The sequence below is a fragment of the Simochromis diagramma genome, unplaced genomic scaffold (assembly GCF_900408965.1).
Source record: "Simochromis diagramma unplaced genomic scaffold, fSimDia1.1 OVJJ01000201.1, whole genome shotgun sequence".
NCBI lineage: Eukaryota > Metazoa > Chordata > Actinopteri > Cichliformes > Cichlidae > Simochromis > Simochromis diagramma.
In genome coordinates, this window is record NW_024387223.1 from 102480 (window position 1) to 174568 (window position 72089).

General features: G+C 40.8%; 4 protein-coding genes and 1 non-coding gene across 5 annotated transcripts in view; 2 read left to right on the forward strand and 3 right to left on the reverse strand.

The window, feature by feature from the left end:
- Positions 1 to 7014: 7014 nt before the first annotated feature.
- Positions 7015 to 10210, reverse strand: LOC120746649 (butyrophilin subfamily 2 member A1-like). The gene is made up of 3 exons (XM_040052088.1): positions 10149 to 10210; positions 8948 to 9289; positions 7015 to 7298 (listed from the first exon to the last, which is right to left on the reverse strand). The coding sequence occupies exons 1-3, from the start codon at positions 10195 to 10197 to the stop codon at positions 7180 to 7182; spliced, it is 510 nt and encodes a 169-aa protein (XP_039908022.1). The 5' UTR covers positions 10198 to 10210; the 3' UTR covers positions 7015 to 7179.
- Positions 10211 to 29231: 19021 nt separating this feature from the next.
- LOC120746632 (chymotrypsin-like protease CTRL-1) lies at positions 29232 to 33273 on the reverse strand. The gene is made up of 6 exons (XM_040052062.1): positions 33170 to 33273; positions 32841 to 32861; positions 32355 to 32508; positions 30682 to 30938; positions 30476 to 30597; positions 29232 to 30007 (listed from the first exon to the last, which is right to left on the reverse strand). The coding sequence occupies exons 1-6, from the start codon at positions 33225 to 33227 to the stop codon at positions 29663 to 29665; spliced, it is 957 nt and encodes a 318-aa protein (XP_039907996.1). The 5' UTR covers positions 33228 to 33273; the 3' UTR covers positions 29232 to 29662.
- Positions 33274 to 41734: 8461 nt separating this feature from the next.
- Positions 41735 to 43838, forward strand: LOC120746645 (programmed cell death 1 ligand 1-like). The gene is made up of 2 exons (XM_040052083.1): positions 41735 to 42161; positions 43187 to 43838. Exons 1-2 carry the CDS (start codon positions 42104 to 42106, stop codon positions 43702 to 43704), a joined length of 576 nt encoding a protein of 191 aa, XP_039908017.1. The 5' UTR covers positions 41735 to 42103; the 3' UTR covers positions 43705 to 43838.
- An 18901-nt stretch (positions 43839 to 62739) lies between these two features.
- Positions 62740 to 72089, forward strand: part of LOC120746634 (CD226 antigen-like) — a 344409-nt gene continuing 335059 nt past the window's right edge. The window contains exons 1-2 of the mRNA XM_040052064.1: positions 62740 to 63136; positions 63220 to 63395. Of these exons, the coding sequence (XP_039907998.1) occupies positions 62755 to 63136; positions 63220 to 63395 (558 nt within the window). The 5' untranslated portion in view covers positions 62740 to 62754. The remainder of the gene's footprint in view (positions 63137 to 63219; positions 63396 to 72089) is intronic.
- Positions 71118 to 71190, reverse strand: trnar-acg. The gene has a single exon. It is a non-coding gene; the product is annotated as a tRNA-Arg (tRNA).

Genomic DNA, 72089 nt, shown 5'->3' on the forward strand with positions numbered 1-72089 from the left:
ACACGTCCTACCTGCAGAGGTAAAATCCAGAAGGAAGACAAACAGTGGTCCTACATTCCAGAGTAATACAGCTGTTACAGGAGGCATTCCCACATGAGCAATCTGACAATCCAGCTGTTTTTATGTCTCTATGTTCCAAATAACTCTGTGTTTATTAATTCTATATTCAGGTTTATATAAAGAAACATGTTTTCTTAGCTAATGAATGACTGAATGGGGGGGAAACCAGTGGCTGTCGTTTTATCACAGAAGGAGGTGTTTGAACAAAGAATAACAAGACAAAGGGGCAGTACACAAATAATTTTTTAACGACTCCAAACTTTATGGCAGACTTTTAACAGCCCTCTAGTGGAGACAGACCAAAGTGGCCGTCAGCACATGAAGAAACAGAAGTGCATATTTCCTGTGTTATGATCCTCACAGACCCCCCCCCCCCCCCCCTCCTTTCTTTCCTTTCTTTAATGAAACTAATAAAACTGACTGACCACTTTATTGGGTACAGGTTGCTGATATATGATAGCATCACGCTGTTGCTGCAGATTTGTAGCCTGCACATCCATGACATAAATCTCCCGTTCTAAAAACACCCAGAGCTCCTCTTTTGGACTGAGATGTAATGTTTGCAGAGGCCAGGTGAGCACAGTGAACATCCATCAGATGCTTTCCTATTCTTATCACATCCATTTATTCATGCGTGTGCACGGAAACATGTGTATGCATGGAAATGGATTGTGGGAAATATGAGAGCCAGAGATAAAGGAACATGTCTGGACAAATCCATAACAAAGATATAAAAAGGATGTGTCAGAAGAGTACACCGTCCTTCCACTAGTTTCCTGCAGATGAGTCAAGGAGAAAGATTGTGGCAGGTCAACCTTTAATCCTAAAGCAAAGACTTTGGAAATGTGTCTCCCACACTGATGACAAGAACCAATCACAGTGTTGGTCTTTGTCTCAGCAGGAGAAGTTTTATCTGTTTCTGACAGCAAGTCTGTGGTTAAAGCAGCCTGATTACTGCAGTCACTCGTCAATAATCAAACCACCTGCAGATCACTTCCTCTCAGCTGAACCACAGTCATGTACAGAATAATGCAAGCTGTTTCCAAAAACATCATCGCTGTTTAAGATAAAAATATAAAATAAAATACAACATCATTGATAGTTACTGTTGGGATTATTTCAGATTACATAAGAAAGGTTTGTCCTCAAATCTCAAAAAAGGTCAGTGAAGGCATCTCAGGTACTGATGTTTTCATATATTTAGTTCTGTCTGTGGTTTCCTGACTGACTTCAGTCCCACACCCACAGTGTGTGTTTAATGGTACCAGTGTTCCCCTTTAGGTTGGATGTAGATTTCATTTCTCTCCATCCTGCTGTTTAGGTTTAGCATTTTAAAACTTTATTCTTTGCTTTATTCCAGTAAAACAGAGAAACCTGTGCGTTAGCTGAAAACCACAACTCTGGCATCCTGTCACAGAGGAGGGTTTGACTTTAAGTAGCTGTGAAGTGTCAAAGTGTTGATATCACCGAGAGTAGGATGAAGAACACATCTGTGCTGTGGCTGCTCTGTAAGTACACTGTAATGACTGTGTATGAAAATTTGTCAATTCTCTACCACAAACATCCAGGTTGGTGTAGAATCAGAGAGGTATTAGATCAGTTTTCATCGGGGGGACCGAGAAGAGGAAAGAGGGTCAAGAGGAACTCAACAGTCTTCAAAACAACAACTAGCTAAAGTAAAAGATATGGAGTAAAAATGCTTAATATACAGCAAAATTTCCTCATGAGTGTGCTTGTTCTGCATCAGTGTGTAACTCACCACAGTCTGGTGGTTACCTGTTTTCTGTAATCTGGTTAAATGTCAAACTGAAATCAACCTGAGTGTCATTTCTCTTTAGTTCTGATCTCACTGCTGAGCTGCTCAACAAACCAAGGTCAGTAACCTTCTTCTGTCACAGTTTAAACCTGACATAAACGACACCTAAAGTCCTTTTTTGTGCTTTGCAGTAGCATGATGTGATAATCATTACAGTAATGTATCACTGGGTATGGTAATGTTTGACCTTATTATAGCTTCAGTTGCACTAAATCATCCAGTATTTGATGTTAACCAGAGACACCGATTATCTGACACTTATTGTGTGATTGTTATTGACAACAAGAGGATAATTTAGTTTGTGTACTTGATGTATATCCTCCTCACAGCTCGTCTGACTGTGAGTCCCAGCAGCTCTCAGTTCTTTGAAGGAGCCTTTGTGTCTCTGAGCTGTGAGGAGGACGTCAGCTCTGCTGGATGGACTCTGAGGAGAAACACAAGCACAGAAACCAGAGCTGAGTGTGACAAGTGGGGAAAACCAGCTGGTTCTTCGTGTACCACAAGTGGTGTCCTCTCATGGGACAGTGGAGTTTACTGGTGTGAGTCCAGAGAGGGTCCCATCAGTAACATGGTTAACCTGACAGTCACTGGTAAGCTGAGTGTGTGGAGTTAGTGTTGATGAAGCTGTGTGTAAATGGATGAAATGCTGTAGTTTGTCTCTGTGTTGAGGTGGATCAGTGATCCTGCAGAGTCCTGTCCTCCCTGTGATGGAGGGAGATGACGTCACTCTGCTCTGTAAAACAAAGACCACTCCCTCCAACCTCCCAGCTGCTTTCTATAAAGATGGCTCCCTCATCAGGAAGCAGCCTACAGGTCACATGACCATCCAGCATGTTTCCAGGTCTGATGAAGGCCTCTACAAGTGTGACATCAGCGGTCATGGAGAGTCTCCATCCAGCTGGATCACTGTCACAGGTGACACACTCACCTGTCTGTGTTTCTGCAGCTTTCAACTTTTCAACAAAGCTTCACTTTAATTTTGCCTCTTATTTCATCCACATGTTAACTTAAACTGACCCTCCATCTCTACAACCCCACCCCCAGCTTCTGCCCATCCAGCTGACCTTGTCTTTAGAGTTTTCTTCTACCTGGTTGTTTTCACTCCATACTTCATCTCCACTCTCCTCGTGGTGTCTTTGTATCGACACAGAGCCAAAGGTAACAGTCTAACTTACCTTAATTACATACTGTGGTCAATTCAACGTAAAAAAGTCTAATTACCTCTTATAACAGGAAATGATGAGCTCATCTCTAAGGTAACAGCCCCGCCCACTCAGGCTGGGCAGAGATCAGCTAAGGACTAGTCGAGTGTAAACATCCTGACAGTTGGCTTTATGTTTTTCCATGACTGACGGCTCTGGGGTTAATCATGTGCATCTTCCTCTTCTGTCCTCAAGTCACTCGACAGCTCTGACAAACAGAAGCCTGTCAAAACGTCACTGTGACCCATATTTTAGACCTAGCTTCAGTCCAGACATCACTTTTCTTTAAACAGGGTTCAACACACAAATTAAGGAGAGGTTTGTTCAAAATCAATGAATTAAAAATAATTTAATGATATTTTATGATTCATCTGCAAAGAGATTTTAAACAACATTCTGTCTTTATCAATTATTTCAGTTTTGTGGATTTATTTTTGTATGTTTGCTGCTGTGATTGAGTTTCCATCTTGTTCTCTTTCACTGTTTGACAAACATAAAACAATTATAAATATTATTTGACTACAGTATGGATGGAACGCAATGTTTTAATGATGCCAGTAAGTATAATGTTATTTATAGTTTATTGTGTGGCACTATGCTGTTAACACTACAACTGTGAGCTGGCACTTTTACGGGGTCAGTAACCTGTGGTATCACTTTTTGTTCTTCTTTTGTGCTCATAGTTTGTGGTCAGAGAGAGAGAGAGAGACAGGGGAATCCACAAAGAGCAAAAAGCTTGACCTCAGCCACAGACTGGAAGCAGCAGAAACGTCTTTCAGCGGTTTCAGAACAAACTGTGTAAGTGTGCCGTTTCTGGAAAGTTAAGGACCTGGGCCTCCTACGTACATGTGCTTTATCACACCTGGTGGATATATTTAACCTCTTTCACAGAACAACCATGTTAATTTCCTGTAATATTAGTGCCACAGAAGAGTAGTGCAGTTATATATATAAAAAAGAGTGATTCCTGTGTGTGTTGCACCAACCTTGCTACCTTGCGGTGACTCATACACACACATCCCTCCATTGCTGAAGCAGTTACAAGAATCTTTGGCCACAAAGTGATTGGTGAGTGTCATGGTGGGAACCCCGAACCAGATGGTGGGCACCGGAGGTGAAGGCAGCCGTCACGCTAAAGAAGAAGAAGAGTCTTACTGGGTTTGGTCAGCCTGTGGGTCTTTGGAGGCAACTGATGGGTACCAGCAGGCAAAAACTCACCATGCTGTAGTCACGGTGTATAGTGGGCGTGGGTTGGGTTCATTTAATGATTACAGTGGACATAAAAATGAGCATGACTCAATATCCAAATATGAACACATTTCATGAGAAGCAGCAATAGAAGTAAGTATGTAAACACTGTAACGAGGAATAATATTTACTGGTGTTACATGGATTAGTATTATCTCCATTATACTTTAAGTTATGATCTTTTCAATAGATGTTCAGATCCTGTAAAGTGAGGAAAACCATTACTCCACCAATAATCCTCCTTTATACACAATGTGTTGGATTTTCTTATAGGAATAAATGGAAATGATCTCTAGGAGTAAATGCATCAGTGATACATCTCTTTATAATCATGTGGTCATTTGAAAAAAGTCTGTTAGTCTGACAGAACTCCGGCTCATGTATGTAGGTAAAGTCACCAGCTTGCAACCTTCTGTCTGCTGTGCCCAGATTAAACCATGGTCTCGTGCTGCCATCTACTGACACTTAAATGCAACAACAGGCTGTCCAACTCTAATCTTCCACCACGAAACTTTAATATCACTCGCGTTTTATGAATGCGGAGCACCGTTTTTGTATCTGATATGGAAGGAAATTCACACTCAAACGTCATAAACTGTCTTTTCTAATAGTTTTTTGCAGGCGTGTTCACACCTGGTGATCTCTGGTGGTCGTTTCGTTGCCCTGTACCTGTGCATGTGCAATGACAATAAAGTTGAATCTATTCTATTCTATTCTATTCTCAATGACATCACACAGGATCAGGAGAGCTCAGCTCTTTAAAAAACGCCCTGTCACACCTGTTTTAACTGACACCACAACACCACAAAAAATCTAACGTCAACTATGTGTTCACATTTTTTGATTTAATTAAAGTAATATACACTCACTGGCCACTTTATTAGGTACACCTTCCTAATATGGGGTTTGGACCCTTTTTTGCCTTCATACTGTTTTAATTCTTCGTGGTATAGATTCAACAAGGCCCTGGAAACATTTCTCTGCAATTTTTGGTCCATCACTCACTTCCACACATGGCCCAAAGCTGCTGTATTAGATTACGATTGGTGACTCTGGAGTGTGGGCTATTTGAGTGCAGTGAACTCATTATCATGTTAAAGTAAACCATATCACACTCAGGTCGGCTGTGATGTATAACACTCAGTTTGTGTGTCAAGAAAATCCTCCACACGTCACACCACAGGCTGAACTGGTGCAAGCAGGAGGATTCATGCTTTCATCCTACATTTAGATCCTACTATCTAAAACGTTGCAAGCAGAAATGAAGATAAAAGAGTGTGTGTGGATGATTCAGCACCTTACAACTCAGAAGAAGATGACAGTGGAAAAGAAGGCCAGGTCAACTGGAGACAGTTGAGTGTAACCAATTGTTTGTTTGAGGTCAATGCAGTCTGGAGGAGAGGGGAGAAACAAAAGCAAATATGTGCCAAACATTAATGTAAATCTTGAAACCCAGCACATTTAATCAAACTCTCGTTAGCTTTTAATAACTGACTTGACAGCAGCACACACACACACACACACACACACACACACACAACCCCGTTCAGCTATCTTAGTGAGGACCTTCATTGACATAATGGTTCCCTATCCCCTTACCCTAACCCTAACCATTAAATGAATGCCTAACCCTAACCATAACCTAATTGTAACCCTGACACTAAAAACACATTTTGAGCCTCAAAAAGGCCTTCAAAACTTGTGAGGACCGATGAGTCCTCACAAGTGACTGTGGTTCTCACAAGTATAGTAGAATGCAGATTTCGGTCCTCACAAAAGATAGCTAGACAGGAACACACACACACGCACACACAATGACATCTAGTTTGAGGAAAACCTGCTGTATTCACATGCAGGACATTTAATCTGTTCAAATCCATTATTTACATTATTACAGTGCATGTGTAAGATGACAACATCAAAGCTGACAGTCAGGAAAAAAGAGAAAGAAAAAAGAAAAGACAATAAACAGACAGAGCTGAAGTAGAAAAGCTTCTAGATGTCTTCTGCCTCCTCTGGGATGCCTCAGAACACTAAGTAATCCCTCATGTTATGGTAAATGGCCTGTATTTATATAGCGCTTTTACTAGTCCCTAAGGAACCCCAAAGCGCTTTACACAACCAGTCATCCATCCATTCACACACACATTGGTGATGCAGCTACATTGTAGCCACAGCCACCCTGGGGCGCACTGACAGAGGCGGGCTGCCGGACACTGGCGCCACGCTGACCCACCACCAGTAGGCAACGGGTGAAGTGTCTTGCCCAAGGACACAACGACCAAGACTGTCCAAGCTGAGGCTCGAACAGCAACCTTCCAGTTACAAAGCGAACTCCCAAATCTTGAGCCACGATCGCTCCAGGTCATGTGTCTGGAGCTCAAAATAAGCTTATTTAATTTTCTTCAAGAGCCGGGTCATCCCCTCGTGAATGTTTCCACCTGCTGCCGGCTGATTGAATGTTGTCATGCATGTCGCGCCACCATGTGTGATACTGCCAAGTTCTTGTCGATCTCTCACATGAATACAGCAGCATTTTTTTCACCCTTTAGAAGTGCAAATATTCCAGTGCCTTCAAGGACATGGCTCAAATTACAAGTTGTGACTATTTTATGAAGTGGTAATATATTCCATGTGCAAGAGTTTTTGTCTTGTTAGTCTGATCCTCAAAACACACCAGATACTATCACCATTATCATTTAGTCAGTGGATTTTCTTTTTTTGCCCTGTCCCAGTGCAAAGACTTTCAGGGAAAGTTCTGGACATGTTTCACACTCATTGAATTTCTGTCCATCAGTTCACCTGTCGTTCAGCCCGATCACAGCCCAAGTTCCGACTCTTTTGCTGTTTTCTTTACACCAAATATCCAACAGCAGCAACAATGAGAAGCAGGCTGGAAACTGATAGACCAACTAAAAGTCCAACAGATCCATCCTTCTTCGCTGCTTCCTCCCTGGCTCCTTGTCTTTGAACTGCAGGACAGAAACAGGTGTCAGGTGTGTTTAGGTAGGTGATGAGAGAAGAACAGAACAGGAACCAGCTTCACTGTGAATCATGACCTGTTTCCTGATTCTCACTGAAAACCTTTTCAACCCTCAGCTAAATCTATCTACTGTGGCCTGAACTGGTTTAATGTTGCCACACAGATTGTCAGAGTGGCCACAAAGTGACTGGAAAGCTCTGACGATGCTTACTGTCAGCTTCTCTCCTTCACTCTCGCTTTCATTACTGTCAGTGTAACACTTGTTTTAAAGCACTCAGGGTAACACAGTGGATGGTGGCCAGCCGGCTGGGGCCATGGGTTCTTGACAGCTTCCTCCCACAGTTGAAGAACATCCACGCGTTAGGTAAACTGGTGAGTCTAAACTGGTATTTATGGTTTTCTGTCTGACTGGCAACCTGTCCAACCTGTCCAGGGTGTACCTGTCTGTAGCCTTCTGGCACCTGGGATAAACTCAACCCCAACCTTGACCTCGAATTTGATGAGTGGAAGTGGGCTGGGTTAAATATCACCAGCAGGTGGCGCTATTGCTTTGTCTGTTCATAGGTTGCATTGCGATAGCTAGTAACAGCTAGGCAGAGTCAGAAGCAGGAAATATTTCTCACATGTGCGCTTGCGATGGTTTAATAGTCATTAATGAACCCAACTCCATCCTTATTTATGACTTTGTGGAAAACGCTGCCTCTGAGTATTTTGAGCTTTTGACATGTTTTCTATTATTACTTTCTGGTACTTTGAGTACAATTGTGATTTTTACAGACGTTAATTTTAAGAAACAGGCTACTATGTAACTTCAGGTCTCATTGCACCTTGTTTAATTTTTATCACTCAGATATAAAATGTTCATGAGGGATTGCTGTGGACACTCAAGTTTGTGAATGTGAACTTGAGAAGGAAGAGGAATTAAAAATCAATACCATAGCTGTAGCTAGTAAAAAATCTCAGACAAGTATAAATCTCAGGGATATTAACCTCAAGGTCAGAGGTCAAATTAAAAAAAAATCCTGTCAGGTGACGTAGGATATTGAAATTGATACCATAAGTGCGTCGACCCTGAGACTGAAGTACATGTTTCCTGATGTCTGTTAGTTTTACTTTACATTTTGAAGGGCCGTCTTAATAAAGTAGCCAGCACACCTGTCACTGGTCAAAGAGCTGTCTGTCTGCTTAGCTGTGCTTCACACAGTAGTAACAGAACAGGAGGAAAGTGGATAGATTCACACTCACATTTACACCTATGGGCAATTTGGATTAATCAATGTACCTATCCCCACTAAGTGCATGTCTTTGGACGGTGGGAGGAAGCCGGAGTACCCGGAGGGAACCCACGCAGACAGGGGGAGAACATGCAAACTCCACACAGAAAGACCCCGACCTGGTGGTGGAATTGAACTCAGGAACTTCTTGCTGTGCGGTAACAGTGCTAACCACCGTGCCACCGTGCTGCCTTAAACCAGTTCAATAAATGTATAATCATAAGAGTACATACCTGAAGCAAAGACATGACTAATAAAATGGATGAAAGCAGGAAGAGTGAATTCTTACTCTTGATTTAACCTGCTTGTCTTGCTCATCGAGGGACAAACAGATACAGAGGACACACTCGAGGCTTCAACTCACCTGCAGGTGTAACTTTCAGCTTGGTTTCCTGCTTCATCTCAGATCTCTGGCTGTGATCTGTTTCATATGAGATGTGGCACTCATATGTTCCAGTGTCGTTAACGGTGACGTTGTGCAGAATGATGGACATTTTTCCACTTTTCATGTTTGGGTTTTCCAGCTCCACTCGACCTTTGAAAGACTCATGCTGGTAGGCTTTGTAAAGACGATCTTCCCGGAAGAAACAGACGTAATCGTCTGCTTTCAGGTCACTCTTGGTCCATGCTACCCGTAAGATGTTGCCTTCATGGGGACCCTGACAATCGAGAGTTGCATCCTCTCCAACCTCCACTTCTTTCTCGTCTAAAAGAAAAAGAAAAGAATCTAGAAATACTGCACACCCCAAATTATAGTTGGATTAGTGTTGTTGGTTAGTGCATTACAATCATTCTGGACAGGCTCATATTTGCTACTTACAAGCAGCACACTGTCATAGTTCAGTTTTTCAACTGAAAGCTGAAAAATGAAAACACACACACACCTTGTGTGTGCCTTTGCTTAGAAATCTCAAAAATCTGCCCACAAATGCAAAAGTGCGAGCGCAATCCAAATGCAAATCAGATAACAGTAGCTGTGACCACAGAGTGAATCTATATTAACAGTAGGCCGACTAGAAAGGGAAGAAATCCCCCACAGCTGTTATTTTTCGAGGAAGTTGGCAAAGCACTGACGAGAAAAATACTTTAAATAGTTTGAGGTCACGGGCCTCACTGTAACAGAGGAAATCACTTTAAGGAATCCATCGTGACTATGCTGTAAAACATTGAAAACAAAAGCCTTCTTGTAACAATATTAACTTTATCAAACTGCTGCTTTAAGTACACTGTAAAAATTAAACTTCAAATATAGATCACAGGTTATTGTAACAACATTTTCTAGGGAAGGAAAGTTAAAGTAGAAATAAATAAATAATTAAAAACCTTGGCAACATCAAAGAGTCAGTGTGCCTAAAATTAAAAATCCCGCATTTCTCTGATCGCCTGTGAGTCACTGTCTCATATTATCATGTTAACAGCATCATTTCTCTGCAGCACAGAAACATGTGGATCCACTGGTAACCAACTGAAATGTACAAATGTACCATTACCATTTAAAAAACATGAAACCTTTTCCACAGAAATACCATTAAATAATAATAATGTAAACATGCTCTTTCACTCACCTGTAGATCCAAGAATTAGAGCCAAAAACAGGACTTGGAGAGTGTTCATCTGTGACAGGAGGCTGTAGTGATGATAGGAAGCATTAGGCTTTCACACGAATCAGAGGGGGGGACAACGTGTGGGAGGTTCAAAGGAAAGTAGCGTTTAAGAGAATGTGAGATCACACTTATTTAATGCTCATGATATGAACATGATATAATATAAACTGTAAAACATTAGGAATCTGACATACAGTTTAGATGATGTCTCTCATCTCAGGCTTTTTACAGGAATTCGAGCTGCATTTGAGAAAAGGCTGCAGGGTCATGTTGGCTTCTATAGATCTGGTGCTCAGGGCCTCTGTGCTGTGCTTTAAGATGGCCATTTTCTACACACTAGTAAGATTTCTTCATGTTTTGTCCTCTGCCTGTGTGTCAGTGGTAGACTGCATGATTTTGTATGTTCCTGTTCGGTCTCATCTTCAGAGTCACTCCGTCAGCTCATCTTGGAGTATCGTCTTCCTGATTTATCCATGGATGCTGTCCTGATGGCTCAGGTCTTATTCCCAGTGTTGTTGCTGTATTTTTAAAAATGGCACAAAATATGAAAAATAGAAATTCCTCAGGAGGAGGGTGATGGATCTTGTGGTGTGTGGTTTTTGTGTGTGTAGCTTTATCTTAAAATGACTAAGAACAGTGCCGATGTTTTTGCAACTGATGGTGGCTTCTCTGTTTGTCTGTGGCATAACAGAGGGTCGTGTCCCTAACAAGCCTGAGGGAGGAAAGAGAGCAGGGGCGTTCACACAGTTTCACTTCTCTGTTGTTAACGATTGTGATGAGCTCATGTTGGTAAAATGAATCATTCCTTTCACGCCAAAGAAATGTGGGTACTAACCATTAAGAACTCTTTGGAATTTGTGTTCACAGGTTTTTCAAAGTTACAGGCCCTCAGAGTGCATTGGAGAGGGGGTTAAACGCTCAAATCTTGACAGCATTTTTGGTTCCTCATAAATTGATAAGTTATTCACAGAAACATTCACAACAGTAGTCAAAGCTGGCACATTTGTATTTGAGGTTCATTCATGTGCCTCATGAAGACTCTGAAACTGTCTGACAGACGTTTGGGGATTTTTTTTTCTTCACTGTGGTGAAGAATCGTTTTCATCACTTTCCTTTCTTCGTGTTCCTCCTTTGTTCTTTGTCTTCGGCTCTTCCACCTTTAGCTCTCCACAGTTCTGCATCAGCATCAAGCACACCCGTGGTTCATCACCCCAACGTTCCTCCTCACGAACACAAAGTGAGACCAGAACTGTTTGTTTATTCTGCATCGATCTACAGCCCGACCGATCCAACAGTGTCTGTGGAAGTTTTTTCCAACTCAAACCTGAGTGTCATTTCTCTTTAGTTCTGATGTCACCGCTGAGCAACACAAACCTTCTGCCGTCACAGTTACTTTCAGCTGCTCACTATTTCACCACAGTGGGAACTTTTTTTAACGTTGGCTGATTTTCATGCTAGATGCCCTTTGTGACACGACGCCCACAGGATTTCTGTCTCTTGAGCGTTGTGGTTCACATTTGCCTAATAAGTGAAGGCTGTTGAAGTGAACTACAACTTTCTAAGGGCCCAGTTCTTTTTTCATTCTTCACTGTGGTGTGGCACAATAATAACAATACAATAATTGATCCATGGAGCCTGCTGAAGGTTTTGCTGAACCTCATACTGTATTTTCACCCCTTTACTCTTTTTAAAGCTGCAGTTAAACAAAAGTGTGCCCCAGTTTTGAGGGATGTTCATGTTTGACTCATTTCACCACAATTCTGTGTGGTATTTCTACAGAAATGTATTTTCATGTTTCATCCCACTAGCTGTTTAATACTCAGACGGATTTGAATTTCTGTTTACCAAAGAAAATAGGCAAATCAGCTGAGTTGGCACAATAGAGGAGGATGTTAGAGACTGAGTGAAGGAGGCAGATGAGCTACTGTGATGACCCCTAATATGAGAGCAGAAGGTTAACCAACTCGAATTCACCTTTATACATCACAGCTTTATTTAACTGTCCACTTTCACAGGCCTGGTTAGCTGGTATCAAGTCAAGTCAAAGTCAAGGAAACCTCCATTTCTCACATGCAAGTTGCCCTACTGTGAAATGGGACCAGTTGTGTATAATATGAGTTCAACTGGGGCACTCTCCTGGGACAGACTGGGAAAAGAGACATGTGGAGACAGTTCATTTAGGCGAGGGAGTCGGCTTGTTAAATAACCGAAATCCTTTTCCACTCTTTGTTCACATCAGGAAATGGGTGTTTCATGTCAACGTCAATGCAATGTCAATGGTAACTTTATTGTCCCTAATGGGAAAGTGATTTGCAGTATGTCCATACAGAAATATAAAAAACAAACAAACAGGCAAACAAACACATCACATACACACATAAAAATAATATAAGCCTGAGAAAACAACCTAAAATTTAACACCAATTTATCACTATTTTCCTTGGGCAGGTGACCCCTCCCTCCCTTCCTTCCCTCCCCATCTCCAGCTGCCTCCCTCTTCCCGCTCCACCACAACCACCCACACATGCAGGACCTTGGAGTAGGGGTATGTCACCAGGGTGCAGAGGAGGCTACCCCCCCCTCTGTCCCCTTCTGGCTGCCTCTGCCTCAATTTTATCCCACAACTTAGACATTCACATTACTCACACTCTCATTACACATACATATAGGATCTTGGGGGTGGGCACGATACACGGAGTCCAAAGTACCATCAGGGTGTACACCCCACCCCTGGCGTCGTTGCCCACCTCTCAATGTTAAATACACGTAGACATACCTGCTGCTCTCTGGCAGGTAGCTCCATGCCCTCCTGGGTTTTAAATGCACCTTAGAACACACATGCATCAACACTACAATGAGCGGGTGGAGGGAGGTTTGGAGTCTTCTCTCACCCCCATTCTCTGCGGCCTGCTGGAGTGGGGGGCTAGGAGGAGGAGTTGGCCGTCTGACTGGGGTCTGGAGTGTGGGGCCTCCCTGCTGCTGTGGAGTCGGGGCGGTCTGCCTCCCCCCACCGCAGGGAAAAGGGTAACACCACCTGGGTCTGGGTGCAGTTCCCCCCCCCAGGGGCAAGGGTACCTAGACCCGGTTTGTAGAGTACGCTTGGGGAGTGTGATCGTGTGTACAGCGTCTCTTTATGTCTGTCTCCACGTTGGTTGAGTGTGGAGTAAGTGCATATGAGAGCATGAGGGTGGGAATGGATGTTTGTGTCTGTGTGTGCCTGTATGTCTGTGTCTATATGTCAGGTTGGGTGTCAGGCGCCACCTCTCTGGGGACATCTCAGGCCCTCCAAGGTTTGGAGGCCTATCTCCCCCTACCACCACTTCCCCTGCCAGTGGCGGACTCCCTCAGGTGTCGGTGCGTTGGTGGTTCTTTGTGTCTGGGGGTGGGCGTCCAGGTACACACCGGCTCACTCCTTGGCGGCCGCTTATCGGGGCCTGGAGCCTGGGGCTCGCTCGGGCCACTTCGGAGGTGGGGTGCCCCCGGCCTCTCGGCCTGGGGCTCGGTCACTCAGGCACAGCTGGCTGCCGGCGGAGCTCACGGGCGCGTCACTGCAACTCCCCCTGGCTTCTGCTCCGCGGCTGCTGAGTGTGCCCTCATCTGGGACTCTCCTCAGCTCTTTCTGGGACAGTGGCGCAGCTGCCCCTCTGTTGGTCTTCCTTGGTCTCTTGTGTTCTGGGGGCCTCTGGATGTCTGGAGTTTTGATCTCCTCCATACCTGCTTCATGCCCTGGAGGACGGGGCTGTGCCCCCCCCCCACACCCTCTAGCAGATCATTACATGAAGGAACCTTTTAAAAACAAACGCGTCCATGCTCACAGGTGTACACACGGGTGCTCACACACACAAACTACACCCTTTTTGGCTCCTACCTCAAAGCACACTGTGTTCTGTTGATCTTATGTGCTGCACAATAATGTTTAATATTTAGTATTTACTGTCATATTCCCATATATCATTGTGATGTTGTTTATTCTATTACTCTTGTTCTCTTCTGCTTGTTTTCTTTTTTCTTTCTCAGCAGGTGATCCAGGTGATCGATAGATGCATTTATATATATATATATTTTTTTTTTCTGCTCATTCTGTTGGTTTTTGTTTTTTGCCCTTCTCCCCCATCCCTCTTCTTAGCTGTTTCTCTTTCCCTCTTTCTTTCTCCCCTTCTTTCCCCCAGTCAAGTCTGTCTCATATTCAGTAAGTGAAAATAAAATAAACAATAAAAGGTGAATCAAATGGACCATTATGGCAAGGCTGGGATGGTCAATTTGGTAAAGTAAATCCGTTGGGCATCTTTCTTTGCCTTAGACAACAATTCTGATGGCAAAAGAGCCAAACGGGACAGGCAAAAAAAAAGAAAAAAAAAAAGAGGATGTGGCTCACTACAAGAAGTCATGTCACTCAGTTTGTGTGTCTATTTTGCTTCGTTTGTTTTGCTTATTTATTTTCACGCCAGTGGTCGTCTCAGCGCTGTAAGTGTGGAGGCAGCTAACCTGTAGTAACAGACCTTTCACTATATTGTAAGTTTTGTCAAGATTATATTACTACTCGTGTCAAATAGGTGTCAGTATCACCTTCAGACAACAACATCTTACACGAAAATCAATTCAAATATGCCACCTGTCAAATTTCTGCCCTCTGTGCTGGGATTCCCAGAATCTTGGCAGGAAGTAAGGTTGTATTTCTACTTGTCGAGGGTTTCATTTCTGGGCATGGGTCAGATTTGAGTCATCCTCTGACAAGTATTTGGAGGTTTTTTTTGTAATTGGAATTACAGTCTCCTCTGTCCGCACTCCTTTGGCAGTAAGTCAAACTTTATTCAGCTGATTCACATGTTGAATTCTCTTGCAACTGTTCTATTCCAAAGTTCTACTGCGTGACTGATAGCCATGAGTTTGAAATCCGCTCTGTAAGCATGTCTCTTAACAGGTGTCATTTTGGGGTCCTTATACACAGACAGTAATATTATGTTGAAGCACAGTGGGTATTACTCTCTGAGACTCCTGACTAGTGTAGCCGTAATGCTCCGACAATCCATCAAGCAGTCATACTAAAACAACCAGAATTCATACATAAGGCGCACTGACGATTTTTGACACTATTAAAGGATTTTAAGTGCACCTTATAGACTTTTATGTTTCTGTGAGTCGACGCAGCCTTGTTTATCTTATTGCATCCTCTGTAACGTTGATTTAGTTGCTCTGCAGTGTCATACTTTTGTTTCTCCACATCTCATCTCAGTCCTGAACCATACTGAAGAGAGGCCTACTGCACCTTTACCCCTCATGAGCAACACTGATGAGACATGAAACCATCTTTTTGTTTTTCCTTCCAAATCTGATGTTAAAGACTTTACTCTGTGTCTTCTAATTCTCACATTATGAGAGACGGGAGTTTAAGATGCAAGTCAGCATTCCCAGTTTGATGTGGTTGGTCCCTGAATTGTCAGTGGATGCCTGGATTTACTCTGGTTGTATATATAAATACTTATTTTCCACCCTGATTTACGAATAAATTCTTTACAAATCCTACCATGTGGATTCATGGATTTTTTTTTCACATTCTGTCTCTCACAGTTGAAGTGTACCTCTGGTGCAAATTACTGACCTCTGTCATCATTTTAGGTGGGGGAACTTGCACAATCGGTGGCTGACTAAATACTTTTTTGCCCCACTGTATTTTAAAGTAAAGGCTTTAAAACCAAGTTAGTACAAACGTCACTAATGTCACATAACTTTGCCGACATGTGGCCAACAGTAATGTTTAATGTTCTTCGTTATTAAACATTTGCACATAAATAAGTGACATAATATTCAGTACTTACTTTTCACAGTTTACTCTTCGGCCGCTCCGCTTCTGCCGTCTGCGGCAGAATTCTCCACACCGACTGCCGCGCTATGAATTGTGGGATATATGATATGAGACCACGAAGTCTACACTGCCACAGCCTTAAAATTCAGGGAAATGAAGGCCGCATTTCAGGGCCGCATTTCGAGCAGCCTTTGAATTGGGACAGCCTTCGGCGCGCCGCTGTGACGTAATCGGCCTTGAAATGCGTACTTTAAGGCTGCAGACCCTGAATTGGGAGACAGCCTCCTATCTCTCCTACTGACATGTTTCAGCCAAACAAAACCTTTTCTCATAATGATGAGAGGTGGAAACTACAGAACTACCACCCTGTAAGAGAGGAAGGAGGAGGAGGCTCTCGCTTGATGCTAGTGTGGACCGATCAAAGTTGAGTAGCACCTGCAGATGGAGAAAGTTTCTTCACTTTGGCTGCTCTGTAAGTATGCTGTGATGTTTTTGGTTTCTGAAAAGGATTAAAAAGAAAGGACTCTCACTGTGTTGCTTCACAAACATCCAGTTTGTGAAGACAAAAAGAGAAAAAAAACCACTTCCTGTTTTCTGCTTCTTCAGTCTGTAGATCGACCAGACTGATGGCGTTGCTGCTTTTTTCCTGAATGTGAAGCTTTAAACTAACCTGTTATTTCTCTTTAGTTTCAACCTCACTGCTGATCTGCACAACAAACCAAGGTCAGTAACCTTTTCCTGTCACAGTTTAAACCTGATATCAGCTACACCGTAATAGAAGCTCTGAGCATTTTTTATATTGTGGCATGATATTATAGTTATTGCACTAAGCTATCCAGGAGCCTGCTGAAAGTTCATCGATGCTACCAAAAGCATAAAGGAAGTATGTTCACCTGAAGAAACTGTTCTAACTTTCTTGGAGGTTCACATTAAAAAAAAAAACTGATCAGCTTTGACTGAGCTCACAAAGTTCCCCACAGCAGGTCTGCTTTGGACCTCAGTGCTGGCTTGTACTTAATATGCATCTTCCTCACAGCTCGTCTGACTGTGAGTCCCAGCAGCTCTCAGTTCTTTAAAGGAGACTTTGTGTCTCTGAGCTGTGAGGAGGACGACAGCTCTGCTGGATGGACTCTGGGGAGAAACACAAACAGAGACACCAGAGCTGAGTGTGGAGAGGAGTGGGGAAAACCAGTTGGTTCTTCATGTAATATCAGCTACATCGACCCGCTGGACAGTGGAGTTTACTGGTGTGAGTCCAGAGAGGGTCCCATCAGTAACATGGTTAACCTGACAGTCACTGGTAAGCTGAGTGTGTGGAGTTAGTGTTGATGAAGCTGTGTGTAAATGGATGAAATGCTGTAGTTTGTCTCTGTGTTGAGGTGGATCAGTGATCCTGCAGAGTCCTGTCCTCCCTGTGATGGAGGGAGATGACGTCACTCTGCTCTGTAAAACAAAGACCACTCCCTCCAACCTCCCAGCTGCTTTCTATAAAGATGGCTCCCTCATCAGGAAGCAGCCTACAGGTCACATGACCATCCAGCATGTTTCCAGGTCTGATGAAGGCCTCTACAAGTGTGACATCAGCGGTCATGGAGAGTCTCCATCCAGCTGGATCACTGTCACAGGTGAGGAGCTTCACTCTAATTTCACCTCTTACTTCATCCACATATTCACTGAACAGGTGGGATTCTCTCTGCAGGCAAACCTACAAACACAACCCTTGCCCATGAACCCTCCTCCCCCCACCTTGTGTCCAGGGTTTCCCTCCACCTGGTGGTGTTCTGTCCATACTTCATCTCCACTCTGCTCATGGTATCTTTATATCGATGGAGAGCCACAGGTAACACTCTTAGTCTCTTCAGTTATTTATCAAGCTCAGTTCTTTTTGACTCTTTATACAAATCTCTGATTACACATGTGACAGGAAGTGACCTTATCCCTGTGGTAACAGCACCACCCACCCAAGCTAGGGAGAGACTGGCTGAAGACTGTGATGACATTGTTGGCGTGATCACTGAGCATCACTTATGAGTTCCTGTTTAATCTGTCAGATTGTGGTCATCACATCTCTGTGATTGAACAACGTGCGACGCTGCAGATTTAAACTGGAATATTATGCTTTGATGAATAAATAAATACATGAAGAAAACATGGACCAGTCAAAGACTGAACGGTAGTAATGGAAGTTTAATGGATTTAAAGCACTTACATGTAATCATTCTCCTGTCAAAAGATTCAAACATTGTGTAATAAAACATGTGACGGTGTGAGAAACACCTGCACCTCTGCAATCTGCTCACATGTTCCTGTTAAACAGGAAACTGAACGACTACAGTGCTGTGGAACATCTGTTAACCACAGGCTAAAAGACTGGTGGTCCTGCAAGAACACCGCCCACTGCTACCTTTCATCTGCAAACACACACTGACTGCAGGATGGGCATTTAGAAACTCTGGCTCAGTTTATATCAGTGAGACAGGCAGTTAAAACTGAACCTGGTGTTGTGTGCTACGAACTTAAATTAAATTACAATCCACGATTCTGTTCAGACCTTTTCTTAGTTGGTTTCTTTATGATTATAATCTCAGGTTTTTGTTACCTTTTCCAATGAAGTTTCTGTTGGTAGTTTATCTTTATTCTTTGTGATAGGTTTGTAGCTTGTACCTATCTGCTGGAACGTTGAAGACAATATAATTACACTGCAAAGCAAGACACAAGCAGGCTGGTTTACTCATGCATGAGGGAAATCTGGCTGGGGCCAAGTGTCGTCCCACCACCTAGCTCCGTCAGACTCTCAGCCAGGCTCCCCATAGCACTCCTTTTATTGTGGTTACATGAATATGCATAGGGTTATTAACATATAACATCTTACATAGGTATATACACGTGAACAAAGAATACTGTGTGTGTGTGTATGTGAGGTCCAGATGTGACCCTGTGAAGACTCCCCAAAGCTGGTGCCAGGAGTCTAGCGGTCCATCTGAACAAAAGGCTCTTATACTTAAACAGATATACGTGTGTTTGCTATACCACATATCAGCAAGAGAAGATACGACCTCTCCTAGGAGGTGTGTGATCTATGCCTAGTTCCAGTTTATTCTGTCTCCTCTATATTCTCCTGTATTTTAATGCTAATCTTGCTCTTTTTGTTCCCTTCTTACATTGCTTCCTGTTTTACTTTGATACCCTTTTGTTTCTTGTATTTGATTTCACATCTTTGATTACCCTTATTAGCCTTTGTGTACTTATAGCTTCAGTCTTCCTTTTTCGCTTGTGTCTTACTGTTTCTTCAGTGCCTTTTGGGGTTTGTGTCCTCGACATCAAATTTGTTTACTTACCTTTTAAATGTTCATTCTGATGGTTTTTCACACTGTAGATTGTAGATCTTCAAAATGAAGTGTACTGTTTGAGATTTGATGTTCTGTTTGTAACCCTCACAAGGTTATCCACTGCTGCTCATTACATGTTTTTCATGGATGTGTGGTTAAGTAATGAGCTCCCAAACAATGTGGCAGAGAGGTGGTTTGTGCTTCTACATTAAATCCTGGTGCACATGTCTGACAGTGTGCGCACTTACTGCTCTGATGTAGATAGATAATTGTGTTGTTGATTATCCAGTGCAGACCTTCTGTAGTTTATGTAGCACCAGATGAAAATGCTGAAACAGCCATGAAAGACTTCACTGACGCCATCAGCAAACTGCAAAGACTCTATCCAGAGGCCTTTGCTCTTGTCGGGTTTTAATTACTGCAGTGTTTGATCTATGCATCTATCAGAATGTTTGTAGTTTGCACTAAAAACTGACCATCAGGTCGCAGCAAACATTAAAAACACATGTATAGATTTCAGTTTCTAATGATTTATGGTGTAGGCACCTGTCAGTCACAACTACTCATGCTGTCCTCGGTGCACGCCTTCGTTTCTTCCTCTGTGAAAAGTTTGGGTGTCATCCTCGACAGTACTCTGTCTTTCAATTCACGCATTAATAATGCCACTCGGTCTGCATATTTTCAATTGTGCAACATTAATCAGCTCCGTCCGATTCTCACTCCACATGCCACTGCCATTCTTGTTCATAGCCTTGTTACTTCCCGGATCGATTACTGTCATTCACTTATTTTTTGGTCTTACTCAAAAATCCATCCACAAGCTCCAAGGCGTCCAGAACTCTGCTGCTCGTATCATCACCAGGACTCCTTCTATCCACCACATCAATACTGTCCTGCAGCAGCTTCATTGGCTCCTGGTCAAATATTGTATCAATTTCAAAATACTCGTGTACACATTTAAGGCTATTCATCATCTCTCCCCTCCATATGTCTCTGACCTGGTTCAGATCACCAGCCCATCTTGGTGTTTAGATCCTCTTCTTCTCTTTCTCTCTCTGTCCCCTCTACCCATCTTGCCACCAAGGGGATCGTAGCTCAATAGTTGGCAGTTTGTCTTGTAATCAGAAGGTTGCCGGTTCGAGCCCCGGCTTGGACAGTCTCGTTCGTTGTGTCCTTGGCAAGAGACTTCACCCATTGCCTACTGGTGGTGGTCAGAGGGCCCGGTGGCGCCAGTGTCCGACGGAAAAATTAGGAGGACTTGGAGAGTGTTCATCTGTGACAGGAGGCTGTAGACAGTGGAGTGATTATAGGAAGCATTAAGCTTTCACATGAATCAGAGAGGGGGCAGGAAGTAGATGGTTAAACAGAAAGTAAAACATTAGGCTTGTGATATACAGTTTAGATGATGTCACTTCTCCTGGGGATTTTACAGGAATTCGAGCTGCTTCTGAGAAAAGGTCAGAGCAATGTAACTGCACTGAGTGAAGATCAGGATGGTTGTGTTTGTTATTCATTGCGAAGTTTTCACAGTGAAATGTAATTGTTTCACAAAGCAGTGATTGTGTATTCAGGTTGATTCCACATGTAAGATTCACCAAAGAAGCAAAGATTTCACATCATCAGACCCAGATGGATTTTTGGGGATCCATCTCCCAGCCACTTGGTTGTACGCTGTCCTAGCTTGCATCTCATATGCTGGATAGTCTTTGTGACACCTTTACACAGCCTGCAGGGTCGTGTTGGCTTCTATAGATCTGGTGCTCAGGGCCTCTGTGCTGTCTTTTAGGAATGGCCTTTTTCTAGACACTAGTAAGATTTCTTCATGTTTTATCCTCTGTCTGTGTGTCAGTGATAGATTACATGATTTTGGATCCTCCTTACCTTCTGACACTCTGTCAGCTCATCTTGGAGTATCATCTTAATGATTTATTCATTGACGCTGTGCTGATGGCTCCTTGTCTTATTCCTAGTGTTGGTCTCGCTGTATTTACAAAAATAGCAAAAAAAAGTGTGTGTGTGTGTGTGTGCGAGTGTTTTAATCATCTGTAGCTTTATCTAAAAATGAGAAGGAATAGTGACAATGCTTTTGTAACTGATGGTGGCTTCTCTGTTTGTCTGTGGTATAACAGAGGGCCATGTCCCTAACAGGCCTGAGGTGTTCACACAGTTTCACTTGTCTGTTGTTAACGGTTGTGATGAGCTCATGTTGGTAAAATGAGTCATTCCTGTCACACCAAAGAAGTGGGTACTAACCATTAAGGACCCTTTGGAATCAGCTGGGTGTCCCACAACAGTGTCCAAGCTGGCACATTTATATTTGAGCTTCATTCATTGTTTGTTTGCTGACCTTTCAAAGTGAAAGTGAAACCAAGATGTGCCCACTGTGTTTTTCTCCTGTGTGTTTGCTGCTTCAGGGCCGAGTCTACATGTGCCTCCTGAAGACTCCCTGAAACTGTGAGTTGTCTTTACTGTGGTGAAAAATCTTTTTCATCACTTTCCTTTCCTCCTGTTCTTGCTTTGTTTTTGGCCCTTTCACCTTTACCCCTCCACGGTTCCGCATCAGCATCAAGCACACCTGTGGTTCATTGCCCCGAAAAGAGTACCCCTCTATTTTCCTCCTCACGCACACAAAGTGAAATCAGAACTGTTTTTTTATTCTACATCGATCCAACAGTGTCTATGGAAGTTTTTTTTTTCTCAAATCTTACCGCCGAGAGACACAAACCAAGGCCAGTAACCTTCTCCTGTCACAGTTACTTTCAGCTGCTCCCCTTTTACTTCTGCCCCAGTTTTTGAGGCTTTTTGATTGTATAGTTCCCAGACCAGCACCTAACTTAAACTGGACAACTGGAAGAAAATGAATATCTAATTTACTTCAAACTTTTCACATGTGCACTTGATCATGTGTGAATGTACTTTATTTCAGGATTCATAATTTATATTTAGAATTCTCTGTCTACTGAAATTTATTTTCATTTTTCATCCCACTAGCAGTTTAAGACTCAGATGTATCTGGATTTCTTTTCAGCAACAAAAATAGACAAATCAGCAGAGTTGGCACGGTAGAGGAGGATGCTAGAGACGGGGTGAGATGGAGGCAGATGATCTGCTGTGGCGTACTGTGTATTTTCTTTTTCTGTATTTTCATTGTAAAAATAATAATTTTTGTTGCAAAGAAGCAGTAAACATGAGTTCATGTTAATGAACAACTGGGTCACTCTCCAGGGATAGACTGGAAACAGAAACATGTGGACATAGTCCATTTTTAGGAGTCGACTTGTTTCTGCAGCATTCATGAAAGATAACCACAGTCCTGTTCCACTTTTTGTCCGCATCAGGAAATTGTTGTTTTATCTCCAAAGCATTAATACACCGGCAGAAGATCCACTGAAACAAAACCAGGTTTTAATATACAGATGTTTAATTCTCGGTCAGTATTTCTTTAGTTGTGAATTTTATTTGCTGAAATGCATCAATTGCATGTGTCTAACTCAAGTAATACCCTGTCCTGATTAGGGCTGTGCGATATGATCAAAATCTCATATCCCGATATAAGAATTCTATCGTCCGATAACGATATAAATCACAAAAATGTAACATTTTTGTAAATTCTGTGAATCTCGGGCAGCTCGACTTGCAGGAAGTGTTTCCAGCTGCGCGTCATGTAGCTGGAGTCGAGTGTTTTAACCGATGTATGAAACTAGACATTTTTATACATAAGTTGTAACGGCCGCCGTTTTCTTTGTATTTATTACACGGCATGCTGCGGGGAAAAGCCTGTTCTAACGTTTGAGTCTAAGGTTTATTTTTTAGCACCTGGCAGCTTTTTTGCTTCTCATCCGTAAATAATCTGCTCTTTCACGTGATTTATTTATTTATTTTGAAAAGTCTCAACAGGATCTTGAGCTTTATTTTGAAAGGTTTATGTCGAACATAAACAAGTGGACACGCGATGGTTTTACTGTCATTGTTGCTAACGACAACGCATAAAAACAGGCGCTTGTCTTTCCGTAGTGTGGTTATATAACATAAAAGAGAAAGAGAGAACTTTAAGAAATTAATATAGCCACTAGAGTGGCCGTCAAAACGATGAAAAATATTTCCGTAAAGTTTATTTTGCGACACCACGAAACAAATGATAGCGTAAAATGAAAGGATAGATGTTTTTACATCCTCATCCGATATATATCGTTATATCGAACAGCCCTAGTCCTGATGTCCTAGATCCTCCTGTGAGCAGAGGAGGAGACATGCGGCTCTTCTGATTCCTTCTTTTTCAATCCCTCCATTTAAAAGCACAAGTTCGCACTGCAGTAGTTGTACACTGTTAAAATCTGGACATCCTCTACTGAGAAAACAACTGTGAGTAACAGGGACAGCTCCATTTAAAGTGTATTTATACAACAGTTTTGTGTGACATATGTTGGGACATTTATATATAAGAGCTAATTTGTGATATTTTGTATTATTGAATATGGCACTTTATCTTGTTTGTTACTGTTCTTATTTATTGGATGAACTGTCATCGCATACTTTGCCTTGGGATTAATAAACTTTTCTGATTTCTCTAGACTGTTTCTGTGAATCTCATTTATGCTCCAGATCAGTTTGCAGACGGTGAAAAGAAAGTAAGGTGGTTTAAACGGTTACTTAAGTCTTTAAAATGTTCACATTTTACACTCAAGCTCACATAAAACGTGCCAGGCATGAAAACCAGCTTGGCTGCACTTCACTGTCTGGTGCGATCCATGTTCACAACCAGCAGCAAAGAGTGACACTGACTGTTGCGTCCAGCCAGCTAAACCCTGGGTTGGTTCCTTCTTGTCTGCCAACATGGGCCCCAACAGCTCTAAAACACCCCCTCTTAATGATGCTGTACCATAAAGCTCTATTTTGGGTCTAGTCTTGTTTGCACTGTATATGTTGCCACTAGGAGTAAATGGTACTTTTGTACAGAAGTTTTCATTTCACTGTTTTGCAGATGACTTGGATATTTCTTTGTCTTTAAAAGCAGAGACAGATTCATTTCAGTTGTTATTACGTTGCCTTGAAGCCATTTAACAGTAGATGTTCTTAAATTTTTATACATTAAATGAAAACAAAAAAAGAAATTGTCATTTTTGGCAAGTCCAGCCAGTGCTTTGTCAGAGGAACTCTGTCAGCTCATCTTGGAGTATCCGATGGATTCGTCACCAAATTGCAAAATCTGAATGAATTTTTATGACTTTTAAGTGTTTTGTGGGGATTTTTCCTAAGGATTATAAACTGGCTAAAACCCAGGATAGAAATAATATACCAGCTTCCATCATCAGACGAAACTCCAAATACGTATCAGAGGATAACTCACGTCCAACTCAGGCCACAAAAACTGAACCCTCGACAGGGGAAAACAACACCACGCCGAACCTCCTCTGGGAATCCCAGCACAGAGAGCAGAAACTGACAGGTGGAACCGTGAAGCAGTGAGCTGGGTTTTTAAAAATGCGTCGCTGCTGCCTGATGTTGGGCCCACAGAGGAAGACGACTCACGAAGATGAATTATGGATTTGATCAACTGGTCCCTGAATGCAATTGACACCCTCTTCTCGACGAGAAGCCTGGGTTTGGGAGAGCCCATTGAAGACATCTATCTTTTTGGAACCATGATAACAGGGTTCTTGCTGATCGGCGCTGGCTAGGCCCAGGCTTATCGAAGAATAAAAAAAGCAGAAACAGCTGTTGGGCCTCCCTGCTGCTGCGGAGTCGGGGCGGTCTGCCTCTCCCCACCGCAGGGAAAAGGGTAACACCACCTGAGTCTGGGTGCAGTTCCCCCCTCCAGGGGCAAGGGTACCTAGACCCGGTTTGTAGAGTACGCTTGGGGAGTGTGATCGTGTGTACAGCGTCTCTTTATGTCTGTCTCCACGTTGGTTGAGTGTGGAGTAAGTGCTTATGAGAGCATGAGGGTGGGAATGGATGTTTGTATCTGTGTGTGCCTGTATGTCTGTGTCTATATGTCAGGTTGGGTGTCAGACGCCACCTCTCTGGGGACATCTCAGGCCCTCCAAGGTTTGGAGGCCTATCTCCCCCCACCACCACTTCCCCTGCCAGTGGCGGACTCCCTCAGACATCGATGCGTTGGTGGTTCTTTGTGTGGGCGTCCAGGTACACACCGGCTCACTCCTTGGCGGCCGCTTATCGGGGCCTGGAGCCTGGGGCTCGCTCGGGCCACTTCGGAGGTGGGGTGCCCCCGGCCTCTCGGCCTGGGGCTCGGTCACTCAGGCACGGCTGGCTGCTGGCGGAGCTCACGGGCGCGTCACTGCAACTCCCCCTGGCTTCTGCTCCGCGCGGCTGCTGAGTGACCCCTCATCTGGGACTCTCCTCAGCTCTTTCTGGGACAGTGGCGCGGCTGCCCCTCTGTTGGTCTTCCTTGGTCTCTTGTGTTCTGGGGGCCTCTGGATGTCTGGAGTTTTGATCTCCTCCATACCTGCTTCATGCCCTGGAGGACGGGGCTGTGGCCCCCCCACACCCTCTAGCAGATCATTACATGAAGGAACCTTTTAAAAACAAGCGCGTCCATGCTCACAGGTGTACACACGGGTGATCACACCCACAAACTACACCCTTTTTGGCTCCTGCCTCAAAGCACACTGTGTTATGTTGATCTTATGTGCTGCACAATAATGTTTAATATTTAGTATTTACTGTCATATTCCCATATATCATTGTGATGTTGTTTATTCTATTACTCTTGTTCTCTTCTGCTTGTTTTCTTTTTTCTTTCTCAGCAGGTGATCCAGGTGATTGATAGATGCATTTTTTTTCTTTTCTTTTTTTCTGCTCATTCTGTTGGTTTTTGTCTTTTGCCCTTCTCCCCCGTCCCTCTTCTTAGCTGTTTCTCTTTCCCTCTTTCTTTCTCCCCTTCTTTCCTCCAGTCAAGTCTGTCCCATATTCAGCAAGTGAAAATAAAATAAACAATAAAAGGTGAATTAAATGGACCATTATGGCAAGGCTGGGATGGTCAATTTGGTAAAGTAAATCCGTTGGGCATCTTTCTTTGCCTTTAGACAATAATTCTGATCGCAAAAGAGCCAAACGGGACAGGCAAAAAAAAAAAAGAAAAAAAAGAAACAGCTGTTCAAATCCCCACAAGGCTGCCCGCTATGTTGATTGGAATGATGGATTAGCGAATTCCATAGAGAAAATGGAGGGAGGCTCAGCCCCCACCCATCTCAACATGATGCTTTTCCTGGCCAACATTAACAGTGACTGAATTACATGCTCATGTTGTACCAGTGAGACGGGAATATATCCCAATATACACATTAATGGGTTTTCTGTCACCTGATGACTAATGGCTGTACTAATATTGGCGCAGACCTCTTTCCAAAATGACTGGATAATAGCACATTCCCACAAGCAGTGGAATGCCCACTCTGACCTTACACTTGAGACAGTTTGGAGATGTTCCCATATTATACTTACTATAAATATACATTTCATTTCATTTCATTTATTCATTTATAAAGCACATTTAATAACAACAGGGCGTTGACCAAAGTGCTGTACAACATAACAATTAAACAGTGGCATTAATAACAACAACAGATAAAAATTAAAAACAGATTAGGATAAAAGAATTGGTAACTCCCCTACAGTTTTGAAAGCCAGAGTAAAAAAATATGTTTTAAGATGCGATTTAAAAAGAGTAACAGTTGGGGCCTTTCTAATGTGGAGAGGTAGATTGTTCCACATTTTCGGTGCCACAACCGCAAATGCACGATCTCCTCTACACAGCAAAATTTCCAGTGTTAAATTAACACTGGAGAGTGTCTATATGGGTCCACAACACTGTTGAGTGTTAAATTAACACTTTTGACAGTGTTATATGTTTAAAAGTAACCTAGTCAGTTTTGAAGATTAACAATGGCTAACACTGAGCAGTGCTGATTTTCTAACACTGGAATATTTCTAACATTTTGAGTTATTTTCCAGTGTTAGAAAATCAGCACTGCTCAGTGTTAGCCATTGTTAATCTTCAAAACTGACTAGGTTACTTTTAAACATATAACACTGTCAAAAGTGTTAATTTAACACTCAACAGTGTTGTATTTAACACTCAGAGGTGTGGACCCATATAGACACTCTCCAGTGTTAATTTAACACTGGAAATTTTGCTGTGTATGAACCATTCTAGACTTATGTAAAGTAAGGAGTAGGTGATCACTTGATCGAAGGGCTCTAGAGGGCGTATACAGCTGCACAAGGTCAGACAAATAATCCGGTGCCTGGCCATTTAGCACTTTATAAGTTAAAAGTAAGCTTTTGAATTTAATTCTAAAACGCACTGGAAGCCAATGAAGGGAAGCAAGCACCGGAGTAATATGTTGGTGTTTCTTCACACGAGTCAAAAGGCGAGCTGCAGCATTCTGTACAAGTTGGAGCCGGGCCAAGCTGGACTGACTGACACCCACATAAAGTGAATTGCAGTAATCCAGTTGAGATAAAACAAACGCATGAATTGCTCATTCCAAGTTTCTATAGGATAGAAAAGATCTCACTTTGGATAGGAGCCTTAATTTAAAAAAGGACCGCTGGACAACTGAATTAATTTGTTTCTCAAATGTAAGTTTGCTGTCCAAGAAAACCCCCAGGTTTTTTACATGCGTTTTAACAGCACATGTTAGGTTGCATAAGTCCAAATCTGGGGCATTGAAATTGGTCCAAAAATAATTACCTCTGTTTTATCCTCGTTGAAGGTAAGAAAATTTAAGGCCATCCAGGTTTTAACTTCGTCGAGACATTTGACTAACGATTTCATGGGCGTAGAGGTGTTTCTATTAAACCGAAGATAAATCTGGGTGTCATCGGCATATGAGTGAAAGCAGATGTTATGCTTCCTAAAGATTAGGCCTAGGCGCAACATATAGATTGAAAAAAGAATTGGGCCTAATACGGATCCCTGCGGGACACCACAAGTAAAAAGAGCTGGGGAAGAAATAAAATCATCAAGGCTCACGGGAAAAAGTCCTCTTGGAGAGGTACGACCTAAACCATTCCAAGGGGATACCTTTGATACCACATTGTGCCAAACGGGAGATCAGAATGCTGTGGTCAACAGTATCAAAGGCTGCAGTTAAGTCTAGGAGCAGGAGCACAGCTGGGTCTTGTTAAGGTTCACATAATTGAGGAAGGGGAGTACAAACAACCATGGTCCAGAAGATCTTGGTCAAACAATTGATTTTAATGAATACACGCGTGGGAAGACCAGTCTGTACGCAGACAGCACTTGATCTTCGACTTAGTCAAAGCATACACAGATTTTTATAGCATCAGGGTTTGAATTTAATGATGCCCCTTCATACGTCACAGACAGAATATATACACACGTCAAATCAAAACCACAATGACTTTTAACACAGTTTAAAAGAACATTGTCTTCTATCTCGTCTGAAACACGAACCCCACATCCTGCCAGACGCTGTTCCTCTTTCCAGAGACAAACATGACCAACCTCTCACCTATAAATGAGTCTAACTAATGTGTGTGTGTGTATGTGTTGACCTTACATGCCCTCTCATCTCACCCGTTGCACTTCTGACCTTTTACCAGACCAGAGGCTCATCCTTATGTGTAATAACCTAACTGAAACTATATGTACTATGTTGAATAAATGTTTTAATCAAGAACCTCTACTAAGAGCTTAGTAAAAGAATATAAAAGTATAACAGACAATTTGAATAACCTAGTAATTCAAATAGCCTCGTCTAACCTGCTCAGAATAACTTAGACTCTGCTTTCCCTTCTGCAAACTCTCTGCAACTTCCTGTCAGCCTGCAACTTATTCTTTCTAAAACACACACACTGTTTAAACCTCTGAATACAATATCAATGCTGCAGATTCTACTATTAATGCAATGGTAATGATGATGATTATTTAACAATAGCAGTAAAATAATTTCCCTGCTCCACAGTCTCCTGAGTCAGTGATTAATAAAATATCATTAAGCATTTTTAAGAGGGCAGTTTCTGTGCTGTGGTGGGTTTTGAAGCCCGACTGGAACTTCTCAAAAATATTATGACTGTTTAGAAAGGATTGCAGATGCTCAAATACAGTCCTTCCTAGAATTTTTTGACAGAAATGGTAGCTTGGAGACAGGTCTAAAATGAACAAGAACAGAATAATCAAGTACTGGCTGCACAACAGCGTGCTCTTATCCAGTTGGTTCTACTCCAGAGCTGAGACTGCTATTAAAAATAGTTAAAATCTGAGGGGCAGGATGATGTCTTTATGCTATTGCAAAGCTCTTCTACCTGGTTAAGACATGTTCTTCATGTTTGTATTGAACTTGAGTAAATGTGTTGATCTAGTTTCCAACACTTCCAGCAAACACATGGAGCAACACAACAAGAACACACAGAGAGGAGAAGTGAGTGAAGTGGATCAGGTTTTCCCCACTGCAAAACACACCCACACATGTCGGAGAAGTGGGAGGGGCAGTAGGAGGAGCAGTGGTTTGTAATGAACTGTGTGGGGAGGTGAAGGTAACAAAGCCTGGTGGTGTCCCTGTAACTGTGTCGCTGATCCATTTCTGGTACTGGGACACAGGAGTGTAGACTGAAGGAGATGCAGTACATCCAGGCACTGTGAAAACTCCACTCTGGAGCCAGACTGATTTACTCTGAGTCATGAGTGGCGCTCCAAGTTTATCCTGTGGAAAGACAGTGATGAAAGTTATTAGGACAGATACAGATGTGTAACTCTTAGAAGTTGACCTTTTTCACCTGAGAAAGTTTTAACTTTGTTGGTAGTTTTGTTGCAAACTGCTCAAATAAATTAAGGGAGTAGTTGATCATCACAGTATATCACAGTCAGTAAAACTTAATCGATGTCAGTCTGTCCAGTTAGGAAACATGAACCACTGTGAATCCATTTCAGCTGCTTTGGTGCAAATGAAAGTGACGATTCCACAGACAGAAAGTTTCAGACAGCTCTTTTAAAGGAATCAGTTTCATTAAACAAATTAGTTTTTTTTTAAAGAAAAAAAGACCTTTGATTAAATATGAATATTAATATTTATAGACAACGACAGTAAAACAAGTAAATCAAAGTGTGAGTAAAGATGAGATTATCTCAGTGACAGTCAACAACAGATTATAGTAAATAAAGTTGTGGTCACCCAACATGAATTCGTCTCTCTAGTACAGATGATGCTGTCTGGGATCCATGGAAATCTGGCTTTGCACACATCGTTTCCCACTACTGATACTTTTGCCTCCTGCAGGTTATATCTCAATGCCTCTGTTTGGAGAGAATTTAAACATCAAGCTTTTCTAAAGACTCCAACATAATGCTGTAAAATCAAATAAATATTTTATGATTTACCAATGTCACCAAAGCCGATGGCCCAGCTGCTGGTCTCATTGTTGAAAGTGCTGTTTTCTGAGGCCAAGCAGATCGGCTGAATGTAGTCTGTGAAATTCACAGGAGCCGACAGCTTCAGAAGACAAATATTGTTCTCACGAGTCAACGAGTTGAATCCGGGATGGCAGGTGGCGTTTATCACGTTCAGCCTCACTTTATTTGGGTCTGGATCTAACACCCTGTTGCTGCCCAGCAAGACCACCATGCTTCTGTAATCCCTTCACACACAACAGATATTTTTATTGTGCCTCATGTTGATCATTGTCACAGAGCAAAGCAGTCAATGTCACGAGTTTCCTTTTTCCTTTCAGCCCTTTGTCATGTGTGTGTGTGTGTGTGTGTGTGTGTGTGTGTGTGTGTGTGTGTGTGTGTGTGTGCGTGTGTGTGTGTGCGTGCGCGCGCGCGCGCAGGTGGTTGAACCTGCTGGCGCACTACATAAATGAGTAATTAACTCTGATGGTCAGATTCATCCATAACACTGAGTAAGTTTATGTTTCAGGTGCTGCATGGAGATCTAGTGTTTGTAGAGGAGCAAGCTCAACAAACATCAGCAAACACACAAACTGTGTGTGATACTTTTTTAAAGCAGGAACTTTTTCCAACATGTCCGGATATGTAACTTACATCTTTATGATTCATTCATGAGTTTCTAAAATCAGATCTTGGATCAGTGATTGTGCTGCTGATAATTCTGTGTTTTCCAAAGGTTGCATGAAAGCATCAGATTAGTTCAGGTTAAACTGGTTAGTTTGCAGGACTGTGGTGAAGGTTACAGAGCTGCTCTGTGTTGGGCTGGTGCAGAGCGTGGTCAGTGTTAGAGTGCAGACACCAAAGTCAATTTATGCCAATCCTTAAGTTCTCTTTTGAATGCTGACATTACACAGTGCAGGGTTTGGCTATCAGCCACAGAGCTCATGTAACTCATGTAAATCTGTTTATATGTTTTTGAAGTGAGCAGCGACTGTGACGTGAGGTCAGCTGATCACAGCCTGCACACAAAGAAAACTCACAAAACAATTGACTGTGTGATTGAGTCTTTCCCAGCATGTGTTCGTTAATGAGCCTTACAGAGGTGCGTAGTTGTATTTATTAGCTGCAGGTTCCCCGTTTAAAAACTTTATGCTAAGCTAACCATCTTCTGACATGAATGGACAGAATGATCAATATTTTCATGTGACAGCATATCTTTGACAAATCAATGCTCCGAAAAAACAGTGACTTGGATGTGTGGTGTAATTGCATTGTACAGTAGATGTTAATGCAGCCGGTCAGTGTAGTTAGGCTGATGGCAGCTAGAGGGCGAGACCAGTGTGTTTTTGTATAGAATGTTATGTTATGTGTGGGCAGAGCAAGAACAAGAAAATAAAGTGTGGTTATGAATCGTACAGTGGACCCGCGTATAATTGAATAACATGACAGGATGAAATTAAATTAATGTGACATCTGGTTTGATTGTTGTGCAGACAACTCTGTACTTTGCAGTTCAGCAATTTGTGTAACAGCTGTTGTTTTTAAATGTTAAAAGAAGTGAGCAAATATTTAAAAAAAACATCTCTAGTGCACATAAATATTGCACTTCACCTTCATCATCATATTACTCCTCAACAAAGTGTAAACTTGCAGCAGTGACTCACGTTGGTACGGAGGATGCAACTGTCAGCACCCACTGGTCGGTGATCAGAGACCCTGCAGAATGAGTGTTTACAGCAGCGAACCAGGGCCAACTTCCTGGTGCAGCGTCACGAGCTCCTGTGATGCTGCTGCTGTTCACAGCACTTCTGCCACATGCTGACAAGAGAAGAGAGAGCACAGCTAAACAGATCAGCCACCACATTAAAACCACTCAGAGAGATAACACTGATCAATGCTCTGCTGGGAGATCCTGAGCAGTGACATTCATGTGGATGTTATTTTAACATTAGACTGTGGTTTACATGTGATCCACAAATGTTCCTCCTCTGTGTCAGAAAACTGGAAGATTTTACTGAACAAATTCACATCACAGTTTATAGAAAAACCAAAGTCAGCACACTCAAATGTGGACATCACAGATTTATATGTGCTCATTACTGTACAGCTGACAGAAGGAAGACAAGGTTCAAATGTCTTTGGATGCTTACTGGGCTTCTGTGAGTGACAACCTGGAAATGAGAACACACAGACAAACCTGTGAAAGTAAGCACTGACTGCTTTCTTCGAACTTGAAGAATTGATCACACTAAACACAACACTTTTTAGGGGGAGGGGATTGTAGATCTTTAGGTCTAGTTTCTATATTTAAAACAGCTTTTAAGAAAATCTGCATCTTTGCTGAGACAAACTTCAACTTTTCATTGATGATGTTGATAATTTTGACATAAAACCTTTAAACATTAACCCACCAGTTCATCTTTAAGTGACATGTCTTTGCTTTATAGAAAGAGAACAACCAATCAAATCATTTTCTCACCTTTGCAGAAGAAAACGATCACCACAGTGAAGCAGCACACAAACTGTTGGAGAGCCATGGTTAACTGCACCTCTTTCAGGTCATCTTAGACTTTAAATATGTCAAATTTATGTCCAGCTCCGCCTGTTCCTAGCAGTCATCAGGGCCCCACCAAAGAATCCAGTCAGACTCGTTGGTCTTTGTGCTTTTTGACCGCAGTTATGCATGATGCACTGAAATTTGGGGCAGGTTCAGTTTTCAGTTCAGTTTTATTTATACAGCCCCAAATCACAACAACAGTCACCTGCTACTGTAAGGAAGACCCTACAGTAGCAGGTGAAAGTCCCCACACAGCAGACTGCAATCAGACCTGATCAGTTTGTTACTGTCACTGACGGTGTCATATTTTTGGGATATGTCACGCACATTTTATATGTCACGCACATTTTAAGGCACAGATGACACTTTTTAGGTTACAAATAATCCGGTTATTTGTCGGGCCTTTGGTACTCTTGGGGCCCGGTTGTCCCGGTTTCACCTCTGTCTACCTTCAGGCTTCTGGGGGGCGTCGCTGCAGTTTCAACACCCTCACTATCACATATTTGTGACACTCTCTCACTCACACACACAATAAGAAGATTGTTGATTTATGTATTTCTCAGTTTTGTGTCCCGCATGTCGTATCTTTGTTTTGGTTTTCGGTCTGTTACAGGTGCAGCAGTTGGCGATACATTTTATTTGCTTGTATCAGCGAGCCGTCAGACAGGTTTCTTTTTTGTCTTTCCTCTGATTTGGTTTAGTGACCAGCCCACTCTGCTCACAGGATTTCTGCTCTTAGTGGGTTTAAGAACAGCAAGCTGGCTCTCACAACTGGATCTTCAGCACAGCAGGTGGGTGTCTGTGACTAACAGGCAGGTCAACAGCTGAAACTGAACAGAGAGAAAGTTGAAACAGTGAAGCAGCCACCGCACTGACTGAGTAACATAACAATTTGATGAAGTATGACGAGGAGAGGTGCAGGTTACCAGAGGTGTGGACTCGAGTCATATGACTTGGACTCGAGTCATTAATTTTATGACTTTAGACTTGACTTGAAAAAATGTTCTAAGACTTGTGACTTGACTTGGACTTTTACACCAGTGACTTGGGACTTGAATTGGACTTGAACCGGTTTACTTGAAAAGACTTGATATTTCACCCCAAATATAAAATTTAACATGCATATTATATAGAGATTGAAAATGTGACGTCATTCAGGGGTAAACCGCAAAGGATTCTGGGAACTCGTGGCAAGCGGTACTAGCGCACGCAGGCTTTCAATTACAATCAGTTATACAGCGATAAAAAGAAGCATAAAAATGTCAAGAAGCTGTTGTATTATTAACTGCAATAGCCGGTCGCATGACAGCCACGGGAAGCCGACGGGTAAAGAGATCGGTTGTTATCGGATTACGTTGTTGAAGAGAAATTGTTCGAGCCATGTTTCCGAAGTAACAAAGAGGCGACTGGATTGCAGCCATTCAAAGACCAAATATTACGTCCCAGAACACTCCAGCTCACAGGTTAGTCTGCTCCAAGCATTTACACGACGGTCGGTGTTTTTTTAGTAGTTAATGCATCATTTTCATAACATAATTGGTGATATAGGTTACAAGCAAGTCTGGCGCTGAACAGAAATTGTCGCGCTATGCTCCTTTATTTATTGTGCATAAACAGTGAATTGTCCTGACACAATATTGCGTTTCGCTTCTGTTATTATGGTACATTGACAAAAACATATACTTTTATTCACAGGATAAAACAGTTGTTTTGTATCACCAATCGCCCAGTACGATTACAGCATACAATATTATTGTCACTGCTACATTTCTGTGATGTGTACCAGAAATTATTTCCACTACTAATTAATTACCGTTGAGCTCAAAGGTCCTATTAATAAACGGTTAACGAATGTGTATTTATGACGACGATTTGTGAGACTGGTAAACTTATGATATGTACGATGGTCTTTACTTTCTACACGGTGCATTTCAAGGTCCTGCACCCATCCGTCGGTAAACTGTACCTGGGCTTGTTGCAGTGACCGGAAGTTACTAAACTTCATGCGTGTATGCACTCACTCCAAGAACCGTATAATTATAAATATGCATATAAATATGCTACGATGAGATAGCTGACTTCATCTAACTAGCAAATGTTGTCCAGGCTCCGTTGGTGATGCAGTTTTTTTTTTAATGATATTTTTTTAAAAAATATCATTTATTTATGTATGATATTTTTGTCATGCGATTTTAAAGCTGGTCCTACAACCGCATCCAAGAATAACATGCAGCTTATCTCAGAACTGTCGGTGAAAATTATTCTTGGAGCTAGGTTTAATTGAGCTGCATTCTAAAGAGGTGCAATTTCACAATTTGTGTATATTTTCTACGTTCACTATTTTGTCATGTGTTGAGAAAAACACAGATTTAAAAATTACATGGTCTAATATTTACATTTAGCATAACTGCAACATGCTTTTTTCGTTTTTTTTTTAAAGACTCGAAAGGACTTGAAATTCAAAGTTTCAGACTTGTGACTTTACTCGGACTTTTACACCAGTGACTTGAGACTCGACTCTGACTTGCCTGACATTACTTGAGACTTGACTTGAGACTTGAGGATAAAGACTTGAGACTTACTTGAGACTTGCAAAACAATGACTTGGTCCCACCTCTGCAGGTTACATACCACTCAAGAACAGCCACTTCTAGAGGAGGGAGGCAGACACACACACACACACACACACACACACACACACACACACACACACACACACACACACACACACACACACACACACACCAAGAAGCAGGAGGGAGGCAGATGAGTAAGGGAACAGCTGTTACAAAGACAACAAGCTGCAAAGGTGAGAAAATAAGAGTGAGACAGTAAAATGGTGCTAACAGAGCTTCATTATGTTGCCTCATAAATGACTGTGTGACTGATTTAAATTCAGTGCCACACAGACATTACTTATCCACACAGGGAAAAGCAGGTGGTGGGTAACATAATATTCCAGAAACACGCTTTGCTGATCCGATCAGCTGTTCATAACACTTCCTACGTTAGAATAGATGTCAGTGTGAACTATCAAGGCTATACTGGTGTTTTTAAAAGTTATCTTTGACTTTATGACTTTCTGTGTCGTTTCTGGGATGCTTAGGACTCATATTGCACTGCTGGAAATAGTTTATTTTGATGCATATGCTGCTTTTTGCAAATTTGCATTATAATATTTATTTTCGTTTTTCCTGCAGTATATAAAATTGGTGTATTTCAAAAATAAAACTATGAAGACACTCAAAATAAATTTCCTGTTATTTCGTGCAACTTTTTTGTATTTACAGTTTTGAGGGATAAGCCTCTTAAATTTCTCTAACTAGAAATATATGTTAAAAAAACAAAAACAATTTTCAATTTTTTTGTAGTTTATTGCATTTTCTTGCAATTTATGTAATTTCTATGCACTTAATGCAGACATATTATTAAAGTTTGGGCTATAATGGTTGTATTGATGCATAGCAACTTGAAATGCTCCCAAAAATGGCTCCACAGCAGGTAAAAATATAATATAAGCTCTGGCGGACTTGGTTCTATGGTAGGTCTTAAAGGGTTAATGTGTCATTATCACCTTTGTCCACCAGGTCCCTGCAGAGTTACTCACTTTCTCCTCCAATACTCCAAAGAAGGTTTGACTTGCAGTATAAGAGCTGTGTGAACTGTGTCCAAGAGTTTGTGTTTTAAAACATTTATTCTGTGAAAAGTAAAACAATAATCTCCATGTTGTGTTCAGCTTCGCTGAAAACACGCAGACACTGTCAGGCCAATAAAACAGGTCTAACAGCATTAGCCTACTTGTTGTTGACCATGTTCACACAAATGAGATTTCAAGAAAAAGATCATTCTGCAAGCAAACAAAAACTGTCAACTCCCATCATCAGATAGAAGGCTTACATAGAAAAAGTGCTGGTGTGAATGAGTGAATAAGGCGGGCGTGTAACGGGCTTTGAATGCTCAGAGTAGGAAAGCATTACATAAGAACCAGTTTACTGGTTACTGATTAGTGTCGTCTCTGTTGCTTCTGACACAAAGATCAGAGACAAACAAACCACAGATGTGGATCATTGTTATTACTGTAGAGTCTTTACCTCACAATATAAAGTGCTTTGAGGCCCCTGTTGTTGTTTTATGATATATAAATAAAACTGAATTTGAGTTTGGCTTCTATGTTTCTGTGAGTCGCTGCAGCCTCGTTTATCTTATTGCGTCCTCTGAAATGTTGGTCAGTCGCTCTGCAGTGTCAGTTTTGTTTCTCCACATCTCAGTCCAGAACCATACTTTGTTGGTACTGAAGAGAGGCCTACTGCACCTTTATCACTCATGAGCAACACTGATGAGACGATGAAAAACATGAACCCTTTTCACCAGAAATACCATTAAAGAATAAAAATGTAAGAATGCTCTTTCACTCACCTGTAGACCCAAGAACTAGAGACAAAAACAGGACTTGAAGAGTGTTCATCTGTAGACAGTGGAGGGAATATAGGCAGCATAATGCTAAAGGAGCGTTAAAGAGAACGTGAGATCACACTCATATTTAATGATCTATAAGACAAAACACAAAGACAAAGCTGCTCACAGTGATAAACATGATATGATGTAATGAAAAAACATTAGGAATATGACATACAGTTTAAATGATGTGTTTAAGTGATTTTTGTAAACTTTGCAGTGTATCCACCAGGTGTCAGCAGAAGCCCAGAATCACCCACAGTCAGAGGAATGTAACTGCACTGAGTTGAATTTAGGATGGCTGTTTGCTATTGTTGTTATTCATTGTGAGGCTTTTACAGTGAAATGTAATTGTTTCACAAAGCAGTGGTTGTGTTTTCATGTTGATTCCAAATGTAAGATTCACTAAAGAAAGATTTCACATCATCCTTCCCAGATGGATTTTTGGGCATTAGGAGTTCAGACGTTCCTGTAACCTCTCCCAGCCACTTGGTTGTACGCTGTCCTAGCTTGCATCTTATGTGCTGGATAGTCTCTGTGACACCTTTACACAGCCTGCAGGGTCGTGTAGATCTGGTGCTCAGATGGACATTTTCTTGGCACTGATAGGATTTCTTCATGTTTTGTCCTCTGTCTGGGTGTCAGTGATTTTGGATCCTCCTTACCTTCTGACACGCTGTCAGCTCATCTTGGAGTATCATCTTCCTGATTTATTCATTGACGCTGTGCCGATGGCTCCAATCTTATTCTTAGTGTTTGGTTCGCTGTATTTACAAAAATGGCACAAAATATGAAAAATAGAAATTCGTCAGGAGGAGGTTGATGGCTATTGTTGTGTTTAGTTTTTTTATTCCGTCCGTAGCTTTATCTAAAAATGAGGAAGAACAGTGCCAATGCTTTCTGTAACTGATGGGGCCTTCTCCATTTAGCTGTGACATCACTGAGAGGGTCGTGTCCCTAACAGGCCTGAGGTGTTCACACAGTTTCACTTGTCTGTTGTTAACGGTTGTGATGGGCTCATGTTGGTAAAATGAGTCATTCCTGTCACACCAAAGACGTGGGTACTAACCATCAAGGACTCTTTGAAATCAACTGGGGTCCCACAACAGTGTCCAAGCTGGCACATTTATATTTGAGCTTCATTCATTGTTTGTTTGCTGACCTTTCAAAGTGAAAGTGAAACCAAGATGTGCCCACTGTGTTTTTCTCCTGTGTGTTTGCTGCTTCAGGGCCGAGTCTACATGTGCCTCCTGAAGACTCCCTGAAACTGGGGAATTGTATAGGCTGCCTGCTAACTTGAACTGGACAACTGAATGAAAAATGAATATCTAATCAACTACAGACTGTTAACATTTGTTCACTTGTTCAAGTATGACTGTGCCTTATATCAGTGTTGATAATTCCTTGTGGTATTTCTACTGAAATGTATTTTCATTTTCATTTTTCATCCCATTAGACATTTAAAACTGAAATGTATTTGGATTTCTGTTCGCCAAAGAAAATCAGCAGTGTTGGCACGTTAGAGGTGGATGGTAGAGATGGGGTGAGATGGAGGCAGATGATCTGCTGTGGCGATCCCTAATGAGAGAAGAAGGAAGAAGTAGACAGGTTGTACTGATGCGTGCTCAGTCTTATTTATATACAAAGTTAGATCTCTTCTCCACTCTCTTGTTAACCAGCTGAAAAGCAGCTTTATACATCACAGCTTTATTTAACCTCCACTTCATGGGCCTGGTTAGCTGGTATGATGCTGTTTAGCAAAAAGGAGACAAATACAAATATTTCAAAACAACAGAAACACAACTGATCAAGTCGTTGGTTTTATAGCAACAAAAGACCTCAGCTGAAACAGAAATCACAAAAGTAAAGAATAGACCTGCACATGTTTGACTCCTCTTGTTTTTATTTGTATCCAGTGCTGTGGGTGGTTAAGATTCCTGATTGTCTTAAACACTGACATGAAGACAACGGCTTCTTAAGTAGATGTTTGCTGTGCTTGCATTACTTTCATTTCTGGAAGTGGTGAACATGAGTTCATGTTAATGAACAACTGGGTCACTCTCCAGGGACAGAATGGAAACAAAGACATGTGGACACAGTTCATTTTCAGGAGTCGGCCTGTTTCCGCAGCATTCATGAAAGATAACCACAGTCCTGTTCCACTCTTTGTTTCGCATCAGGAAATGGTTGTTGCATGTCTGAAACATTAATACACAAGCAGAAGAAAGCAAAGTACAACCAAGTCTGGAAGTAGGGATGTTGGCATTGTTGGAGCTATTTGTTCTTTATTTTTATTATTTTGAAATTAGTTAAAGTTTGTTGTTAGTTTACTTATATTTTGGGGTTTATTTACAAGTTTATTTGTAGGTTAATATTTGTTTCAATGTTTTGTTTGTTTGATGTTACCTTGTTACATTAGTCAGTAAGAGCTGCAGGGCCATTTTGTTTCTATAAATAAAGAGACTGGTATAGGACCAGCATGCACTGGGGTGGGCCTGCCTACGAAATATTATCTCAGTGGATTCAAACCCCTGACCTGACCTTTCCGATCATAAAATTAATGAAGTATTCTGATTCAGATTTCTCTAGAGAGATGGCAGGTCTCTCTTGGAAATGTGATCTTAACCCCAGTGACACTTTCACCTGGATAAATAAAAGATAATAAATAATTTAATAATCCCAGAGTAGAAGGAAAAGAATGAAATGGCTTTAGTGGACGTGGAATTCTGTGGAAACTTAATCTGCTGCACAGTTGCTTTATGTGAATGTGCAGGATGAACAGGAGCCAGTAGTCTCACAGCTACATCCTGTAAACTAACTCACAGTTATTAGCTCTGTTTGTGGACCAGAGAGAAAAATCTGCATTTCATTGAAACCAGCTTTCTGTAACAGAGCATCAAACACACTCCTGCATCCAGCACCAAGTCAGGGACATTTACAGGAAAGTTGATCATATCTGCTTGGAAAGGTCATATTTGTTTTGCAAAGTTTTACTATCAAAAGGCAAAGAAGGAAGGAGTGGCTCACTACAAGAAGTCGAGTCATTTGTTTTGTGTGTGTGTTTTCTTTTCTTCTTCTTCTTCTTTTTTTTTTTTTTCTTATTTATTTTCACGTTAGCAGAAGTTGGAAGATGTGGCCAACTGGTATAGAACCAGCACGTACTGGGGTGGGCCTATGTTTTTTTGTTTTTTTTTACCAGAGCAGGAGAATCAGCAGGAAGTAAGAAAAAATGGATCTTGATATTGCTTGCCAAACTGGATTAATAAACTATAAAAAGTGCAACTTTCAAGTTTGGACAGTGGACTTCTTTTGCCTGCGTACAAAATATTATCTCAGTGCAGCAGTGGTTTGTGGATTTTTAATTGTGGGATGTTTAGTTTATCAAACAAAAGGAATTGCCACTACACTGCAGATAACAGTGCCTCTACTATGTTGTAAATTTTGACAAGATTACGTGTGCTAAATTGGTGTCAGTATCACCTTCAGACAACACCAGACACATTGTATGAAAATTAATTTAAATATAAAGCAACCAGTACTGCCAGATCTCTGCTCTGTGTGCTGGATTCCTGGATTCCCAGAATCTTGGCAGGAAGTTGGTGTTTTTTCCGGTTCCTTATCAAGGCACAGGTCAGACTTGAGTCAGCATGTGACACGTCTTTGAAGTTTTGTTTTGTAACCGACTGCTTTGTGTTCTTCACTAATAATTGAAACAACTTTGGCATCTGGGAGTGCATCTTGTGAGGACATACTGACTTTATGAAGTAGTTCAGCTATTTGTTTGTAATTTTGTGACACTTCCTTTCCTCAAACTGCTGCAGACGACGCATATGTCGGATTCTTAGTAGTTTAGATAGATGGAAGGAGAGGATATCTTTACAAAGTTTTTTTTCAACCAATCTAATTCCTGTACAGTGACAATAAAGGGCTTTCTTGATGTTTTGTCCTGTCTGTGTGACAATGGTACATTAGCTACATGATTTCGGATCCTCCTCTCTTTCTGTCTCCAGATGTCAGAGGCACTCGGCTCATCTTGGAGTGTAGTTTCACATCGTCACGTGTTTTCAGGCCAACGCGTGCTCACTCCCAAAGTGTAATATTTGACGCTACGTGTTTGCCCGACACTGCATGAGCCACGTGACAGTACAACAATCAAAACAAAAGAAAGGAGGCGGAGGAACAAACTGCGGCGGCTCTGTGACTTGTGAAAGCAGCGGTTCTTGCACACACAGTCGGGTCTCCTCTTCGATGACATCGCATCTAAAGTGTCGATCTCATTGCTCTCGTATTGATCCGTATCTGTACAAGAGTTGGTATCGACATTGCGATATATGGACCCTGCACGCACCAATACGTACTTTCTTTAAGCGATTGCGCTGGCGAATCACTTAAACTACAGGAATGTGGCTCATATCTGTTTCCTTTTTCTTTTTGATGATTTGGACTTCACTATCAAAAGGTAAACAAATAGGAACTGGTTGATATATGCGTGTGTTTTTTTTATTATTATTTATTTTTGCGCCATCCTTGCAGTTGGAGGATGCGGTCCACTTTCGGTTTCTGCTCGCTTCATGTGTTGACGCAGATATTAGCTGTCGGTAACAGACCTGCCAGTTCATCATCATCGGTGAGGAACGACTGTTTTCGTAAACTTTGCTGAAATATTTACGAAATGCTTCAGCAAAGTTTACGAAATTCAGCAGATCTGCGTGTTTTCGTGAACTTTCACAAAGTTTACGAAAACATTCGTCAGACACGATAAATGAACATGAATGAAAAATGAATTTAAACATGCAGGTAACGAGTGTAACCTGCGGTAGGTCTGCGCTCTGTGCTCGGATTCCCAGAATGTGTTTTCACCTGTTGCTGAGTCATCCTGTCACACGTCTTTGGAGTTTCGCTTTGTGATTCACTACTTTGTGGTTTTCAGCATTGAATGGTTGATTGAAACGACACTCGTGTGAGCTATCGGACGAAAATATCTTGGAGAGCATCAAGTGAGGGCAGATCATTTTATTTATTCATTTATAATTTTGTGACACTTGTCTTTCTCAGATTGCTGCAGATGATGTATACCTCAGCTTCTTAGTAGCAGACTATTTACATGTGTGAACTGATCACACTGATCACACATTTACATATATTATATTTTCACTCTTGGTTATGTGCGTTTCGGATTATTAGAATATGATCAACATGGTCTGTTATTGTTTGAAATTAATATAAGTTACAAATACATTCTCTCTGGGTTAGCCTCATTTTATGATTTAGGTTTTGTCCCATTCCAGCCCTGTGTGCAAGCACAAATGTTTGGCTACAGTTTAAATTACTTTCAGCAGATCTGCGTGTTTTCAGTCTCACCTGGATGTTGGATGTGTCTGTGTATTCACTCATCACATATGAAACACTTTGACCTTTTTGGGTTTTTCCCTGTAGTTTCCTTTGAGCTGAAGCACTAATGACTGTTCTTCTGTTGTGGTTTAGATCCGGATGAGGTGATCACAGTGAAGCATGGAGAGGACGTCACTCTCCAGTGTTGGGGTTTTACAGATGCTCCCATCGAGCTGCTGGAGTGGAGCAGACCTGAGCTGACAGACTACGTGTGGTACTACAGAGAGCAGCGCTCCTATGAAAAATATCAGCATCTGTCTTACAAAGGCCGCGTGAAGCTGAGAGACCCGGAGATGAAGAATGGAGACGTTTCAGTGATTCTGAAGGAAGTCACCTTCAATGATGCGGGCAGATATGAGTGTTTTGTCGGAACGAGGAGAACAAGAAACAAGCGGAGCTCCATCAGTGTCAGGGTGGAACAGACTACTAAAGATACCTCGGGTGGAGGAAACACTGAGAGAGAAAACAGGGATGTTGGAGGGAACATGGAGAGAGAAAAGTGGCGTGTTGGACAGATAGCAGCCATAGTGATTTTAGTGTTTGTAGCAACCACATTGATTTTAATGATTGGGGTGGTTGTAGCTGTGGGGGTAGAGCAGGTTCCCTACTAATGGGAGGGTTGGTGTGGTTTGATCCCTGTCTGCTCCAGTCTGCATCCTAAATATTTTCAGGGAAGATACTTAGCCCAAGTTGCTCTCAGATGCAGTCATTGGAGTCTAAATGTTAGACAGAAAGCTCTTACACAGAAAAAGTGCTGGTGTGAATGTTTGAATGAGGCAAGTTGTGTAAAGGGCTCACTCTGAGTGCTCACAGTAGAAAAGCATTACATAAGAACCAGTTTACTGTTTAATGTTGTCTCTGTTGCTTCTAACACAAAGATCAGAGACAAACAAACCCATGAGGATCTCCTGCAGAGCGATGAAGCTGGAAACGAGCTGCACTGAAATGTCACCTGATTCTTGAGTCTGCTGTTACTGTTACAGTTTGAGTTGATGGTACAGTCCCCGAAGAGTAAATGAATACAGTGAAAAACAAAACTACAACACAACTAAAATGCATTTTTTTAAATTAAAATAAATATTTCTTTTAAAAACGAATGTTTTGTAGACACATTTGAGCTGCTGCAAAAACAGCTAATGTGGCTCGTGTGTTTTTTCCTCTTTGTTAATAATGGTACAAACACTATGTGCTGTATTTGTCACTGAACACTTTACAACTTGATGAGATAAAATATTTTCTAAGAAGTTAATCCAACAAAGGTGTGTATGTGTGACCTTTTGACCTTTAGAATAGAATTCAACTTTATTGTCATTGCACATGTCACAAATACAAGGCAACTAAATGCAGTTATTACATTTTCAACCTCACCATGAAGGTAAATCACTGACAGAATAAGAATTTTTCAAGTGGGAACCAACTTGTTCAACTTTATTCCAACTCGATTCAAAATCAGGGCCGATCTTTATCTCTGTCAGATCCACAGTCAAATCCATAGAAACTGAGTTGTTACATTTAAAGTCACGTTCACATTTGAAGCATTTGGAATAAAAGAAAACATGATTTACAGACATAACATAAACATGTTTTAATGGCTCAACCAGTGCAGGTCACAGAAAGTCTCTGTCATACTGTGGAAACTCTGTTACTCAGCCTTCATTCAATCACTGCGTCCAGCTGACTGACAAGATTCATATCCTGGGCTGACTCAGAAGCAGAGCTGTTAAACTTGTATGTGTCACATGAGCGTAACTTTAAACAGTATTGTGTCCTCCTGTTCTTTGTTCAGAGTTTAGTTGTTTCTCCTGTGTTTAACATGGCTTTGCCCACTAGTGTGTGGTTGTGTGATGGAGTACACAGGTTAATTTGAAGGTCAGACTGCATTTTTTCATAATTCATTGTTTGAGCGCCATCTGGTGGTGAGTCTGGTAATTGTAAAAGGATGACGTGACTTCTCATGAGCATTGTAGTGTGGCTGATGGATGTTAAGCTGAACTTCTCTCCCCATTGGTTGTTAGACATTTTTTCCAATTCCATTTTGTATGCTGGCAGGCGTGGTCCTCTAGTTGGTCAGAGTGTACCTGTGGAGCTGCAGAGGCACAGAGAAGTATGGATCTGGCTGTAGCTGAAGGAAAAACTGAGGTTTGGGAGGAGTAAAGCTGTGGAACAAGATTTTCGGTGTCTGTTGGTTCCTAGATTTTATTTTTTACGCCCTTCTTTGTTGTTTTTTGCTCATGACCTAATTTAAAAAATGTGTTTACTGACATGTTTCAGCCATATAAACTTTTTTTCTCATAATGATGAGAGGTGGAAACTGCAGAACTACCTCCCTATAAGAGAGGAAGGAGGAGGAGGGTGTCGCTTGATGCTAGTGTGGACCGATCAAAGTTCAGTAGCACCTACAGATGGAGAAAGCTTCTTCACTTTGGCTGCTCTGTAAGTATGCTGTGATGTTTTTTGGTTTCTGAAAAGGATTAAAGATACTCTCACTCTGTTGCTTCACAAACATCCAGTTTGTGAAGACAAAAAGAGAGAAAACCACTTCCTGTTGTCTGCTTCTTCAGTTTGTAGATCGACCAGACTGATGGCGTTGCTGCTTTTTTCCTGAATGTGAAGCTTTAAACTAACCTGTTATTTCTCTTTAGTTTCAACTTCACTCCTCAGCAGCACAAAAACCCGAGGTCAGTCACCTTCTCCTGTCACAGTTTAAACCTAACATCAGCTACACCATAATAGAAGCTCCAAGCATTTTTTAATATTGTGGCATGATATCATAGTTATTACAGCCACAAACATGAATCAATTGCATTGGAATTCCACGTGAAAGACCAACACAAAGTGGTGTACACGTGAGAAGTGAAACAAAAATCATACATGATTCCAAACATTTTTTACAAACAAATAACTGAAAAGTGGGGTGTGCGTAATTATTCAGCACAGGAGAGATGTTGCACTTTCAGTGTAAGTAAAGTAAGTAAGACAAGCACTTTATCACCTACTCTGTGTCTTTTGAGAGAAGCCTTATTCTTAGTGCATTTCAATATGAAGCTGTGTGTAAATGGATGAAAGGACGATCTGATATCCTCGTGTTGGCGTTGTTCCCACATCATCATAATTAATGTTTTTTCCAGGGTCCACATTACAAGTGACCAATCACCTTCTTGTGACGTCATACTTTTGCGACTTCGAAAAATACCCGCCTTCAAAAACAAATGTTCTTCCAGAAACCGCCTTTTGTCCGCCGATCCGCCGATCGTGCATTATAAGTAGCCTTGTTTGGAGTTGTGCAGGGAGTCACTGTTTTACAGAACAGCATTATTACGATGTGGTCAAATTGGCCAGCAGGTGTCACGGTGGTGATGCGCTTCAGATTGTTCCGAAGCTTCAATACATTTCAGGTGTCAGGCCAAGGTTATTGTTTCCCTGCAGGGGGACCAACTATGTCCTGTCCGATAATAAGTGAGAGCAATAAATAGATAATTTTCTGTTGTAACCCACAAACTGAATGGTAATGGTGTAACGACACTCATCTTTCACTTTTCAGTGAAGCATAACGTCACTATCATTAATCTGAATTTACTCCTCACCAAATAACACATCCATAAATGTAAGTTCTCAAGAAACCACACTCTTTCACTTTCAGGAAAGAAACATGTGAATACAATTTTTTCCTCTCACAGCAAAAAAGCTTTAAAAACCATCAATATTTGTAATATGTTTAATGTCCTTGTTTTATGTCACTGCATCTCTCATTTTTTAAGCTAAACTTTTCTGTTTTTGTTTTCTCCCTTTTAATCGTACTTTCTATTTTATTTGGTTAATTTTACACACTCTTACACTGTATCATTCTGTATGAATAAAGTATACATTATTATTATTATTATTATTATTATTATTATTATTATGCAGTACAATTGTACATTGTCTCCTCCATGTGTTACATTTGTTGTTATTGTTCCGCCTGAAATAAAGTTAGAGGAGAAAAAAAAACGTCACTACTTCCACGTCGAGTTTGTTAGACTGGAGGCGGAGTCAAGTGGATTTGCTTTTTCTGCGGTGCGCGCTGCCGACGTTAGGGAAAAATTCGGTGGTGTAGGCGGTGTCACTCCCTGATCCGTACCGCGCATGCACAAATCGTACGTCACCTCGTCGCTTTGACTTTTTTTTGTTTAGCTTTATTGAGGAACAGTATACAGAAAATGTATACAAGTTTGAACAAAATTAACATATGAGTCAACATTACTGAAGTGACACTTTAACGATGCTTCATATCACCGTGTTTATGATGATAAAACATGTTCTCTCATTAGCAGATGTCTGCGCTGTCACTTGTCATGAAAATGTCCTGAGCCAGGGTTCCTCTTCAATTGCCATTGATCATTAATAGGACGCACAAAAGATTTGTTACATTATCCCCATAAACAACACCCTTTTATAGAAATCATTGTGACACAAATATTTAGATTCTTGCTTCACAATGTGCACGAACTCAAAATCTTTAGTTTCATATTTATAAAGTATCACAAAGAATACATTTATACCATTGTATGAGCTACACTTCTTGTAAAAAACTGATTGGTAATGCGTTTGAGAAAAGCTCCTGCTGTGACCTTCCTTCTGTGAGGGCACACACACACACACACACACACACACACACACACACACACACACACACACACACACACACACACTCACAGAGAGAGAGAGGGGGGGGGAGATCATTAATACAAAGGATTGGAGCCGTTTTTGGATTTTCACTTGTTGTTGGCTTTAATATGAACAGTCACATAAAATTCATCCCAGTTTTTTTTTTTTTTTTGCCTTTGCTTCAACTAAGATGTTTCTTTAAATCTACAACAGCTTCCTTTTCAAAAAAGTTTACTGACATAGTAAGGAAGTAGCTAGGGACCTCAGTAAGTATGAGCAACAATAGCTTAGGGACAGTTTCTACAATAAAGAGGATTTCATCATCTGCTGTTCGTCAAAAAGTGCCATTAAAACAATTCAGCAGACCCACAGAGTGCGGATACAAACTGTTTTCAGCTGTAGAGGTAGAGGTACGCTTCATGTACTTATCAACATACAGTTTAGCGGAGTGGATTAGAGTGCATTGGTGCTTGGGCCTCTTTTATTTAGCACGGTTATACCATTGTGAATTTAGCTATATGAATATGCTCAAGAGTCTATCATATGTTTGACATGCAACTAAAAATTCGAAAACTATATATTTTTAAAATCAGTAACTTTGCAAATTTAGAGGAAATGTTTTCGGACAACATGTGTGTCACATTTTAAACAAGGTTTGAATAATCAGCACCGACATACAGACATTTATGCCCTGGGTATAACAGACATGCTTACCTTGTGAAAGGCCCTCAGATTTCTTGAAGCAGAGAAACACTCTGTATTGTTGCTTTTCTCTATTGTATAAGCAGCGCCCGACTGTCAGAAACGCTCTGTGCGGGTAGCAAAGTCGGCTCCAACGCACATTCAGGTGAAAAAATAAAAAGTTAAAACGATATACCTTGCGGCAGTTGTGAAGTGCTGAGGAAAATACTGTGTGTCTGATGGGGTGTTTTTATATAGGTGGACTTGGTTTCAGTTGGGCTCTGAGATGCAGATATAAAGAGGAGGTTGTAAAGAGAAAGGTGGAGAAACTATGGTGGTTCGGTTAGTCAGTAGGAGGTGTCATTACCCCCTGGGGTTGGCCACGGTTTCAGTTGACCTCTGACATGATAAGATAATGGAACTGTTTGTTTGTAATTAAAAAAATGTGGAAAGTATGGAACTACAGTTGGCCCCTAAAGTAGTTAATCATCTATGTGTAATCATCGAGTCTAACTGTTGCAGACTAGTAGATACATGATAAGATAAGATAATGGAATTAACTGTTTGTGAAGAAACACCTTTGGGCTGGGATGCTCTTGATAAGGGAGCCTCTTTTGTTGCTTCATGACTTCTTTTGCAGACTGTTGAGCAGAGGTGGGACCAAGTCATTGTTTTGCAAGTCTCAAGTAAGTCTCAAGTCTTTATCCTCAAGTCTCAAGTCAAGTCTCAAGTCACTGGTGTAAGAGTCCGAGTAAAGTCACAAGTCTGAAATTTTGAATTTCAAGTCCTTTCGAGTCTTTAAAAAAAAACGAAAAAAAGCATGTTGCAGTTATGCTAAATGTAAATATTAGACCATGTAATTTTTAAATCTGTGTTTTTCTCAACACATGACAAAATAGTGAACTTAGAAAATATACACAAATTGTGAAATTGCACCTCTTTAAAATGCAGCTCAATTAAACCTAGCTCCAAGAATAATTTTCACCGACAGTTCTGAGATAAGCTGCATGTTATTCTTGGATGCGCTTGTAGGACCGGCTTTAAAATCGCATGACAAAAATATCATACACATTAAAAAAAACTGCATCACCAACGTAGCCTGGACAACATTTGCTAGTTAGATGAAGTCAGCTATCTCATCGTAGCATATTTATATGCATATTTATAATCATACGGTTCTTGGAGTGAGTGCATACACTCGTGAAGTTTAGTAACTTCCGGTCACTGCAACAAGCCCAGGTACAGTTTACCGACGGATGGGTGCAGGACCTTGAAATGCACCGTGTAGAAAGTAAAGACCATCGTACGTATCATAAGTTTACCAGTCTCACAAATCATCTTCATAAATACACATTCGTTAACCGTTTATTAATATAACCTTTGAGCTCAAGGATAATTAATTAGTAGTGGAAATAATTTCTGGTAGCATCACAGAAATGTAGCAGTGACAATAATATTGTATGCTGTAATCGCACTGGGCAATTAGTGATACAAAAAACCTGTTTTATCCTGTGAATAAAAGTATATGTCTTTGTCAATGTACCATAATAACAGAAGCGAAACGCAATATTGTGTCAGGACAATTCACTATTTATGCACAATAAACAAAGGAGCATAGCGCGACAATTTCTGTTCAGCGCCAGACTTGCTTGTAACCTATATCACCAATTATGTTATGAAAATGACGCATTAACTACAACAGCAGACTGACCTTTGTGGGAATGCTTGGAGCAGACTAACCTGTGAGCTGGAGTGTTCTGGGACGTTATATTTGGTCTTTGAATGGCTGCAATCCAGGCCATCCGTCGCCTGTTTGTTACTTCGGAAACATGGCTCGAACAATTTCTCTTCAACGACGTAATCCGATAACAACCGATCTCTTTCCCCGTCGGCTTCCCGTGGCTGTCATGCGACCGGCTATTGCAGTTAATAATACAACAGCTTCTTGACATTTTTGTGTTTCTTTTTATCGCTGTATAACTGATTTCAATTGAAAGCCTGCGTGCGCTAGTACCTCTTGCCACGAGTTCCCAGAATCCTTTGCGGTTCTACCCGTGAATGACGTCACATTTTCAATCTCTATATAATATGCATGTTAAATTTTATATTTGGGGTAAAATATCAAGTCTTTTCCAGTAAACCGGTTCAAGTCCAATTCAAGTCCCAGGTCATTGGTGTAAAAGTCCAAGTCAAGTCACAAGTCTTAGAACATTTTTTCAAGTCAAGTCTAAAGTCATAAAATTAATGACTCGAGTCTGACTCGAGTCCAAGTCATGTGACTCGAGTCCACACCTCTGCTGTTGGGAGCCTAACTGCACCCCCTCTGTCTAACTGTTACAGAGTGTGACTAGGTGTGAATATGTGTTTTTTTAGAAGTATCACAGTTTATTTCTAAAAGAATACATGTTGTTTGCGGTGCTCTATTTAAAACTATTGGCCTGTGAAACTTTTAGAAAAGTGAAATGGCCCTAAAGTAGTTAAATCATCTATGTGTAATCATCGAGTCTAACTGTTGCAGACTAGTTGCATTAAAGCCACATTGGGGTTGATACAGCGCTAGTGTGAATATGTACTTTTAGAAGTATCACAGTTTATTTCTAAAGGGATACATGTTGTTTGTGGTGGTCTATTTAAAAACTATTAGCCTGTGAAACTATTAGAAAAGTGAAATCTTCCTAAACTAGCTAAATTAAATGCTGTGTGGGAATCAGGGCCGGCCCGTGGCATAGGCCGTATAGGCAAATGCTAAGGGCGCCGTCCATCAGGGGGCGCCACGCCAGTGCCACAAATGTTTGAAAAAAAAAAAAAAAAAGTTGGTACTATTATTTCTAAATACAAAAAATAATCCCACGTTAATTAAAATGCAAAGTAAAGCTTATTTAATAGAAATATTATTTGTTACAACATTACGCCCCCCCCCCCCCCCCCCCCCCCTCCCCTCCCCGCACGGTGCGCCCCCTCCCTTCCCGTATCATGGTTCCTTTTGGACGGCACCACATCAAAAAATCAACACAAGATGTCAAAACGGCCAAAACTGTCAGGTGCCCAGGGAAGAAAAAAGAGAAAAGAAGAGGAGGAGAAACGAGAAAAAGACAGAGGTAGGTAACGTTAGCCTACATGAAATTATTTGTCTGAATGTGATAGTAACCTAAATTTTTAGCATTAAGCTAATGTTACATGATTCGCTAATTGCTAATCAATAAATAGCTAGTTAACTGTTTTAACGTCAGTTAATATTGTGGAGGGGGCTAAATTGTTATGGAAAATAATAATGTAACGTTAGGTAATTACAGTACTCCCACCTTTCCCACCATTCCTCATTTGTATTAATCTTTTAAGCAGGTGTTTTTTGTTTACATTGTTATTGCCTTCTGGTTAGCTAACGTTTACCCTGCAGGTAATAGTCACTTTTCCACCCCTGTATATATTATAGTTGTAAGCCTAGTTGTTAAAGTGCACATCATTAATGTTAATTAAGCAATATCACATGAGAGGGAATGCTGTTTTTTAATATGAGCACTGCTGTGATTCGGTCAAAGATAATCATAACATAACATTCTCATATGATATTATACTGTTACTTTGCATTCTGCTATTCAGCATTTCACTGTAATGATGACAATAAATTGAATCTAATCTAATTTGCATATCAGCTAACATCATACATATATCTCTTTGGTTTTTCATTTATATTATATCATTTCATTTTATTCCTTGAATCATATGTTTTTATTATTAGACTTTAATACTCAGTGGTGTCACATACTCCTCTCTTCAGATGCACTGTTGAAGTTTCTAAATCGCACCCCTGGGTCATCTACCACATCTACCGCTGCTGCCTCCACTTCAGCAGCACAACCCACCAGTTTTGCAGCAGCATCAAGCTGTGTTCCTGTTGCCTTATTTATATTGTATTTTTAATTTATTTTATCCAACTTGTTGACACGTTTTATTGTGTTTATGTATGTAAAATTTATTGTATTTCATATATTCATTTTTTATTTTTTGTATTCATTTATTTATTCATATATTTTTTTATCTTGTTAATTATTCTGATTGTGAATTTGCTTTCTTTAAGTAAAAAAAAAAAAAAGGTCAAAGACAAAGCTATTCGGTTTCTTTTGAGTACATACACTACACTGCCGATGTAGGGGGGTGCCACCTAAAATCTTGCCTAGGGCGCCAGATTGGTTAGGGCCGGGCCTGGTGGGAATACACGGTTTTTAGAAGTATCACTGTTTATTTCTAAAGGGATACCTGTTATTTGCGGCCCTCTGTTTGAAAACTATTTGCTCCTAAATAGCACTGAAGAAAAAGCAAAATGCTCCTAACTAGTTAAAATACCCCTAAAGTAGTTAAATTAAATCATCTATGTCTAAATAACAGAGCTCTGAGACCTATACAATCCTTTAAAAAGAGTTTAATTAAAACACATAATGGTTTCATTAAATAATACGCTATTAAACACATGTAAACTCATATGACCCCTGGACCCACATGCACGTGCAAAAAGTCCGTTCTCGCGCACATGCACACGCACACGCACATGGACGCGGAGGGGGATAGGGGAGGGGGGAGACAGGAAGGGGGGTGGGGGTGGGGGGCAAAAAAGCTATATTACTACTGCCATTTTGTTTCTACGAATAAAGAGACTGGTATAGGACCAGCATGCACTGGGGTGGGCCTATGGTTTTTTACCAGAGCAGGAGAAGCAGCAGGAAGTAACAAAAAATAGATCTTGTTATTGAAACTGGCCGCTGGATGGGGATAAAAAGCGGGGAGGAACAAGCATATGCGCTTGTTCTATTAGACGCCGATGTAGACACGGGCGAATTCACGCAAGTGGACTACGTGTGTGAGTTTTACATTAATTTCGACGTCAACGCTAAATCAACTTTTTAAGAAACTTTGTACACTTGTTACTTACAGGCGATAAATGTAATTATTGAAGGCAGTTCTTTGATAATTAAATTTATCAAAGGACTGCCTGATTCTTTTGAAGATCTTGCACCCTGGTGGTGCTGATCCTGCACCTGCTACTGATGCATTTACTCATGCCGGTCAGGCTCGTTCTGGCCATAGTTGAAGAGCATGAGACATTCATGTAAATCCTGCTCTACATTTTTAATTGTGACATTTTGTTTTTACTCTGTGATAAACTTGTTGTTTGTATCTGGTTTGGATGTCAGCTTTAGTGTTGGATACATTAAATATATTTATACTAAGCTGGATATTTCTGTTTTCTTTGTCACTGAGTTGACCAAGTGTTCAAGAGCAAACACACCACAGGAGCGTCAGAGCCCAAACTACCAGACTGAGAAACAGCTTTAACTGTATTACTGTCATGTATGTCCTATAACACACTTCACTCTTCAAAGGGATAAATACAAATATAATGTGACAGGTGAGACCTGGAGACTCGGGACCGCCCCTGGTGGGCGGAGCTGGTCTTTGCTCCTTTTATAAGCGCAGGTGTGGGCAATTGGGTATCTCTCTGCAAACCTGAACTGCGAGTGCTTGGTCCGAGTTGGGCAAGTTGGTGTTTTATTAACTACGAAAGTCTGATACGGGTCTTCCCCTAACCTTCTGGTAGAACGGTAGGTTACATAACAATGTACCACTTGAGCTCTGGCTGTTGGCAGGAGGTTTACAGTTATTTGCACCCTTGTAGGTGGGAAACATTGCTCCCGTCGGAACGGTATAGTGGACTTCATCGCCACTGACCCACATTTATTAGGGTGTGACACGAACTTGTGGACAGGTAACAAAAACCAATTCAGCAGAGGAATATTCCTGTGTTTTACTGTCCAGCTAAGTGATCTCCTGCCTTTTATTTACAGAATACCGAGCTGCTGCTTTGCCAGGTGGATTTCTGGTTGCGGGCAAAGGACCCGACACCTCAGTGTGTTTTAATTTGTTTTAAACCAGTGTAAATCGGCAGACTGACTGTTGCGGCTGTCGAGGGTTTTTGTTGTTTGTTTTAATTTTTTTCTGTATCAGTAGGCACCATAGATATTGATTTTTTTTTAGTATTTTAACCTTTTTTTTTCTTACATATATATATATTGCCGCAGGCGGTGAAGGCGCTGCAGGGGAAAACAAATCCTTTTTGTCTCACCGCTTTTTGCATGCACAGCGGTGGGCCTGAGTGAGGACGGCACCAAAGATTTGACTTCTTTTCTATAGTGTTTTACCCATTTGGGTTTGGAGTTGCCGTCTATGTTTAACCTGTGTGTTATGTTGATTTGTTTTTGAACGGTCCCCCGCAGCGCTTGTCCTGCCTCACGGGCAATCGCATAGTTTTATCATCTCCAAAAGGTAACGTTTTTAATTGTTTTTAGGTGCCGCTGTTACATTGTTTCTTTTGTTTTGTATTAAAAATTAAACTCCTTTAAATTGACTGTGCGCCTACGGCTCTGTCCTATTTCTAGGTACCTACCACGGGTCACAATAAGCTGAGTCATACAACTCAAGTTTGAAAGCATTTATTACACCAGACAAATGAATTCATTTGGTTTGGTGCCAACACTCATCACTCATCACTCATCACTGCCTGCTAATCTGATAGCTAGAAATCAGGCATTGATGCGTTGACCTCCTCCTGCAGGGTTCTTTTAGGAACCACTGAATCTGAAGACCAGAATAAACCAAAAGCGACTGAACTTCATTCTAGTTAGTAAAGGCAAACTGCTTAAAACAGGACGTATCATGATCAGTTATAAGTGAGCAATTAGTGAGTTTAAAAAAGTTATGAATGTGTCACTCATGCTGTTTTGTTTAGAACAAGAATATTTCCTCCTGTTCTAAATTTCAGTGTTAAATGTTTCTTTTGATTTCAGCAGCCAGATATGCAGTAAATGACTCCTGTACTGGAAATATCTCCTGTTGTATTAATCACATATTTAATCATATGGCTTTAGTATTAGTAGTATCACTTTCTCACATTAGAGTAACAGGTTTTCTGCTGGTACCACTTGTATGCATGCATGTAGAATTTCCAAAAGTTGATTCTGTTCATCTGGACGTGGCGTCTTCAGTGGGAAACTGAAAATGCCACGTTTTTTTTGAAGGTGCAATGTTTATTGCACCTTCACAGAAGGCCTGTTATAAAGTTGTTGATGTCCAGACACCCTGCTCTCAGGGAGGTGACCAGTGGTCGTAACTTTCCTTAGAGTGGGAGAAGGTTTCAAGGATGAGCTGAGGGTATAGCCATGATCTGCTGTGGAATGTTCTTTGTCTGCTTAGGGTGTTTGACTAGTGTCTCTCCGTATTGCAATATGTTATTAAACTCACTTCAAATCATGCTCACTGAGATGCTTGCAGCATATTTATAAATTTCCATAACACTCCGCAGAGAATAAGTCACGGCATAGCTGGACTGGCCATCGGGCATACCGGGCATTTGCCCGGTGGGCCGCTGGCGATTTTTTGTTTTTATGGGCCGATCGATTTTTTTTTTTTGGAAGGGTATAAATAATGAAAGGTGTTGGATTGGCCAATTGGTCATGATCGACTCTGGGCTGGACCAATTACAGCCGAGGAGGTCGGATGCACCCTCCCCCTTGTTTAGCAATCTTCTAGATGAACTAAAGAAAATGGAGAACAAAAAAAGGAAAGGAGGTGCAGAAAAAATTAGGGCCAAAAAGAAACAAGCCCTTCAGGCAGACGCTGCCAAATGTGTAAAAATAAGTGAATTGTTTGGCGGTAGCTATGGCAGAGCTTCCACAGATTTAGCAACATCAGCAAGTGGTGGAGGCCAGCAGGTGGATAAGGGAAAGGGGAGGCAAGAGGAGGAGAGACCCGAGGCGGCCGCCGGTCATAGTGGCAGAGGAACTGAACTTCAGGTAAGAAGTTATGACCTGCTGTCTATCTGTGTCAGATATAAACCAAGTTTAGTTGTAGTTTGTTTTCGTTGTGCTGACTTTTTACAGTCGCTTAGAATAACTGGTACTGCGTACTAGCTAGCATGACGGAGTTTATATACTGCTGGGCGGGTGCTTTGAAGTTACTGATAGTAAATTTTATTTTATGCTTAAGGTTAGTTTCTTAAACTCCTCAAAATCTTAACAAATTGTGCCAATCCTTGCATGTTGCACCAGGCTGATTTATCATCAAAAGTGGAGAAGTTTGTGACAGAGGAGACAGAAGAGCAGCAGAGAGAGATGGAGAGATGACTTTATGTCATCCATGAGGGATGCATTTGACATATGTTTCACATATTATAGCCCAACAAGTTACTTATAGCAATTTAAATACGAGCAATCAGTTTTTGGGAAATACCGGAAATCAGTTTTTGGCAGACAATCACTTTTTGGCACAACACCGGCTATTGCAGTTAATAATACAACAGCTTCTTGCCATTTTTTGTGTTTCTTTTTATCGCTGTGTAACTGAGTTCAATTGAAAGCCTGCATGCGCTAGTACCTCTTGCCACAAGTTCCCAGAAACCTTTGCGGTTTTACCCCTGAATGACGTCACATTTTTGGTGGGTCGGCCGATTTTTTGGCCCAGTCCAGCCCTGAGTCACGTGTCAGTTCTTCAGTTACAACCACAAGTATGAGCCTATGCTTGAAGCCACTGAGGTGCTCTTTGATGGGGGTAACGTGTTGTTACCGGTATTCATGAATTTATTAAACCATTCAATAATTACGGCGGTACTTATCTTGTCCTTTAGATCTTTATTAAAGATCTAACTAAAAACATATTTGAGACTAACTACAATTTCTTGGTATATAATGATGATGGGTCCGTTTACAGCATCCTGTAAACGGACCAAACTTCAGTCAGGAGAACCAGCGAGATAATCCATCCACAATACGAGGTTAGTCATTAATATACTGCTGCATGGGCTGGGCTGTAGTTACATCGTAAGGGTTTAAAAACTGAACTTTAAAATGATTAATGGTGATAAAAACTGAGAGAGGCCAACACTGACTGTTTTTAGGGGCTTGTTGAGATTAAATAGAACAAGATACAAAACACTAAAACATGTTAAAAACACAACAGCTTCATTAAATGCAGACTACTTTGGGCCCGGAAGCAGGATTCATCACGTCATCACTTAAAGACCAGTGTTCTGAAAAACCATCCTATTTTGGCAAAACTTAAGTACGACTGTTTGCCACGTAACTTTGCCCATCAGAGTATGCAAGTGACATTTGGTGTATTTTAATACCACATGTATATTATTGAAAGCATATTACATATTTTAGCGCAAACATGTCTTGATAGCCGGGGTTTCTTTTAAGTAACTCCACCTCAAAATAACATACAAAAAAAACCTTAAAGGTGACCTCTAGAGGCCCAAATGGGGAAGTGAGTAACAGCTGGCAGCAGATGGGTGCAAAGCGCCCTCCTCTAACATGTTGAACAAATGTTGTTTGTAAGTGTGATAGTGGCTTTGACACAGGGTTGCTTAACTAAAATTGTGATAAAAATTATAATGTGACTGTTGGAGCTGTGTGACCTCTGTGAGCTTCCTGATTCAGATTGTGGTGGAGATGTAAAAAACTACAGGACAGCTTCAGATCATAAACTTCTTTAAGAAGTTGTCCTTGGCACAGCTGGAGCTTATGTCAGCCACCACAGGTGATCAGGGCACTGAGATGAAACACTCTGCTCTCTGAGGTTTCCTACTTACACTTTTCTGGATTTTACACAACTGAATTCACCATCATAGACACAGATGTTTACAGATGCTGCTGATTTTTCACAAGTGTAAAGTAGCCTCTGAGGAGTGAAACTAAACAGCATCATACAGTTAATATAAATGGACAGCAGCAACATTTGAATAGAACACAGTGGTTTCAAACCTTTGTCTCACATAAGAAGCCAAAAAAATAATTTTAACCTAAAGTTATACATCACTGGGAACTTCACCACAGCTCTGCACTAAACTGTAGAAAGCTGCTGAGTAGTTATACCCTGTAATAACACATAAAGATTATATCTCAGTTTGTTTTTCCAGATGTTCAACAACATGAAATGTGTGAATAAAGCTATTGTAAGAAAGCACTTTAAAGGCTCGACTAAAAAAGGGCAACATAAGTAGTGGTCCATGTGGTCCATGTAATATAGGAAAGTGCGTCTTTCTGTTCAGATGATATTTATTTTGGACAAGGGACATTTTCCTCACACTAAACTCTGCAGTGGGAAAATGACACACCACCATCAGACTGCAAACTGTGTTTAAAGCTAAAAACTGAGCTCTGCCTGCACTAATGCAGCGATTACACAAATAGGGAGGGAGCTGTACATTCACATTTGTTCTTCTTTAACCTGTTAAATTTAATTCAGCTTTCACTCTTTATCTGTAAACTTTGACAAAATTATTCTCCACACAGGTCTCTCAGTTTTTAGTCTCTGAGCAGTTGTAGACATGGTGTTTGTATGATTTAAATTCTTTTAAAAACAGGAGCAAATTCTTGATCCTGTCCTCTGCTCTCTCCACTTCCATCATCATATAAACCCTTTAATCCTTTCTAAACACATCACAAAGTGCTTCACTGAGAATACGAGCTCATGAGAAGCATTCAAATATTTTCTACTATAAGACAAACACACAGCAGTTATTTACATGATACCAGTCATGCTGATTGTTTGGTCTGACGGTGAGTCTCTGTGGAGCAGCTGTTGAGAGTTGTTTGCACAGTAAACTGAAAGAACAGCAGCCAGCGCTGAACAGGTGACACCTTATACACACGTTTGCTAAATAACTGAATGAATGGGGGGAATATAGTTGTGCAAATACTTCTGTCAAAGCGTGGAGATGATTCAGATAACCGTTGTGAAGGAATGTCATTAGCAGAACTTAATTACAGACAAATATGTGACTCTCACACCGAGGAGGGAAAATGCCCACACCTCCCCGACACTAAACACTGTTTCACAATAAAAAACAACAACCTGCAAGCAGGTCGTGTAGAAGAATATTTGTATTGTTCATGAACATAAAGCTGATCTTATTTTCATTTGATGCCAATAAATCTAAGATTCCTGCTCAGATTATCACTGCTGTCATGTGTTACCATAGTAACTTACCTTACCTAGCTACCGTGAGCTGTTCATACAGCAGCTCTGTCTACTGGGTGGAGATTTTTCAGTTAGTTTGATATTAGTTACATTTCTGCTCCCAAAGGAAACTTTAGTGAGTCATGAACGTTCGAAAGGTTCATAAGGCAGGGCTGCATTCATGTCTGGGCCACAGGCTTCTAGTCTATTGTTTACATCGCTTCTGCCTTCCCACGCTTTAAAACTCATTTCTGTTTTCATCAGTCTGGTCAGATAATTTCCTAGGCCTCCTTCAGTGATCATCCAATCAGCCAATCAAACCCCGCCCTGTGACTCTGAACAAACCTAAATACTTTTCCATAACCGTATATAAAAACTCTTTAATGTGAGCTATGACCACACAGACCTGAGGGCAGGATTTGACTCAGAGTGTGTCTGAAGGAAGAAATGTGACAGTCAGTCTAAACAAAAGGCTCTCTGAATATCTGAGACAAGTCTGTCCCGACATCACCTGCTTCCATTATATGGAAGCAGGTTTGACTCAGGCAACAAACCACATTTTTAATCATTACACTTAATTCATTACTTATTTAAATTAATGAAATAACAAATTTAAATCATAAATCACAAGCAAGAATCAGACCTGAGGGGCAGTGAGGAGGTCAGAGGTCACCTAGATGTAAGATGTGTGTGGGTAAGCAATAGTGAGTGTGTGGTTGGAGAGGGCTCTATGCCGGGTGATGATGCTCCAAACGTCAAACGACAGAAATGTTACATTCACCACTGAACGAGTGTCCCACACAGAAACACACACAGACTAACCCATGTGTGTGTGAGCACAGACACACAAAGACACAGATGCACACAGAGATATTAGGTTGTTGGATTATATGCTTATAGGGACGTTTTCTTGATGTTTGTTAAAATAAAAACTGGATAAATTGAGTATGTTCTCTTAAATCTACTTCAAAAACACAACATTTGTGTCACAGAAGACAGATTTTAAATTAAATGTGGATGTGTACATGAGAGCCTGCAAAGCTCCTGCAGACTATAAACACAGCATCCATCTGGGATCTTTAGAGGACTGAATCATCTGTGCTGCTGGAGCTGCTTAATAATAACGTTCTGCATGTTTTCATAGTACCGCAGTGCTCATTCAAACAGGTTTTTTTTAATATATATTTTTATTAGTTCAAACAGTTGATGTGGGTTTATTGTGCTTGAAACTAAAGGTGGTCAACATGGACTACAAAAATATCATCTTTGCTTTTATAAAACATGATAATATTCTGCTTTTGGCACATAAAATGGAAACTTCTTCACTGAATTGGACTTGTGTTTATTTCAATAAGAGATTGATATTAACCTGTATTTTTATACTTCTGGAGGTTCTTTATCGTTTTCTTTGCCCTGCTGTGTGATACAGTGTATTATTTCCGCCTCACCCAAACCTTCAGACAGAAAGCTGTTCAACCTCTGCCCTCATGTTGCAACACGTTCTCACCCCATTATGTAATGTACCGACACTATGTGACAAACTGCCCCTAAACTTGTCTCGTACTCAGAAAACACCCAGTCATTACTGACACTGCTGGAGTTTCTCCGGCGGTGTTACAGCTCCCAGCAGCGTCAGTGCTTCCTTTATATATCTTCAGTAAAAACACCACAAAGTCAGATTCAGAGATTAAAGTTCTCTGTAATATTTGGAATACACAGAATACTGTTAATTGTGCTTATTCTCACGTGTTACCGCACAAATTATTTCAACAAACTGAGGACATTTGGCCTGATAATAATTTGTATCCTTCTGTAACTTTACTGTATAAAGAGCTAAAACCTCAACAATTTCTTGAGTAATAAGTCATTATAAGAAGGGTTTGTGAACTAAAACTGAAAAATAAGGGATACTGTTTGTCCGTAATTTGGAAAGCCCAGTGCGTGCTCATGAAGCAGGGCAAACCTGTCGGGGAAACCTCAGGGGCGCCTATAGGCGTTGCTGGGGGCGGTGCTAATTAAAGGACACAATACAAGTTTAAAGGGGAAAGTTTAGAGCTCAGCCATCACTCATCGTGGTGTCAGGTGTCTCCGACTGAGTCTTTAGGTTTTGTTGAGCCTGTTAGTGCAGAGAGATCATGGCCAGGCTGGACCTGCTCCATCATGCACTCCTCTGGACTCTGATGTGTCTCTTTTTTCTAGCTTCTGCCTCTGAAGGTAAGCAGGTGTTACTGTTATAATACAGGTGAGCTTAACCATAGTTTTGTCTGACCTGATAAAACAGACCCACATTTATTTGCTTCATTCAAAACAATGTATTTTATTGAACAAACACCTGCTTGTGTCAGATGATCACCAGTTTAAACAGTGTGTTAATTCAGTTCCATGTAAAACAGACTGAACATGTGTGTGGATGAAGGAGAGTGTGTGCTGAGCTGATCCACGGCATCACAGACAAAGAGTCTGTTTATGATGTCACAGAAACACACACATGTGTTTATAGTGTATTTATTTTAAATCAGTGACAGCAGTGTTGTCTGCAGATGACATTTGCATGGATTGGTGATTTTTCTTGGACCGAATGTGAGGATGCAGGCTTGGTGATCAGAGGCAGATGTGACTTTAACTATAAAGCTGTTTGTTTCACAGTGAACACTCTGTTTTTATAGTCTTCATTTTGGTGCCATTAATCCTTCACTTTATCCAGAAATAGTTTCTTTTTTTTCACTTTTAGATGTGTCAGCTGTTGTTATTTGCTACTTTGTTAATATTAATTATTTTTGCAGCTAATTATTAATCAGTTTTTCTCCCCTTCCCTCTCGTTATTTCTTTCTCCTTTTCCTATCCCCTGGTCATGTCTGTAATAACTACCCAAATAAAAATAGATGAAATAAATAAAATCTTGCTTAAAATAAGAAAAAATAGATGAAAATTACTTCATTTCTTTAAGAAATGACTTATTTGCCATGACTGTGCTGTTGTATCGTGTGGTCTACTCGACCTCTGCTGGCAGTTCTAGTGTTGATGGATTTTTCCCATGAAAGATGGATCTGAATGTTATTGAGAAATAAACCTGTAAATAAAAGATGTAAGGACAATCCAGGCCTTAAACCTGTCCCGTGAGCCGTAACTGTCTATGATAACAAACACCAGAGATTTATTGATTCATTTCTGCATCCAGTGTGTGCTGTTCTTCCTCTGGTTGATCAGAAATCAGTGGTCTCTGTTTGTAGCTCATCATGATGATCAGTGCTGCACAGAAGAGTAGAAAAGCACTTTATAAGAACCACTCCAAATAAACAATTGCACTTTGGATCTTTGACCTCTCCATGATCCATATTGTTTCCTCTCTTTCAGGGATAAACACCACAGCTGGACAGGACGTCACTCTGACATGTCGAGCTCCAAACAACAACAACATCATAGTTGTAGAGTGGAGCAGAGCTGACCTGAAGGAAGAATATGTCCTTATGTACCGGGACGGTCACTTTGTTCTAGATAACCAGCATCCATCTTTTAAGAACCGGGTGGATCTGCAGGACAGACAGATGAAGGATGGAGACGTGTCTTTGATTCTGGAGAATGTGACGATTGATGATAATGGAACATATGAGTGTCGCATCTTCACGAGAGGAGCAAACTGCAGGAAGGGAGCTCATCTGAAGACTGACCCCATCAGCATCATCTCCCTGAGTGTTGTTGATCCTCCAGGTGAGTGAATAGAGTTGAGTAAAAGTGAACAGTTATAGTTTGTCCTTTGTAACCTCTCTGCTCTGTGTTATTTCCTATTTCAGAAAAGAAAATCATCACAGCTGAGTCTGGACAGAAAGTCACTCTGACATGTCGAGCTCCAAACAACAACATCATAGTTGTGAAGTGGAGCAGAGCTGACCTGGAACCAGATTATGTCCTTTTGTACCGGGATGATCTGTTTGTTCCAGATAACCAGCATCCATCTTTTAAGAACCGGGTGGATCTGCAGGACAGACAGATGAAGGATGGAGACGTGTCTTTGATTCTGAAGAATGTGACGATTAATGACACTGGGACATACGAGTGTCGTGTCTTCATGAGAGAAATACGCTCATGGAAACCCACCAGTCTCATCTACCTGAGTGTTGTTGATCCTCCAGGTGAGTGAGTAGAGTTGAGTGTGTGTGTGATCAGAGGTGAAGCTGCTTCCTGGTTGTTGATGTTTGTTTCTAAAGATGTTGTTGATGAGACTTTGTAGAAAGCAGCTGGTCTGAGTGATGTGATCAGAGTGCAGTAGATAATGTCTGACAGCAGTTTGAAGAGGAAATGGATTCTGTTCTGTTCTTCACTCATCACCTACCTGACAGCTGACACCTCACACCTGTTTCTCACCTGCAGGTCAGACAGGAGGAGGGACAAAGGATGGAGTCAGTAGAGGACGTTCTGCACTGGTAGCTTCTGTTTTGTTATTTCTTCTTGTGTTCGTCTTTTTTCTTGTGATTGCTCCAAAACTCCCAAAGAAGAATTGATCTTCTATCTTCTGAGGCATCTTTGCTGAATAATTGAATAATTCAGTTTAAAATCCATCTTTATCCTGGCTATTGGTCCATCCCCTCAGCTGATCGTCATAATTAAACCGCTGTTAATTAAACAGTAATAAATATTTATTTTGATGTTGAGAGCTTCCTGTTTCAGTCTTGAAAAAAGTCAAATCTGACACTTTGACAAAATTAAACTATGCTTGTTATATATAATGTATAAATGTAATTATTTATATTGGTATAGTATTTATTTAATCAGAAAAACAGATTTTTTCTCTTCTGTACTTTTCAAAAATACTTTTCAAGTATTTAGTCTTACTTTACTTTGTACTGTACTTTACTCTGAAGTGCCCTGATCTGACCCATGCTGTGGTTTTTACACTGTAAAAGAAAAAGTTAATTAAGCGATGCTTGTGTTTTGTAATGAGATGAAGTGTTTTGTAAGTATCTGAAGGTATCCTGTAACTCGAGCTGACAGATTCATGCAGCATTGACCCTAAAATGACTTCTTGTATAAAATCGTGGATGGATGCTTTTGTAATCTTCAGAATTTCTGCAAAAAATTTGTTTGTGAAATTTCATTTTAGTCTATAAACGGGTAAGTGAGAAGTGTTGAATGTTTTATCAGATTTTGAATGAAAGCTTTAGCACTGTACACATTAAAATATGTATAATGTATATATATATATGTATATATATGTATAATGTATATACATACATACATACATATATATATAATATATATGTATGTATGTATAAAAATACTCTATACTTGATCGTTTTTCTTCATTTGTAATTGTGCTGAACGAGTTTTCCCACCAACAATGTGGAGATCCAACTTTTTTTAATCCAATTAAAATCAATGCATTCAAAAGGATCCTCTGGAAAAGAGTGGAATTCTCGGACCAGAGTTTAACCCTTGTGTTGTCCTCGGGTCAAAAATGACCCCTAGGTGAATGGCAAACAAGTATATGGGAATCCCGATGACAACACAAGGGAACAGCAGGAAAAAGTGGCTGGAATGACTCCTGGAAACTCCAGTGGAGACAGACGACTGGACGGCCCACTCGGAGCCACCAGCGAAGACAAAGAAGTGCTGGTATGGCACTGCAGAGTCCTCAGCGGGAACAGACGCAGGGCCGGTGCTAATTTAAAAAATCAAGTTGTTCAAAGTAGAAAAATATTTGAATATGTATTAATTTTATAGCATTTTGTGAGCATAAACATGCTTTTTTTCCCCAAAAACAAGCTGAGACGGAGTTTTACTGTTTTTCCGTCACTGCAGAAAACAATAATAATGCATAAAAATCACTGATACTGTTAATTATTGCTATACATTTAGCAGCAACGATGGTAAGAAAATAAATCAGATGGCATGTATTATTTTGGGAAAAAATAGAGGATTTTATATCTTTGTAAATCATTATAATTATGTGATCTAACTGGTATTTAAAGATTTAAAATTCTGAATTTGAATGAAATTTTGACTGAAATGTTGCTGAACTCTGATGGACGTGTTTTTTACTTTGTCATTAAGACTGTGGTAACAAAATCAACTTGCTGAAGATCTCCTTTGAAAAATAAATACTCACGAGACAAAGTAAAAGACGCGTCCATCAGAGTTCAGCAACATTTCAGTTTGATTAAATTAAAGTTTTTTTAAACTACACAGGGATTTATTTTCTCATGTATTACATGAGAAAAAAATGTATTACAACACAATACTTTTTGCTTCATGTACAGGGTTTCCAAAATAAGTTTTATTTCAAGTAAACTAATACATTTGATTCAGGTAAAACAGATCGTTACATTTGTTCTTGTTTTCTAAAAAGTTTTATTTCATGTAAAGCATTTCCAAGGCTGTTAGCCACATTGTCCTATATTGAACTTACTTACAGTGTGTCAAAACAACAACAACAACAACAAAACCCCTAAAAACTAACCCCCCTTGTTTAGAGGTGATTGTCAGTTTGCTGGATTTTTACAGACACTGAGAGGTCATGTTCTACATTACTTTAAAAGTGATTTTCTAAATCTATAGTGTGTGAGGTTGTGTAAGGGGTGGCTTGCCCTTCTCGCCCTCCTGTGACAAACCATCTGTTGGATCATGGTTTTGAAACCTCAGCATTGTGAAAGGGAGGAAACATACTCCTGGCTGAGCATAAGATTTCTTCTTACAACTTAGAATCTCACTTCTAAATGAAATAAAAAATGTTTTTTCTAAGTATGGTTAATGTGTACTTTGACTTCTAAGTGTGACAGGTGCACGGCTGCAAGCTGGTGAGGCAAAAGCATTAGTAGAAGCAGTAACAGTCTCAATAGCAACAGCAGCAGCAGAGGTAACCCTTGTGCATCAGAAATCAGCAGCAGCATCAGCAGCAATACAGTTAGCATCAGTAACAACAGGCTCAGAATGAGTTGCACAAGGTTTTGCAGATGTTGCAGATGTTGATGCAGGCACACTATTAAGTCTTGCAAACATAATGTCAAATTTTTTGTTTGTTTCTTCAGACCACCGTTTAAAAGCCCCAAAGTCAACCCGTCTAGCAGGAGTGGAGGTACCGTTATTACGTTTAAATAATTTGTTAGGAGGGTCCATGGTCTGGGTTTTAAAAGTCGGATCATACATTAGACTTCTGGTGAACATGTCTAATACAGTACACGTTTTGTTTATTTCTTCGGTAATCCCAGTTAGAGCATCGATTATTTCTTGCATGTGTGCCTGTACGGCCTGGTGGTGTTGGTCGAGTTTAGCTTCAATCGAACGTAATGCATCAAGTATTTGATCTGCATGACTCTGTTCAGCAGGCTGCGTGTCTGCAACGTTCATGTAAGCACCACACGCCGCTGGTACTTGAGAGTGTGTTCTGCCACCTTCTTCAAAATCTATGTGTGAATCGTCACTACTTCGGATACATTCTGGTGTGGTGGGTATGTGACCTAGATCGAAATCTGATGCACTCAAAGGCATGACTGAAATCACGAGGCAGCCAACACAGGAAGAACTGCAGTCTGTGAAGATAGACATGTATTAAAACGTTTTATATACGCCTGTAGCCGTTTCAAACAGAATAAACGTGTCTCTTTTTTAAAATTTAATTTATTTATAAATGCCCATGCTTACCTAGTGTGCGTTATTCCGAACGGCCCTGCTTCTGCACACACACGGTGCTCTGGCGTAGCTCTGCAGGTGTAAAACGGTCAGTGTTAGAACATTTGTAATTATTTCACCCCCCTTTTTAAAATACACATCTATGCAGACAGTTGTATAAACACCTGTTGTAAGGTTTGACTCTGTGGTCACGGTGTCTGAATGTTTTTCTGCTCAATTTGTTAATCCTGGAACAAATCAGAGAACAAACGTTGTTATTACATAATTTAAAACATACAAGCGTTTAAAAATCCTGTAATTCTGCACACACCTAGTACCGGTTAGAGAACTCGATCCAGCTGTAAAGCCGTTTTCGCCGTTTTCCCGAACTCCGAAAAATGAAGCTTTTGTTTTAGAAAAAAGTAATAAATAGTAAATAAATAATATGTTAATATAAAACCTTTAAAAATACAATAATAGGTTTGTTGTACTTACCGTTTACGATGTCCGTGTTGATCGTAAAGAAAACGGTCTGCTCCGCTGCAGGATCCTGACGCGAAAATGTCAGAGTTTCGGGCTCTGAGGCAGCTTTATATAGGATGGGTGTTTCCAAACACAATAGATGGTGTCGATCAGTCTGGGATCGATACACCTACAAGCATCAGCTTGTTATGCAAGTTTAAAACAATGAGGGTGGGGCTCGCAAGATAAGGGGCCACTGATACTGGCTACAGACAATAGCAGCTACCCCCGCGTCTGGTACATCTGTGCAGCTTTTGCCTTCTCGAGGAATTACAAAATAGTTGATACAGGCCACTTCAGACAATAGGCGGGGTCCCCGCTCGACTGATAGCTATACCTGTCGGCTCTTACCTTTTCCTAAGAAATCCCAACAATTAAATGTTGGTGGGCTTTTGCGTTCCTGAACAAATTCAAACAATCAGCCAGCTGTTGAGAGATGGATGGGTCTTGTGCGACTGGTTTTAGAAGTATCACTGCAGCATTTATTTCTAATGGGATGAATGTTACTTGTGATCACCCATTGTGTTAAAAACTAGCAGCCTCGGAAACCGTACAGAAGAATTCCAGTTTGAGCCGTTTTTTAAATAAATAAAAATATGTCCATCATGCTGAGACATCACAAAATTAGTGTGATTAAAACATAATTGGTTTGAAAGAGCGATACTGGCTGGAGCATTATTTTCTAAAGGGGCTGAATGTTGTTTATGATCACCTATTACGTTAAAAAAAACTTGCAGGCTCTGTCTCCCTATTGGATCAACATTCCGAAATCCCGATTTTTAAATAAAATGATCGCATCACCCCCTTGTTCATAAGTGTTTAATTTAATGAAACCATTATGTGTTTTTATTAAACTGTTTTTAAGGATCGCATATGTCTCAGCGTTCTGTTATTTAGACATAGATTATTTAGTGTAACTAGTTTAGGAGCATTTCACTTTCTTTTGCGCTCCGAAAGAGACAGAGCCTAGTAGTTTTTAAACAGAATAACATTTATCCCTTTAGAAATAAACTTTTCTTGTGATACTTCTAAAAAACACATATTCACACCTAGTCAATGTTCCTTTAATGCAACTAATCCTATGGTTTCTATAAACTAACAAATTGCCCACCCGTGGGACTAATAAAGGTTATCTTATCTTAATTATCTACTCACACAAACAGTAAGACTCAATGATTAGACGCGGGGTTACAGGTGGGGCCGCAACAGTCAGCAAAACAAGTCATCAAAAACAATACATGCTGTTTCCTTATCACGAGCATCCCAAAACACAATCTTCACATAGAAAGGTGCACTCCCCAACTGCACCTCCATAGTTTCCACCTTTTTTTTCTTTACAGCCACTTTATCTTTACACTTTACACTTTATCTCTGCATGTCAGAGACCAACTGAAACCAAGTCCAACACCTCATCAGACACACGGCGTTTTCCTCAGCACTTCACAACTGCCCTCACGATCACAGCATCCGCGAATTTAACCACGCCTCATTCTACGGATCTATGTGGGTTTCCTATCTTTAGGTGATGCGTCCATTTTATTTTATTTTTTTAAAATAAATAAATAAACGGTTCTAATAGGACTTTCTTCTGAAAACTCGTGTTTCACGACTTCTCATGAGAGTTTAAATTTCGGAATCGTGATCAATAGACAGAGCACGTCAGTTTTTAAACAGAGTACCGCAAATAACATTCAGCGTTTAGAAATGTTGCGACACTTCTAAAAAAAACCTTAATTGTTCTGCCCATTTCGAAATCAGCGATTGTTTCAACCGAAGGCTTCATCCGCTGGGGATGCGGGGGGTGTTGCAAAGCAGAAGGCCGCAGGGTATCTCGTTTTAACCTTTTCGGGCCCCAGACACGGCGGTGTGAGGTAGTTAGTTAGAGGTGAAAGATGTGATAAATGTGAAAGAATCACCTTAATCCTAAACAGCCTGATGGTCAAAGAAATATTTATTGTCCCCGATGGGAAACTGGTTTGCAGTGTCCACACATCATACAACACAAGAAAACGAAGAAACAAAAGAGAACAGTCCAAATCTCACCAGTAGCATCAACAAAGTCTTGCAGATGGCAACAACACTTACAGTTCAGAGTTATTGATCATGGAAACAGCAGCAGCTATAAAAGACACCTGATGTCTCTTGGTCTTCACTGCGGACGCTTTATATCAACAACCTGAGGGAAGCAGCTGAAAATCATTAAAGAGAGGATGGTCTGAACATATAATCACACAGGTCGCCTTCCTCAGCACCTGCCTGTTATAAAAGTCCACAAACTGAACCTGAGTCCTCCCTGAAATCTGACCAGCCACTTTAACCAGTTTACTAAGTCTGGTCTTATTGGTCAAAGACAAATTAGTGTACAAAGCAATGATGCAAAACATTAAAACAGATTCAATAGAAATTTCACCTGAAACATTAAAAACTCTTTTAAAAAGTACAGTCACTGTTGGACCTTTTTCAATGTAGCATCAAAGTGTGACTCAAAGGACAGAGCTTTGTCAAAAACAACCATACTTAGAACTGTCCACCAGTTCAGTGGCTGCAGCCTTTACTACTGTTAGTGCAGGATGATGTTGATGTTTGTTGATCTCTAACGATGGCTGATCACACCAAGAAGCAAACATCCACAACAGGCCCATGAGAATCCTCTTCACCATGAAGGAGACTCACAATGACTGTGTGGTGATGATGATGAGCTGAAGCAATGAGGAAATACAACAGAGTAAACGCACAGCATAAACTGCACACACCTACACAAACATTTGTCACGATTCCAGTCGGTCAGAGGTACGGAGCCTCTTTTATTCAGACGTCTGTGTCACTTTTAACTGTCTACTTCTCCACCCTCTGCTCTCAGCTTGTTGTTTTGGTGTAGATGTAGTAACAGTAACATATGAGGAACTTTATTCAGCACCAGCAGCAGATTTCCTCTGGTTGGTTTCAGAAACTTGATTGGTCCATTCTGCTGACAGGAAGCATCAGAGCACCTTTCTTTGTAGACAGATGGTGTTTGCAAAATAATTAAATGGCATTTCATATAATTATTTTGTTTTGCTTATAATAACTTAATATAAATGTGGCTTCATGTTTGGCAAATGAAAGGTTGCTGGTTTGATTCCAGCTATAGACACTAAACCTCTCTGGGATTGTGTCAGGATGGGTATTTAGTTTAAAACTGCCAAATCAAACGTGGAGCTTTAGCAACCTCCCGTGACACACAGTTGATATGTTACTGCAGGACTTTTGATGTAAGTTAAAGATTTTCTTTAAAAAAAAATAAAAAAATAAAAAGCGAAAGACAGCAAATACTTGCAGTGTGGGTGTGACCACACAAGCCTTTATTAATTATAGCAATGTATACTTTATCAGTCCCGTGGGGAAATTACTCTCTACCATTGTGCCTTTCACTCAGTGGGCAGCCACTAAGCAGGAGCACCAGGGAGCAGTGTGTAGAGATGGTACCGTGCTCTGGGGTACCTCAGGGTAGCAGTTCATTGGATGATGACCCCCGACCTTCGATCACGGGCTGACCACTCTACCACTCCGTGCCCTAAAATGTTTTCGAGCCAGCCAGGAGTCGAACCTAGAATCTTCTGATCCGTAGTCAGACGCGTTATCCATTGCGCCACTGGCCCGTCGCTGTCAGATATCAGTACATCAGCACTACGATTGCAAAATGAAACCTTGAATTTTTTTTTAACCCGTTACCTGCTCTATGACTTTACTGAAACTCTGTTAATTCAGGAAAAATTGGCTATTTTAAAGCTATAATTTGACTTTTTGGAGCCGTGTGACCTCATCTTTGTTCTGTGCTGAAAGCAGCTTCTTGATTCAGGCTGATTTTGTTTCCTCTGCTGTCTGACGGGGAATGATCCGCACAGACCACGGATGATTTAGTGACACTGTTTGTCACAAGATGTATGAAACACTGTGCGACACACACGACTGAATTCAACATGATATAAACAGATGTTTATAGGTGCTGTAATCACTGATTTTCCACCATAGTCAGGTTTAAATTAGCCTCTGATAGTGAAGCTAAACACCATCACACGGTTAATATAAATTTACAGCTGCTACACTTTTTTTTAACTGATAATGCATCACTGTATCTTCACCACAGTACCGCACTACACTAAGCTGAAGAAAACGGCCTATCTGAACTGATCATTAGTTCTGGTCTGTCAGACATTTTCTACAAGTGCTTTAAATGATTGTGCAGATAATAATCTGGTGTTTCACTGTGTTTCATGAACAGGAGGGATGTTTGCTGTTTGGCACTGATCCAGCAGGACACCTGAGAAAACAGAAAAGCAGCTTCTAAATAAATTGAGCAGAAAAGAAAAAAACACAATATTAGTCATTTGATTGTAATCTTATACCTAATCGGTGTATATGTATAAACTCTTTCCCAAGAAACCTGAATTCAAACGTTTCAGACTGTGTGCATCAAAGCGCCCTCTGGTGGAACTCCTCTCCCTGACCTACAGTCTTTAAATCAGGAAGTCCTTCATATATTAATCAGTTTCTGGAG

Excerpts from the sequence above, each read along its gene's own strand:
- LOC120746645 (XM_040052083.1), top strand. The coding sequence starts at position 42,104 with ATGTGGCTCATATCTGTTTCCTTTTTCTTTTTGATGATTTGGACTTCA. Across the intron at positions 42,162-43,186 it reads TTGGACTTCACTATCAAAAG|ATCCGGATGAGGTGATCACA; the intron begins GTAAACAAATAG and ends GTTGTGGTTTAG.
- LOC120746632 (XM_040052062.1), bottom strand. The coding sequence starts at position 33,227 with ATGGCTCTCCAACAGTTTGTGTGCTGCTTCACTGTGGTGATCGTTTTC. Across the intron at positions 30,939-32,354 it reads GTTGCATCCTCCGTACCAAC|GGATTACAGAAGCATGGTGG; the intron begins GTGAGTCACTGC and ends TTGTGTGTGAAG. Across the intron at positions 30,008-30,475 it reads GAGAGACGAATTCATGTTGG|GATAAACTTGGAGCGCCACT; the intron begins GTGACCACAACT and ends GTCTTTCCACAG.
- LOC120746649 (XM_040052088.1), bottom strand. The coding sequence starts at position 10,197 with ATGAACACTCTCCAAGTCCTGTTTTTGGCTCTAATTCTTGGATCTACA. Across the intron at positions 9,290-10,148 it reads TCTAATTCTTGGATCTACAG|ACGAGAAAGAAGTGGAGGTT; the intron begins GTGAGTGAAAGA and ends TTTTTCTTTTAG. Across the intron at positions 7,299-8,947 it reads GCTGAAAGTTACACCTGCAG|TTCAAAGACAAGGAGCCAGG; the intron begins GTGAGTTGAAGC and ends TCTGTCCTGCAG.